Source organism: Peromyscus eremicus, chromosome 3, assembly GCF_949786415.1.
Source record: "Peromyscus eremicus chromosome 3, PerEre_H2_v1, whole genome shotgun sequence".
Taxonomy (NCBI): domain Eukaryota; kingdom Metazoa; phylum Chordata; class Mammalia; order Rodentia; family Cricetidae; genus Peromyscus; species Peromyscus eremicus.
In genome coordinates, this window is record NC_081418.1 from 149,679,631 (window position 1) to 149,747,690 (window position 68,060).

Genomic DNA, 68,060 nt, shown 5'->3' on the forward strand with positions numbered 1-68,060 from the left:
ATCTCTGCAAGATTCTAAGGCCAGATGGAGTGTGTATGTGGAGGCAGGCAAGGATGGAGGAAAAGAACTTCATTCATTGTAGGATGAACTTGGATGGGAGAGCTAAGACAGCTGCCTTTAGGGATTTGGGAATCTATGAAAAACATAGGTGCAAAGCAAAGCAAGACAATCTATTATACAAGCCATGCCAACATGAAATTACCTTGTAAAAGCTATTTCCTAACGTTTAATCTTAAACAAAGACATGCATGGTAAAATGCTGGAAAAGTTATTGAAGAAATTCTTATAATGTCAATGCAACACGATCGATTTTCTGCTCTTTCCTCTCCACTCAGGAGCTGAACAGAAGCACGAACTAGGTTGGCTGGGACACGTGAAAAAAATGGAATGACTGTAGTTCACTTATTTGTTTATAGGTGTGCATTTCTGTGGTCTGCATAGGTTTATTTTTGTCAAAGCTGGCCTTGAATTGCCAGTCCTACTTCTCTGCCTCACAACTGCTAGGATTACAGGCATACACCACCAAGTGCAGCAATAACCACTTGTTACGATATAATGCAACAGGAATAAATTTCAAATATGTGGGAAGTAGAGAGCTAGTGTTGCATTTTTGTGTGTTATATTGTTAACAAGTTCACTACTTAAAATATGGCAAAGTCTAGTCAAGGGTTCTTTCATGTAAAACTGGTAAAACCTGCAAGCAACTGAATTCATTCCACAAAACCCACATAAAAAAAAATCTAGATGTGGTGGTATATGCTCATGATCCCAGTATTTATGGTAGAGACAGGTAGATCCCTGGAACTTGCTTTTCGGCTAGCCTAGTTTACTTAGTGAGTTCCAGGCTGGTAAGATTCCCTGTCAAAAAAAAATGAAAAAAACAACAGCTGAGGTTATCCTCTGACACCCCCCCGACACACACACACACACACACACACACACACACACACACACACACACACACATACACACACACACACACACACGCATACACATGCACTTGCACATAGATGACCATGCACACATTCATACACAAGGAAAGGAAAAAAGAAAATTAATGGGTAATATACACAGTTGACCCTTCTTATTTATAGATTGTGTTTCATTGAATTTCCTATTCATGACATCAAAATGAAGAGTGCTGGTGCTTTGTGGGTTACTAGCTTGAAAGCCTGGGTCACCCAGTTGACAGTGGAGGCCATAGGCGACTTCTTGGTGGAGGTTATAGGAGGTGAGGCCACACTTTGTCATTTGAGTGTCAACACAGGATCTGCTCACAATGTGTTTTGTAAATATTCTGCATTTTTGTGTGTTACAGTGTTACTAAGTTCACTACTTAAAATATGGCAAAGTCCATCAAGGGTTCTTTCACTCAAAAGTGCCTGACAGAGACCAAACCTACACATTTGAGTGCGTGTGTGTGTGTGTGTGTGTGTGTGTGTGTGTGTGTGTGAAATAACCTTAAGGCTGTCTTGACCTAGTATTTTATGCTCTACTACTTCACTGTTAATGATTTGAGCATATACTCAGGAAACGTCACCTATTAGTTAGTTGGTTAAACTGTTGTGACACAGGTGCCCAGGAATCTGACCTGATGTGTCCTCTAGAATTGGTGTTTAGATGTTTCCTAATTCCATGGTCTAACCAACTTTACAGGTTGTAACTAGCATGATGACAATAAACTGTACACTTACCATACAGTAAACACACTGTATAATGAGTACATCCCCCAAATCATATTTATATTTCTCTTCATCTATATATATTTTAGATACACAAATATGCCTTCATGCACACATGTGTAAACAAGGGTATGTTTTCTAAATCTTAGTGAAAACACATTAGTTAACATAAATGAACTGAAGAAAAAAACTTGTTTATTTTCCTACTCTTAAGAACAGGGATTCAAGCTGGTTGGTGCACACCTTTAATCCCAGCACCCAGGAGGCAGAGACAGGTGAATCTCTTTGAGTTCATGGCCAGCCTGGTCTACAGAGCTAGTTCCATGACAGCCAGGGCCGCACAGAGAAACCCTGTCTCACAAAAAAAAAGGAGTAATAAAAAACACTTAAAATACAGTTTCTCTTATAATTGACACCAGGCACATGTAGGAATTTACCTTATAGGTATGGCAATTCATAAATTTTGTTTCTCATATGAAGTAATTTAGAGCATCCCAGTTGCTAATCCACATGGAACTGTTAAATACAGTATGGCCAACGCAGCCCGTTGTCTCTGTATAAAGGGACATGATGCCCCTTTCTACAGATGATGTTTAATGTATGCAGCAGGAAAAGGAGCACAGAATGGTGTTGATGATACAGTACCATCCCTGTTATAAAGGAAAACACTATTTAATCAAATCCTCGGAAGACAATGACAAAACATAGGGAAGATTTTTGAACTGTTTTTAACCTCTCGTGTTTTCAGTCATCTTTTCTCCTGGAGAATAAATGCGACTTCTCAAGATAGGTCAAACAAGGCCGTGTCTCTGACATGCCTGGAACATGCCTTACACACACAATTCACCAAATGTTAACTCTACCGGCTTTTGCCGTGGATCTTCTCCTCTGTGAAACTGTCTTACACTATTGTTGTTATAAGTCATAGCATAATTTTTTCTGTTTATTTTGAGTATCTGTTATATGCAAGGCACTATTTGGCACTTTATAAAAATTTAAGGACAAATTTAATGCATGCTTTCCTTTCTTAGGCCATATAACCTAGACATGCAGAATGATATCAAAATCCTAGTTTCTATAATTTAATGTTTTCATTCATTTCAAATATAAACAAATCATATTGAACTTATTGGTTTTAAATTTTTCTTCATAAATTTACCAATTTAAATTTAAAAATCTCCCTGAGGTTAGAACTTTGCATTTTTCTTTCTCAATTTTGTGTCCAGCATTTACCTGGTTCAGTGGTTGAGAATTAGTAAGCGTTTCATATCAGTGATAGAAGGGTTGGCTTTGGCATGGTTTTTCTCATTTATAAATTGTATATGGTTTAAGTCAAATAAATGACACTTTTTCTCTCTCAGTACGTGATCATTTCAACTGAAGTATTTATCAACAGTGATTGCAGACATTCTCATCACATCCACTATTCAATCATGGACCAAACTCAGCATTCAAGCAAAACAGCAGAGGCCCAACCTTCAAGACCAGAGGAAACAAGGCACTGCGATGGATTCAAGGTGGGATGAGTGTCACAGTTTCAAACAAAGATAAGTAAAGAGGGAGTTTTTACTTATAGAAAAGGAAACAAGTTATTCAAAAGAACATTATGTTCAAGTTAGAACTTTCATTGAAGTATAAAACTTTAACAGCATGATCTACATCTTGATTTAAGTTCTTTAAATTTGGGTAAGGTTTTCCTTTGGTGATATTTTTGACATTTGCATATTCATTAATATTGGAAATTTAGAAATACTTTGATATCCCCACTGGTTCTTGATGAGCCAAGAGATCTTTACAAATGTAGTTAAAATAAAAGAGGTGTATGTGTGATATGTAAAATATTTTTAGAATCAACCTAAAATTCTACAGGATTAGTGCCTATAAGTTATTTTATAATCTCAAACTATTGAATTATTTTTCCTTATTATTTTCTCAGTATTTTTTAAAAATTCTGATAATGAAAGAATGTAGTCTGATGAGAGAGAATTTGGCAGTAATAAATAGACCTGGCACCAAATCTAGTTGAAAACTTAATAAAGTATTTTAATTTTTCTTATCGAAAACAATAATTCTGACCTTTGTTTTTGTTACAAAACTATGGGTAATCAATGACATAGGGAACTTCAAACACAGGAAAAAGGTTTCCCTTCATGGTGTGACATGAAGAAGCCAAGTCATCAAATGGAAAAGCCACCCTAATCACTCACCTTATAAAATAAAAACGGGATGGGGGTGGGATGGGAGTAGGTGGGGGGAGCGGGAGAAGAGGAGGGAGGGGGAACGGGTTGTATGTAAAAGGAAAGAAAATCTTTTTTTAAAAAAATAAAAAATAAAAACATACGAATGGACCCAAGACAAAGCCTCAAAATCTTGTCCAGGACAAGACATCAACCATAGGCACCTCCAGCAGGTTAAGTTCCTGACCTATCTGAGGTTGAGGTCTTCAGTAGCTGAATGCAGACACCAGAGATAATAATCAGTGGCAAGAATGTTGTAAAAAAAAAAAAAATCAGTCCCTTTTAACTTTGTCCAGGGAACGTAAAGTCTATTTGTTTTCAGTAACTTCTGGCAAAGTCTGTTCTGATGAAATATCTGAATAATGTTTAAGCAGAAGGAAAGTCCTGAACAGGTACTGGTTAGTACAAGGCAGTGGCAATGTATCTTCTGGGTGTTATGCTGTATAACAGCGGGTGGTTTCTTTTGCGTGTGTATAGTGAATTGATATCCTCTACAGAATGTCAGGAGAAGAGGCTAAGAGTCAAGAGTTAGATGTTTATGTAAAGCATGTTAACTGCAGCCTAATCAAGAAGACAGAAAAAGCAATAGTTAATAATGACTAACATTTATTGAACACTTACTGTGTGTCAGGTGCTAGTCTACTCTTTTATTCCTGCTAATTGACTTTATTATAATCCCATCAAACAGGTACTATCTCCATTTACAGATGAGGAAAAAGCCTTAGGTGCACCAAAGGGGGGCGGGAAGGCTGTTTTACATCTTGTTTACTTAGGTTTCTATTGCTGTGATAAAGATCATGACCAAAGCAATTTGGGAAGGAAAGGGTTTATTTCATCTAACATTTCCAGGCTACAGTCTATCACTGAGGGAAGACAGGACAGAATTTAGCAAGACAGGAACCTGGAGGCATAACTGAAGCAGAGACCATGGAAGAGTGATCTTACTGGTTTGTTCTCCATGGCTTACTCAGCCTGCCCGAGGATTGTGCCATCCCCAGTGGACTGGGCACTCTAGGGTCAATCATCAATCAAGAAAATAATGACTGGGCGGTGATGGTGCAACCTTTAATCCTAGCACTTGGGAGGCAGAGCCAGGAGGATCTCTGTGAGTTCAAGGCCAGCCTGGTCTACAGAGGGAGCTCCAAAGACCTATAGACTTGCTTACAAGGAATCTGATGGAAACGTTTTCTCAAATGAGGTTCCTCTTTCCAGTAACTCTAATTTATGCCAAGTTGACCAAAAATGTATCTATCCTAGGACTCAAAGCTTGTAGTTGATTATCTTGGTTATTGTTCTATTGCTGTGAAAAGATACCATGATCAAGGCAACTTGTATAAAAGAAAGCATTTAATTAGAACCTTGCTTCCAGTTTTAGAGAGTTAGTCCATGATCACCATAGTGGGAAGCAGACAGGCATGGCACTGTAGCACTAGCTCAGAGATACAGGAAGGAGAGAGAGAGAGAGAGAGAGAGAGAGAGAGAGAGAGAGAGAGAGAGAGAGACAGAGAGAGAGACAGAGAGAGAGACAGAGAGAGAGAGACAGAGAGACAGAGAGAGACAGAGAGAGAGACAGAGAAACAGAGAGACAGGGAGACACAGAGACAGAGAGACAGAGACAGAGAGACAGAGACAAAGAGACAGAGAGACAGAGACAAAGAGACAGAGAGACAGAGACAAAGAGACAGAGAGACAGACAGAGACAGACAGACAGAGACAGACAGAGAGACAGACAGAGAGACTGGGCCTGGCATGGGCTTTAGAAATATCAAAGCCCACTCCTAGTGACACCTACTTCAGCAAGGCCACACTTCCTAATCTTTCCCTAACAGTTTCACTGACAGACGACAAAGCGTTCAAATACATGAGGCTATGGGGAACATTCCCATCTAAACCACCACAGTTGGGGAGCAAAGTCTAATTGCACATCCTATCATCTCAACTCTGTCTTATATCAATCACTAAAGTAACTGGATTTATATAATGTTAGTAACTGTGAGATTCTATGGAAAGTTTAGAATTTGTCACTGGACTTTTTACTTCTGTTTTCTCTATGTATTTGAAAATTTATCTTCATAGCATGAGTCACTCATCAGGTTTTCACACTTAATCAAGCCCATGATGTGCACAACCCACACTCATGACTGGCATCCACAGATCTAGTGGGTACAAATGTCTAAGAGTGAAGCAGATAATGAAGTCACATGGCAATATGTTTTGATACATGGTGACACTCTCTCAACTTTTGCATTGAGCTACCTAGGTTCCAGAGAGCTTACCACTCATCCTCTCTGCTCTTCAGATTCTTGTACCTCTGTACCACAGTAAACATCCTTCCTTCTATAGTACAAAACTATTGTATTATCACCTCAAACTAAAAGAAGACAAGGGTAAAATTCTCCCTTTCTGCCTTTATTCCCAATTTCTTTTCTAGACCAGTGTGAGTGAAGGATGCAAATATTGTCATTATCCTCTGCACAGCACATATATAGCCTTCCTCTTATCAATGACCCCGACTAGGTCAGTACTTCTAAAAACTGATGCATATGTCTTGACATATAGGATTGCTCAGAGTTCCTTGTTGACATTTGTGTTCCTTTAGGGAGTTAAATCTTCTGCAAATTTAAGCACACATACAATGACATAAATTATTTTTTGTATCTAAAAATTACATTTGCTCTGCCACATTATCCATTTACCCAACCATGGCAACCAGTAATCTTCCTATAATCTCCACAGTTGCACCTTTACATAATGTCATATGATTGAATTCAGCTGTATCAGACTGGCTATTATCACTTAATGGTATGCCTTCAGGTTCTTTGGAGCATTTTTAAAAAATTAGTTTATTGCTCGTTTGTTTGTAGTAATTAACAACACTCTACTGCTACTTTGTTTTGCTGTGTGTGTACCAGAAGCTATCACAGTTGCTCTCACATTTTATAATTATGAATAAAATTGCTATACACATCTGTGTTCAGGGTGTTTGTTTGTTTTTATTTTTATTTTTTACTGCCCTTGACTAAATGTCAAAATGTGATTGCAGAATTCATGGTGTCAGTGTTAGTTTTTTGAGGCATAGTTTAGTCATCTTCTAAAGCAACTATCTTGATTATTGTTGTGTGACACTATTCTCAGCAAGACATGAACAAATGTCCAGTTACTCCAGATAGGGAACTAACATGTCAAAGTACAGATACCCACAAAGTATAACTTAGTGAACTATGAATTTTATTGGGTTTTATTTTATTTTACAGGAATATGGGTGAGGAGTCACTTACAGTAGCAGAAATGACTCAAGGACAGCTGTATCACCAAAGCACACTCTAGAATGTGACAGTAGATAAGGATATCTCCCCCAAAAGTGGGAGGGGTAGTATGTTCAGGACTTTTCTGGGGAAGCTTAGAAAAAGTACTCCTGGGAAAAGGCATAAATGATTCATAAGAACTTTTCCATCAATCCAATATCCCCAAATTGTACAAATATTAAAAGTCCCCCAAGTATACAACTGGCAGAGATCAAAACCAAAGGTGGAATAGCTTTGCTGGATCTTTGTCAAGCTGCTGTGCTGGCCTTCTGACTGTTGTCATTCCCATCAGATGTGGCTGTGCCCCTGAGAGTTCACATTTTCAACCACAAGCATGAAGCAGAGAGTCAAGCTGGAAGTAGGGCTACATCATAAGCTCTCAAAACCCATCCCCAGTGACTTCTTTCCCCTACCAAAACTGCACCTCCTAAGCCTTCCCAAATATCACTATCAACTGTTGACCAAGTGTTGAAATAACTAAGACCGTGGGAGACAGTTCTCATTCAAGGCACCCTACTAAGTAATTTTAAGAGGCTGTTTTTGTTCAGGTTTGATTTACTCTTTTGTTTATTTTTAGCAGATATACCTTTGACAAGTTCATTCCCCCTGTCTGATGCTTCTCATTCTCCCGAGAGTGTCATTTATACAGCAGAAGTTCTTGGTCATAATGGAATGTAACCAATCAATTATACATTCATGATTATACCCATCAAATTGCATCTTAAAAAGCATCATCAAATCTCAGAAGGTGTAGGCTTTCTCCAGAGTCACCTCTGTGGGAAATATCATTTGTACTCTTCACTTAAGTCTGTGGTCCATTCTGAGTTAATTGTTGTGAAAGGATTTAAAATTATCTTTTCCCAATTACTTTTCCTTTGTTCCTCTGTCAGTTTCTGCGGGTCTATTTCTGAGCTCTCTATTTTGTCTCTTTGATCCATTTCTCCATTCTTCCACTAATACAAACTGTCCTGGTTGCTGTAGATTTATAGTCAGTTTTGAAGTCAAGTACTGACAGTCCTCGAAATTTATCCTCCTTCAAATATTGCATTCCTCATTCTGAGTCTTTTGTCTCTCATATAAACTTTAAAATTACTTTGTTGATGTCTGCTAAAGTATTTGCTGGGTTCAGTTGACAGTTCATTAGCTGTATGTGTGAAGCTGAGAAGAACTGACATGTCAACACTTAGTTTTTCAGTGCATGAACATGGAAGAGTTTCCATTTGCTTTATAAATTTTCTTCCATTTGAAATTTGTGCTTTTCATCAGACTTCATTAAATTTATATAAAATCACTTAATTTTCAGAGATGCTAATAAAAATAATATTTTTTTTATTTCAAATGTCACTGTTCAGTGCTGGTACATTGGAAAATGATGACTTATGTGTAAACTCTTCCTATGATTACTTCTCAGTTCTAGTTATTTCCTTAGCAATCCTTTAAGATGATTGGTAAGGATCATCATGTCATTTGAAAAGACAGCTTCCTCCTTCTTCTGTAATCTTATAATTATTATTTCTCTTCTTATCTTATTGCATTAGCCAAGACTTCCAGTAAAAATGTTGACAAACAGTGGGAAGACTGGGTTCCTACTGTGTTGTTGACCTAGTGGAGAAGCTCCTACTGTCTTATTATTAATGGGTGTAAGTTTTTAGTGCATAATTTTTTATCAAGTTAAATAATTTCCTTTCTATAACAAATTTACTATTTACATATATGCATACACATGTTCCTTTTTAGCCTGCTGATACGATGGGTTCATAGAATCTTCTTGCATATCTGACATAAATGTTCTTTGGTCATAGTGTTTAATTATTGTTATGTATCATTTTATTAAATTTGCTAATTATCATTAAATTTTTTTTGCACTATGTTCATGAAAGATCATGGTCTGCCCTTTTGTCTTGTAATGTCTTTGTTAGTTTTGGAAATGTGAGTAATGAAGTACTCATAGGATGAGAAGTGAAGTGTTCATACTGTTTCTATACTCATACAGACTAGGGGGAATTGGTACAATATTTCCCTTAGCTAGTCAGATGGCTTCACCAGTGAAATTATCTGTACTTGGTTCTTTCTATTTGGGAAGTTTATTAACTAGTAAATCAACTCTGTAAAAAGATATGGGCCTGTTCAGATTCCTGCTTTGTCTCATACTCTGTGTAGATTGTGTTTTTCAAAAAATAGGTTCATGTCACCTACATCATTAAGATTGTAAGCACAGTGTTCATAGTTTTTCACAGTACTCCTTTTAGTTCTTTCAATGCCCCTGCTGTCTGTAGTGACGGCTCTTCTGTGCCCATGTTGTCTGTAGTGACAGCTCTTCTTTCCAGCATTAAATTGTACCCCTCCTCTTTTCTTCATAGTCAATCTTGTTAGAATCCTACAAATTGGATTTCAAAAGAACTGGCTCTTGCTTTTGTTAGTTTCTTCTATTGACATCCTGTTTTCCATTTCATTGTTTCTTTTCCAATTCTTCTTCTCTGCTTACATTGAATTTAAATTGTTCTTTTCCTCATTTCCCATCACCAGACCTTAAATAATCACATTTCTTTCATATTTGTCTTCTTTTGTAGTGTATATATATATATTCAATGCTATAAAATTCTGTCCAGATATTGCTTTAGCAACAATCCACAGATTTTGATAAAATGTATTTTGCTTTCATTGAGTTTAAAATATTTTAATTTTTTCTTGAAATTTCTTCTTTGACATGTGTTGTTTAGAAGTCTGTGGCTTAACCTTCACATACTATGGCATAGTCATTTATTTATATTGTCAATTTTCACTTAATTCCATGGAGGTAGAGAAAGTTTTGTATTGTTGTTTGTTTGTTTGTTTTTGCTATTATTTTAAACTGGTTAGGGTATATTTTATGGCTTCAAATGTGGAAATCTGGTCTATACTGGTGACTGCTCACTGGGAAATTAAGAAAAAATGTGTATTCATATCACTGTTGTTAGTTGCAATGACCTGTAGCTATTGATCCACCTTATTAATGATGTGTTGAGGCCATTTGTAATTTTTCTGCTTCTGTGTGCTGGATTTATCCTTTCCTCATAGTGGAGTCACCTATTTCTACCAGTTTTTGTTTCAGGTAATTTGCTATCTTATAGACAAATACATTGACTACTGTATGTTCATTGAGAAATGACCCCTTTTCATAATATAGTGCCCTTTAAAAATCATTGACAACTGTCCTTTATTTCAAATCTGTTTAGTCTGAGTGTAGTTTAGCTATGTCTGATCTGTTCTCATAATGTAGAGAAATATATATATATATATATATGCCTAAAGTGAGTTTCTTATAGATAACTGAGTGGAGTCATGTTTTCTGAATTACTGTCCTCAGATTTTCAAAGGGAGTATTTGGAGAATGACGTTAAAAGAGACCACTGAGAGCTTATATTAAATTTACTGTATTTGCCCATGTTTTCTGTCTGTTCCTGCTTTTGCTCTCCTCTTCTTTCCTGTCTTAACAGTCCTAAGTAAACCTTTTATTATAATTTAAATTTTTAAAATTCTTTTATTTTTATACATTTTGCCACAATGTATCAAATGTACATTTATATGTGTCTACTTTCAAATAACATTATGCCATTTTACAGGTCATTTAAGTCCCTTATAAAAGCAAAACACTGTTACTTCCCTTATCTAACACTTGTATCACTTATGTATGCTCACAAGCAAATATTTGTATAAAGTATATACCAAAGCGTGCATGATACATTTTGGCTATTCCTATTTCAAGAAAATTTAGTCTTGGGGCTGGAGAAATGGTTCAGTGTTTAAAAACATTTGTTGCTCTTTCAGAGGATGCAAATTTGTTGCCATTACCCACATGGCAGCTCACAACCACCTGTAACTCCAATTCTAGGAGATCCAATGGCCTTTTCTGGACTCCGTGGCACTGCACATATGTGATCCACACTCATATGTATAGATAAAGCATTCATATCCAAAATAAACTAGATAATTCATTTTTAAAAGAGAAATTTTACTCACTTGGATTAGATTATAAAATCAATAGCCTTTATATTACTTTCATTCCTTTCTCAGTTCCTTTTTAATCTAGGTCTGTGTTTCTAATGTATATTCCTCCCTCTTCCTACATAATTTCTTTTGACATCTTGCAAAGTATGTTTATTGGCAACTAATTAACTCAATTGTTGTTTATCTGAAAAACTATATCTTGATGGTGAAAATGAGATGATAAGGGGTGTGTGTGTGTGTGTGTGTGTGTGTGTGTGTGTGTGTGTGTTAAGGTTTCAGTGAGCTTTGATTCTGGATTGTGACATTTCTCAGCTATTTTTGTTTTATTTTGTTTTGCTGCCCAACATATAGGTGGTACAGGGTGATACCTGTGAGCTGGAATTGGGTACTTGCCTCCCATCACGTAGATTTTGTTATGGCTCAGCATTTATTCGTTCCTTTATCTCATCATGAAGCTTTGCTCTCAGAGATCTTGTCCTCAGAGCAAGCCCTATTAAGAAAAAAGGGATGGGTCTGGTGGTGCACATAAGCACTCCCAGTATTTAGAAGTCTGTGAGGCAGGATTGTAAGTTCAAGGTCAGCCTGGTCTATATAGCAAAACCCTGTCTCAAAAGTCCACAAACAAACAAATAAAATTGTAATTGGTACTGTTAATTTCAAAATGACCTTTTCTTTCCTCATGCAAGGATTTTCTTCCAAGGTTTGCTATGAAACCTGGTCAATTTCCTAGAGAGAAAATGCATAACAAGATGAGTCTTTGACTGCACTTCCTCATAGACACAGCAAGGATGTAGAAAGAGTAAGGTATGTCAGACAAGACAAAGATTTTCTAATCACCACCTTGTTGATGTGTGCCTTCAGCAATTCAGTTACAGTTGAGGTTGTCTGCCCAGACAATAGCTCCTATTTGACTTGGGTTTCTACTTTGACAAACTGTAACTCTCCATGTTTATGGCCCTCTTTTCCAATCCCAGAGAGTGAGCCTGGTTTTTCATGTGTCCTCATGTCTTGGGAACCCATGGTAAGTTAGTTTTTCCATTCTTTTCCTTATTGTTAGGATAGGGTGGGAACTTCTTCCACCCAGAAATAGACTCCATATATCCAAACATTTTACACTTATGTTCACAGTCAATATCTTATCAATTCTAGACTTACTCTTAAATTTTTATTATAATTTCATTAGTGCGCAAGTAAGCATCTTATTTTTACATATATGAATATTTTCTTAGTCACTTTTTGCTAAATTTAATCATAATATTGTTGTAATAGATGGTATAGTGTCTTCCTTTGGAAAATTTCTAAAATTTCCTGATCTGTTGTTATATCATCAATCATCTATTTGAAAAAATTGTACGTTTTGAAGTGTTGGATACAGAATTCTATGTCCAAGAGATCAGCTTTATTCCTAATGTTTCTCATAACTGCCATATCTTAGCAACGCTTGCACACCAGGCTCTCCTGGAGTTGACAGAGATACATCATGATTTCCTTCGGTGAGAGTAGACTTATTAATTTTCTAAATTTTTTGAAGCCACTGAATGAATTATGGCTATTTTTATCTTCTAGGCTGGTATAAATGTATATATGTATCAAAAAGTAGATTTCTTCTCTGCACCTAATGATGCTTTGTGTGGGGCGTTTACCCACCACCCCCACAGTTCCCCAGAGTTTTCTTGAGTGTGAGCAGCAGGAAATATTAGATAGAAGGATTTATTGCAGAGAATATTGCGGAGATAAACAGACAGAAAATAAAAGATAGCCTCGAGAGGGCCTGGAACCTATTCCAACGGCCCCCGACTGTCTCTGCCCCAGGGTTTTTATAGAGACGCCAAGGGGTGGAGCAAAAGACCTCCTCCCCCAGCACAGCCAAGTGCAGACCATATCAGACACCCGCACTCAGGCCCGTGGTCCTAATCATCCCCTATGCAGACCTGCTGGGTAAAGCCACGAGGAACCTGAGAACGGGCTCCCACAGCTTTGTAAGTCTATTTAGCCTGAATATCTTCCAAAGATATTTAAATTATTTATTTTCATACGTATGGATATTTTGTTTGTACACGCAGTGCCTCAGAAGGCCGGAAGAGGACATTGCATCTCCGAGAACTGGAGTTATAGATGATTGTGAGCCACCATGTGGGTGCTGGAAACTGAACTCAGATCCCTTGGCAGAGCAGATAGTACTCTAATCACTGAGCCATCTCTACAGTCTCCTGCAAGAGCTTTTTGGTAGTTGTATTTTCTTACTGTTTAATGATGACAAAGTCACACTACTTCTGAGTATCTCTTGGGAAAACATGTCTTTCAGCTCTGTCACCCAAAGCACAGTTTTCCACTTGCACCTATTTTATAGGCTTAGTAGACTTAGTTAAGTTTTTCTGTGAATTGACTAGGGATGTCTTTCAGGATAAAGACCAAGATTTTATAGACAAGAGAAGGTGAGGACCCTGAAGATGAAGAACTCTAGTCACCAGTCAGCCATAGGCTGCTCTTTCCGCACTTTGCCAAACATGTTCTGGTTCGAGTTTCCTGCCTTCTGTGAGGAAGAAGCTACTCTAGGAGTATAGGAGTGTCAAGGGTGTTGATTCTGGAAGGGAAGTCCCAAACATCATAAACAAAAATCTTTCCTCAGCTGCTCTGCTTAGCAGAACCCTAAGGTGTTGGCATTTTATCCCACAAGGCTCTGGAACTGAAATCTAAGCAGCCAGTAGTTGCCACTAACCTCACACTGAGTAGCAGAGGCAAACATAAACTGTACACCTGTACTGAATACAACCCAAAATACTAAGTACCTGTGCATCTTAATGGAGCAAGAAGGAAGACATTTGAAGAGGGAACCAAGACCAAATCTATGGGCCTGGAGGCTGGGGAAGAAGGGAAATGTAAAGACAGGCTTATGCAGATTTAATTGAGCAAGTCTCTGGGTGCTAAGAGTTTCCTTTTCTCTTAAAGAACCATGTTTGTGAATGATTCAGAAAAATAATAAATTCTGTTCAGGGCAAGCATTCTGGTACACACCTAAAATCCTAGCAATTGGCAGGCAGAGGCAGGACAATTCTAAATACGTGATCAGCCTAGTCTGTATAGTGAAGGCCTGTCATTCTGTGAGTGTGTGTGTGTGTGTGTGTGTGTGTGTGTGTGTACACGCGCGCACGTGTGCTTTCCAAATCCTATGCAACTCTAGTATAATTTTTAACATCATATTAAAATTATTGTATGAACAAAAAAAATTTATGACAAAAATTTATTTTGTAAGTAAAGCTCTTAACTGTAGGAAGGCTGGGAGAGAGCTCAGCAGGAAAGACACTGTTGAATGAAGATGTTGCTGCCATGCCTGAAGACCTGATTTAACCAGAGGAGCTAGGTATATATATATATATATATATATATATATATATATATATATATATATATATATATAGTAGAAGGAGAGAATGGGTTCCAGAAAGTTCTCCTCTGACTTCTGCATGCACCATGGCATGTATGCACCAACATAAACACAACAAATACTTACTGCTTAATAACAGCATCAAAATACAATATGAAAGTGGCGAGAGCCAATGACACAGACATTGGTTAGCATGTCACCAAAGGATAAGAATTGAGACTGAGAAGACATCAAATGTAGGTGAAACTCATCACATAAAACATCCAGAAAGTAAAAGTTACAAATATTGTGGGAAATGCTCCAAGAATTAAAGATCTTTACTTGGCTATTCACAAAATCACCCCTACCAAATCTCTCTGTGGGGTCAGATCTGCCTGCAAGACGCCTCTCTTTCCCTAATTTTTTGTACTAACACTCCACAGACAGCCCTGCAGAGCAGAAACTACAGAGTAAAATCTGCCTATGCCCTGTCCTTGCATGGCCTTTATTCCCTCTGGAAACTCAGGTGTCTTGTTTCTTACAGCCTGTTTCCGATTATTTACTCTGTTTATCTATGAGCTCAGCTTTGTAAAGATTTCTTTGCTCATCTTCATTATGGCTGTCAGAATTGACCCACACATTTCATCTCCTAGGACATTTTTTTGAAAAAAAATTATTTTATTTATTGTATGTGCATGTATGTGAGGTGTGTGTGTGTGTGTGTGTGTGTGTGTGTGTGTGTGTGTGTGTGTTCAGGAATGCATGTTGTAGTATACATGTGAAAGTGAGAGGAAAACATGAAGAAGTTGGTTGTCTTCTTCTACCATGTGGATCCTGGGATCTGAACTCACACCATCAGGTTTGGAAGGAAGTATCTTTACCTGCTGAGCCATATCACATTTTTATGTTACATTTAAAATGTGTACTGGCCTCCTGATGTTGAGCCTGTTTGTATCTTCCCAGATTCTCTCTCTGTCTCTTTGTCTCTGTCTTTGTCTTCTCTGTCTATGTCTCTCTCTGTCTCTGTCTCTGTCTCTGTCTCTTTCTTTGCTTTCCAAGTGCCCCATGCTCTCCGGTGGCCCAGAAGCTTTCACCTGCTGCCTGTTTTTCTCTAAATGCTGTGTTTCTTCTTTGGGTAATGGGTAAATGTCTTTGAACCCCTAAAGATTTAACTCAGATATTAATGATCACATCTATAAAAGCTTCACCTGTGAGGGCCTCTCATAACATAGACTTATGGGACTTAGACTGCATTAGATTGTTTGCCTCCAGCTCTTTGTCCTTAGGTGGTTTTAGTTTTCTTGGGAATTTTCAGGGTTTGATTTTACTGTCCATGACCCTTTGCACCATTCTCGACACTGAAGTTGAGCAAAGCAAGTGCCTTACTGTCATTGCAGTTAATTTTTGTTGAGCAAATAAGTTGCCATCCAGACAAAGCAGCTGAGGTGATCAAAACTGTACAAGTTGAATGTGGAGCTGTCATTGAACTTCAAGCTCAGATCTCTGGCCAAAATAAATGAATAAACCCTTGCCAGGATCGCGAGTAAATACAGATTTTACCTCTTCTTGGTCCTACCAGCTCTAGTTTAAGGTCTAATGGGTTGGAAAGGTGGCTTAGTGGGTAAAAGTACCAACTGCTCTTCCAGAGAATCCAGGTTCAGTTTTCAGCATACACAGGTTTGTTTTAACCATCTGTAACTCTAGTTCCAAGGGATCTGATACCATCTTACGGTCCTCATGGGCTCTGCATGCACTTGGCATACTGGCATATGTGCAGGCAAAGAAAGCACTGATACACAGAGAGTAAAATAATTAAAAAAAACCCTAAAATCTACTGGGTGGTGTTGAAAACTTTGATTTCTATTTGAAACCTCACACACAAAAATATACCTCCCATGCTAGTCTTTCAATCTTTTTATTGGAGATTTCAGTTCTCTTCTTTGACACTTGACTTCTATCATTCTTTCTCTAAACTTAAGTTCCACATTAAGAACAGGGTTATAGTGACCATTTCAAAATAATGTAGTGAGCAAAACAGTATATATACTATCATTTTGTGTCTATATAAATATATCTTATACCCTCATAATATTCTGGGGGCATTGGGGAACCCTGTACCCGGTAGGTTTATGTTTGTTACCTATTTCTTCTTATAAAACTAATTTAGGGTTTTAACTGTGAAATTCAGAGTGTTGAATGTTTCTTTTAAGATTGAAATCATGAACAATACAAAGCCTTGCTCTGAACTTCTGGAAGCTCCCCAAAGTTGGACCAAGACTTGTCCTTGGTTATAATTCTGTCTACATTACTAAGATATCCCTGGATTCCTGGAAGTATTTCTGATATTTTCATGAATCAGAAGCTTTCATAGTTAGGGTTTAGATGAGAATGTTCTATGTTTCTTTGATAATCAACAAATTATCCTGTTAACACACTAATCATTTATTAGTGCAGATGTCTTTTGTAGTATCTTGCATAGAAATGTGTTTGACTAAATTAACACAACAGTTATGTTTTTATGCCAATGAACTTACAACAGAGACTTCAGCTATAGGAAAAAATTAAAAGATGAGGATGGGGAAAGGTCAAACCTTTAAAATTTATACAATTATTACTTCTTGAAGAGATGTGGGAGAAACATACAAGTCATTAAGAATCATTAAAATACATTTTTGTTAAGTTATGAGAATGACATTATATATCATCCTTTTCCTGAACTTAAGTCCTGTGTTTTTTGGACAGATGAGCATAATACACATTTAAATAAATATTTGTTTATTTATGTTAAATGCATGTGTGTGCCTAAGTATATGTCTGTGCCCCATGTGCATGCAGGTGCCCAGAAAGGCCAGAAGAGAGCATCAGATCCCCCTGGAAGTAGAATTCCAGATGATTGTAAGCAACCATGTAGGTGCTGAGAACTAAATCCCAGTCATTAGGAATAACAGCTAGTGCTGTTCTAAGTAACTTCCCCATCACATGTTAATTATTTTGAAAAGTCTGTTATTTACTATGGGGATTCAAGCTGTGATATTCTCTTAAACTATATGAGAGAGGATTAATAAATGCATGAACACAAATCTGTATGATATATGCCTAATAAAGATAATGAAATATTGAGACTAATTTGGAGGAACAATTATCAAATTAACTCAGGGAAAATAATCTGGGAGAAAAAAAGAAAATGGTAAAGAGAAAGAAGAAAAGGAAATTGAGGGTTATACTTAAAGAGATTCACAGACCAATGTATCTATCAGTGGGAGGACCAATAATTGTGCAGTCACACATGAATTAAGAAACTGAGTCAAAGTATTTTTTATTAAGAGAACAGTTTGTTTCCACTGATTAATATAGTAGGTCATTCTTTATTTTAAAAAATGAAAAGTATTGAAAACTAAGGCACACACTATTATTTTAAAGTTGGAAAAAAGAGCTGGGCACGATGGTACATGTATATGGTCCTCCTTTAAAGGGCTGATATTGGAGAATTACTGGAACCCAGGAATTTGAGGCCAGTGGGTAATGTAGTGAGATCCTATCTCAGGAAAGAAAGAAAGGAAAAAAAAAAACCAAACAAACAAAGAGAGACTGTGCAACCGACCTCAAAAGATATGAGAATTAAGCAAACTTACATCTGAGAAAAAATGATGCAAGTGTTCCCTGTTTGTTTATCAATATCATGTGACTGAACCACGGCCTGGGAAGGACAACTGGACTTCTGCAAGAAAAAGTGCACTTAACCACTGAACCATCTCTCCAGCAAGGTTTTGTAATTTTATTCTTTGACAGCTTCGTAAGTATATTTACGGAGCCTGGGGCATTTTAACTCTCCATTTCCCTCTCTTATCCCCTCCATCTATAATTCATCTTCTTCCCTATGTGCCCCTCCTACTGGAGACTCTTTCCAAGAAGGGACAGAGTATCTGTCCTTTGCTGACTTGATGGGTGATGTCTCTTTGTATGCTGTGAATGTGTTGCTCTGATTGGTTGATAAATAAAATGTTGATTGGCCAGTAGCCAGGCAGGAAGTATAGGTGGGATAAGCAGACAAGGAGAATTCTGGGAAGAGAAAGGCTGAATCAGGAGTCACCAGCCAGACACAGAGGAAGCAAGATATCAAGACAGAACTGAGAAAAGTACCAAGCCACATGGCTAAACACAGAGAAGAATTATGGGTTAATTTAAGTGTAAGAGCTAGTCAGTATTAAACCTGAGCTAATAGCTGAACAGTTATAATTAATATAAGCCTCTGTGTGTTTACTTGGGGGATACGAGTGGGAGAGATTTGTCCTGACTGCCAGCCGGCTGGGACACAAGAAAACTTTCAGCTATACTGACTGGCTCATTTAGCTTAGCACAATGACTTTAATGTTCATCCACATGATAGTGTGTGGTAAGATTTCCTTGTAAATGGAGGTTTCTCTCCCACCTGCCAATTTCCAAATAACCATTCAGTGCCTTATATTAATTATAAACTGTTTGGTCTATGTCTCAGGCTTCTTGCTAGCTAGCTCTTTCATCTTAAATTAATCCATTTCTAATAATCTATGTATTGCCATGTGGCCATGGTGGTACCAGTCTGCTTGCATCTTGCTCCTTGGGCAGCAGGCTGGCGTCTGCCAAACTCCATCCTTCTTCTCCTGTCTCTTTGCTTAGATTTCTCACCTGGCTTTAACCTGCCTTTTTAATAGGCCAAGGCAGCTTCTTTATTGACCAATGGTAGCAACACATATTCACAGCATACAGAAAAACCATCCCACAGCAGTTTCCTTCTTTTTTAAAACATAAACAAAAGTCTAACATGTATGTATGTATATACATATATACCCATTTTATTTATTCATCTGACAGTGAGATATGGATTGCTTTCTCCTCTTGGCTATTATAAATAATGCTGTTTTATGGAATCTATTGAGGTCAGAAAATGTGAGGTATTCTACTCAAGATTGTTTTGGGTTAATATATATATTTGAGAGGATTTTGTACCTCTCCCTCCTTCCTTCCTCCTTCCTCTTCCTACCTTCAGTCTCTGGCACTATGGTGGATATTTGTGGTGAGAGCACAGATTTTCACCTTGCTTCTCATCTTCTAGATAATGTCATCAATCCCGTGTTGAGAACAATGTTAGTTATGGGTTTACATATATGGTTTCTATATTGCATTAGCTCCTTCCTTTTTCTAGTTAGTCTCTGTGTGTTAGTTACTTTCCTATAACTATGATATAACATCATGACCAAAGAAACTTTTAGGAAAAAGAACATATTTGGAGCTTACAGTTCCAGATGGTAAGAGTCTATGACCATCACGACAAGAAGCATGACAGAGGCTGTCAACCATGGCTGCAGTAGTAGCTAAGAGTTTTGAGACACATCACAAAACAGAGAGAGTTAACTTGAAATGGCCAGGGCTTCTAAAACTTCAAGCCCAAGCCCCAGTGACACACCTCCTCCAACAAAGCCACACTTCCTAATCCTTCCACAATAGTTCCACCAGATGGGGACCAATTATTCAAATATTTGAGTCTTAAAGTGGCCATTCTCATTCAAACCACCATACTCTATTTTTACTGTGAAAAGGTGTAGTACTTTATAAAGTAATATTTTCCTGCATTTATTGAGATGATCTCAAGGTTTTTGTTCTTTATCTATTAGTGTGGGGATTGAGACTGACTGATTTTTCATAGAATGAATCATCCTTTCATTTGTGGTTTTAGAAACTTTCCAGCAAACAATTTTAAAAGATTAAAAAGGTTCTAATCATTTACCCCTACCATGATGGAATTAAATAAGAAGTCATAAGAGGAATAAAAGCAAGAACTTTTTTTATAATCATTTGTTCTTTTTAAAAAAAGGATTTGTTTTTACTCTTTTTAAAATTGTGTATATACCTATGTGTCTATGTATGTGTGTATTGGAGTGTAGGTTCCTACAGAGTCCAGAAGAGAGCACCAGCTTCCCTGGAGCTGGAGACAGAGGGAGCTGTACATGGCTGCTGGCATGTGAACTCAGGTCTCCTTGAAGAGCAGTACATGCTGTTAACCACTGGGCCATCACTCCAGCCCCCATAGACTGTGTTCTTAAATGACCAATAGATTAAGAAGAATTTCAAAGTAATTTTGAAACTATTTGGAAACAAATGAAAGTAAAAACACAGTATTTCAAAGTGAATGGAATGGAGTGGGAGCAACACATGAAAGCAAAGTTGCCTGTGCTGCCCTGTTTGCCGCGTGCTGTTGTGTTCTCCCTGCGAGCACGCTGATAAGCATTGCTGCTTCAGTATTCAGCAGGATTGCTGGACCATAATCTTCTCTTGTGTCCTTATCAGGGTGATTGTGATGACACTGAATGTGGGAGTGATCTTTTGGCTTCATTTCTTTGAGAGAGTTTGGAAATGGTTGTTTAATTCTGTTCTAAGTGTTTGCTAGAGTTCTCAGTGAAGTCATCTAGTCCTGGCTTTTCTCGGGAGGTGTTGTTGTTATGTTCATGTGTGCTCAAACTTGCTATTGATTATTGGGTCAGTTTTTGTAGATTGTGCGCCTCTAGGAACTTATTTCAATTTGTTGGTATATAGTCTTTCAAAGTACCTTTTACAATTTTTTTTATGTCTAAGTCCTACATTATATATTTCTTCTTTCATTTCTAATTTTAGACATTTAAATTGTCTCTCTTTTTTACTCTTTCCTTCATTTTTATAATTCTAGGTTTGGTTGATTCTTCTTTTCCTAGACCATTCTGGGGAAACATTAGGTTGTTTGAGATCTTTCTTCTTTGGGGTAACAGTCCCCAAACACAATCCACTTTTCCTTTTTCCTTATTTTCACTGCATCCCACTTATTCTAAAATACTGTGTTTTTACTTCCATTTGTTTCCAGGTATTTTCTAAAATACTTTGAAATTTTTTCATAACCCATTCATTGTTCCAGAATGTTTTGTTTAAGTCATATATATGTGGATGTTTTTGTCTTTATTCTGCTGTTTTTTAAAAATCCATCATGATAGTGAAAATAATTCATATTTTTTAATCATTTAAAATTGCTTTTGGCTGGGAAATGATTCAGTCAGTAAAGCATTTTTCTTGCAAGCATAAGACCCATGTTTGAACTCCAGAACTCATGTAAAGATAACAGTGTTGTGATGTGCTCTCCTAACCCCAGAGCTGGCAGGTTGAGGCAGGCTTCCTTGGTGCTTTCTTACCAGCCTTCCTAGAATACTTGGTGAGCTCCAGGCCTGTGTAAGATCCTGTTTCACACATACAAAAAGGTAGGCAATACCTCAGGAACAGCACTCAAATTTGTCGTGTGTGTGTGTGTGTGTGTGTGTGTGTGTGTGTGTGTGTGTGTGTGGTTGTAAAGTCCTGTTATGTGACATGAGTTGGTTTATTTTGGAGATTATTTATCCTGCTGTCACTCAATGGAGCACTCTCTAGTCCTCTTCTGGCTCTGATTGGTCTCTATAGTGTTAAACAGCTGCTCCTTTTCTTCGTTCACTTTCCCTATGTTTATCAGTCCAAGACAGAAAGTGAAGCATGCAAATGAACTGATGCTACTGTGTTGCTATTTTCCTCTTTGTTCGCTCATTCTTCACTTTGTGTGCTCAGGAGTTTTAATATCAAATGCATATGTATCACAACTATTGTGACTCTGTGGCTTACTGGTCTTGCTGCTTTAATGTTTTGCCTTTTGAGACAAATTTTGTTGAATATATGATCTCCTCTGCATTCTTTGGGTTTTTATCTGCATAAAACACCTTTTCCTACTCCTTCTTTCCTACCTGGTGTCTGTTGTCCTTAGATATCTTTCCTATATGATGCCTATCTACCATCTATCTATCTATCTATCTATCTATCTATCTATCTATCTATCTATCTATCTATCTATACCTATTGTCTATATGTGTCTATCATATATCTCATTATCTATCTCTTTATTGTCTATCTGTGTCTACCTATTATCTATCTATCATTCTATATATTTCTAGCTCTATTTCTATGTCTATTGAACATGAAACTTAATAGGAAGTTTGAGATGATTTAAAAAGGCTTTAGAAAACATTGCAGCCTGCTCAGTGATTATTATTGGATATTTATAAAAATAATTCTATATCAACATTAAAAGGAGGTTACTACATCATGACTTAGTAGAACATAGTCATACAGTGAGTCCCTTTACATGCATTTTTATTTTTATTTTTTAAATTATCGTGGCATTACTTTATGTGTGTGACTCGTTGTGCCTTAATGCACATCTGTGTACCATATGTATGTCCAGTGCCTCTGGAGGCCAGAAGATGGCATCTGGAACTAGTGTGGGTACTGGAACAAAACCCCAGTCCTCTGGAAGAGCAGCCATGTTCTTAACCACTGAGCCATCTCTGCAGCCCCAGTTACATTTTAATTTTGTCTTTTAAACCAATCAGATGCTTCCTTGGCATGCTGAATTTCTTCACATTAAAGTAACTACTGAGAGGAATTGCTTCCTGTTGTTACTTTGGTAATTATCTTTTGATGGTGTTTTTCTTCACTTTTCCTCTTTTTCTATCTTTCTCTAGTTCTAGTGCTTCTCAGAGTGGCATGCTTTTTTTCTTGCTTGTTTACCTTTGTGTAAATTACATATGTTCTTAGGGGTTAGCACTGCAATTACATTTAAAGATACATTTTAACCTGATAATAAGCTCAACTGTTTGAAAAACTCTATGTTATTGGTGATACAAATTATCCAATTTTGCATTGAGAGATTATTAATTTATAATTAAGGATTCAAAAAGAAAGGTCTATGCCAGATGGATTGGTGATAGACCCATTGTATTTAATAACACAAGGTTGCTCTATGTGTCGTTACCAGGGGGCTGTACATCTCCACAGTGTTTTGGTATGTTTGCCATCTTCTTCTTTTTTTTTTTTTTTTGGTTTTTTGAGACAGGGTTTCTCTGTGTAGCTTTGCGCCTTTCCTGGAACTCACTTGGTAGCCCAGGCTGGCCTCGAACTCACAGAGATCCGACTGGCTCTGCCTCCCGAGTGCTGGGATTAAAGGCGTGCGCCACCACCGCCCGGCTGCCATCTTCTTGTTTCCGTTCATCAGACTCCACTTTCTGTTCATCCTCTTTCACTGTGCAAGTTTTGTAATAAGCTCTCACACGTTTTACTCATCCGAGGAAAATACTGATTACTTTCTGACTTCTAAAGGATAGTTTTGTAACTACAGCTTTTTGTTGACAGGTTTTTGCTGTGGGATGGTCTGTATGTCAAGTGTGTTGCTGATTGGTCAGTAAATAAATCACTGATTGGCCATTGGCTAGGCAGGAAGTATAGGCGGGACAAAGAGAAGAATTCTGGGAAATGAAAGGCTGAGTGAGAGAGACACTGCCAGCCGCCATCAGGACAAGGAGGATGTAAAGTACCGGTAAGCCACAAGCCATGTGGCAAGGTGTAGATTAATGGAAATGGATTAATTTAAGATATAAGAACAGTTAGCAAGAAGCCTGCCACGGCCATACAGTTTGTAACCAATATAAGTCTCTATGTTTACTTGGTCGGGTCTGAGAAGCTGTGGGACTGGCGGGTGAGAGAGATTTGCCCTGACTGTGGGCCAGGCAGGAAAACTCTAGCTACAGGTTTTATTAACTTTTCTCCCCAACACTTTGAATGCATCACTCTACCTCCTTTTAAACTGAATGTTCTTATTAAACAGAGCAACTTAAACAACAGCAATTCATTTTTCCCATCACTGGAGGTTGGGAGGCTGAACTCAGGGTCCCACCAGAGCCAGGTTCAGGTGATGAGTCTCTTTCTGGATGTGCAGGTGGACTTCCTCTTACAACATCATTGCATGACAGAGCAAGAGGAGAAAGCACTCTGCTCTCTCTTATCATAAGGTCACTCATCCCAGTGTGAAGGTTCAACTCTCAAGAACCAACAACATCCTAATAGTCCTAGCAGTATGTATTACTAAGGACTGAACATTGCAATTTGGAGAGACACAAACTCACATTCCATAATGTGGTCACATTTTATTATTAGAGCAAAGGATTTGCTTATATATGTGGTTGTGGGCTGGAAGAAAAAAAGATGATTAAAAAAGTTTTTGTTTTTGTTTTTTTTTTTTTTTTAGAATAAAAGGCACTTTATATATTGACAACATTTTAACCTATGGTAGTTTGAGTGGGAATGGCTCCCATAGGCTCCTATTAGAATGCTTGGTCACAAGTTGGTGGAACTATTTGGGAAGGATGAGGAGATGTGGCCTTGATACAGAAAGTGTGTCACTGAGAGAGGGTTTGAAGTTTCAAAAAGTCCATAACAGTCCAAGATGGTTCTCTCTTGGCCTCCTGTTTTTTGTCTCAATATATGAGCTCTCCACTACTGCCCCAGCAACATATTTGCCTGCCTGCAGTCATGCTCCCCACCATGACTGTCATGGACTAACCCTCTAAAACTGTAAACAAGCCTTTGATTAAATTATTTCTGTAGACAAATTGCTAAACAGTCTTATAAAAAAACAGAGCCAGATATCGGGGTTATAACCTGAGAGATCAGAGGAATAGGAAAAGTCAGAAGCCAACCTCGCCTTACTGACCCTCAGCTTCCAAAAGAGACCTACTTCCTATATGCCCATGTCTATATGCCTTTCTGTTCTGCTATCTCCTCTGCTCTCTCTGTTCAGCTACATCACTGGAGGTTGGGAGGCTGAACTCAGGGTCCCACCAGATCCAGGTTCAGGTGATGAGTCTCTTTCTGGATGTGCAGGTGAACTTCCTCTTACAACAAGCTCTGGCACTTCCTGTCTGTCTGTACAGACCTCCAAACCTTTATGGTTAACTAGTGTTGGAATTTAAGGCATATGCCACCACACCTGGCTCTGTTCCCAGTGTGGCCTTGAACTCACATAGATCCAGACAGGTATCTACCTCCGAAATGATAGGATTAAAGGCATGTGCTACCATTGCCTGACTTCTATGTTTCACATAGTGGCTGGCTTTTTCTTCTGATCCTCAGATAAACTTTATTGGGTTGCACAAATAAAATATCACCACAACTTTCCTTTATAAGTTTATAACATGCCTTGATCATGTTATCTTGTCACAGCAATAGAAAAGTAGTTAAGACAGTACTTTAGATGAAATGTTAATCACTCATGTTGTCTCTGCAACCTCCATTAACTTCCAAGATTTCAATTTTTTATCTGGGTTCCCCAAAACACTGCCCTTGAAAAGATCTTGCCTATCCCTAGATTTGGCATCTGCTGACACAAAGATTAGGCTAAAGTGATTTTGTAACTATCATAATTGGCCAACAGAGATTAGAAATCAGTTTATTATCTAACAGTATTGACTTTGCTGCTTTAATGATAATCAAGTTAGGAAGATATGCCTTATCTGTACAATGATGACATTAAAAGATCAAAGAGAATACCATCTGCTACCAGGGAAAGACTAATATGCAGTCTTCAACTGAAAACAAAAACTGTGTCTTTAAGTAAAGTAGAAAAGCATTTGAGTCCTATAGACAGTGTATACTCCTTTGATTAACCCCCTCCCCTTTTGCTTTTCCTTAGATATTTTTGGCAGCCCTCTCATTCAGCTATATATGCAAGGCACTAGCTGGAATCATTATGAAAAGTTCCATCACGCAAATAGAAAGGAGATTTGACATATCATCTTCCACTTCTGGTTTGATTGATGGAGGATTTGAAATTGGTAATGTTCATTGCTATTTTACTAACCAGACTTATAGAGGAAAAATACAGTTCAGACATGTTTTGGGCCCATGCTTCTCAAACAGGTATAACTTTGTTTTTTCTGCAAAAGATACTTTCTCCAGTATCTCTGGAGTCATTTTTGTTGTCATATCTTGTGAAGCAGTGCCACTGACATGTAGGAGTTAAAGTCAGTGATATCTCCAAGTATGGTACAAACTGATTGTCAGCCACTGTGAAAAGAAGACTTTGGAAGATTGATTTTACACAGACCCATTGCTTTCACGGTGACTCCAATGAGACCCCACCTTGCCTCTCTCTAGAGGGAAGAAAAGTTGAAAGAGCTATAGTACCTTTGATTTAAGGAGCAAAGAACAGCTTGGGAATAATACGTGTTGGAGTTTTGCTCTTTAACTCTTGTTGGGGGTGGCTTTACAGCTTTGGAGATGTACTCTGTTGTCTTCACTTTGATTTTAACATCTTCTTCCATGACACCCAAGCTCCATGCAATTACCCAAAGGGATTCTTCTCTTCTCTTATGAAGCAGCAGAAGTACAGTGCCTCTGCTCCTTTTCTTTTATTAATTCAAATTATTCATTTACTTTACATCCCAACCACAGTTCCCCCTCCCTTATCTCCTCCAATTCCCTCCCCCCACAGCCCCTCTACACCTGCTTCCATCAGTTATTGTATGAAGGCTCTTTGATGACAATTAGGTAGTCACCAATCTAATTACAGGAGATGGCTAACATAAGCTACCTATCCACTATTGCTAGGAGTCTTAGCTAGGTCACCCTTGTAGATTTATGAGAGTTTCCCTTGTGCCACATTTCTACCTGACCTCAAAATGCACCCCCCATCAAGACATCTCTTTCATTACTCTCCCGCTCTCTCTTGCCCCCAGCCCAATCCCTCATGCTCCCATCCCCCCCAATACACCCAGGAGATCTCTTCTATTTCCCTTTCTCAGGGAAATCCATGCATCCCTCTTTCGGCTCTCCTTGCTACCTAGCTTTTCCTGGTCTGTGGATTATAGCCTGATTATCCTTTACTTTACAGTTAATATCTACTTATGAGTGAGTACATAACATGTTTGTCTTTCGGGGTCTGGGTTACCTCACTCAGGATGATTTTTTTTCTAGTTCCACCCATTTGCCTTCATATTTCCTGATGCCATTGTTTTTAACAGCTATTTATTAACTCTTTAATTTTTTGGAGAGCTTCATAGCCATGTATATTTTATGAATTTCAAATATTTCCTACAAATTGGCGGTCATTTTTTAAAACTTGACATAGGACATATTTAACACAATATTTTCAAAGTAGTTACATAAAAGAAGACCTATCAGTTTTTCCTCATGAATCTTGAAGTTTTGTGATGCAAAGAATATCTTTTTTTGATATTTTAATTTTTTATTAGATTTTTTACATTAAAAACATCTTGTCGTGGAGTATGATATTGCTTAGGTTAGTGCATCTGGAACACAGGGTACTACTATGAAATGCAACTCATTTGAACAGATGCACAGCCATTTAAACTTCAAATAATATTGTATATGTATTATTTTATGTTTTAGAAAGATTATATATTTTATTGCTGGCTGAGAATTCATTACAATCTTTTTAATTCAGGCAAAGCATTGCCCTTTATAGGTTGGTTTCTCCTTCCTTCCTTCCTTCCTTCCTTCCTTCCTTCCTTCCTTCTTTCTTTCCTTCCTTCTTCCTTCCTTCCTTCCTTCCTTCCTTCCTTCCTTCCTTCCTTCCTTCTTTCCTTCCTTCCTTCCTTCCTTCTTTCCTTCTAAATGCAGCCCAGCTTTCTTCAGGCAGGACTATGTAGGTGGGAGAATAAAGGGTGTGGAACCAGCAGGATAGTATTGTTGACTAAGATCTCACACATACCTGTTTTCTTGGTAAGCTTATTCTGGTATAGAGCTTCCTCCTAGAAAATATTTTTCTTAATCACAACAATGAAAACTTAGTGGGACAGGCCATTCTTAGAGTGGCTAAGATGATCTCTGGATTAGAGAATTGGCATGCATATTCACTTCAACACACTCATTTATTAGTAGCCAGATCCCAGGAGAAAGAGTAGAGTGGATTCAGCACTAAATAGAAGGGAAATCTGTCATTGTGATGTAATATAACTAACTACTGGAATATAACTGTCAAATGACTATGGACAGCAGAATACAGGCCCGTTCTGAACTGAGTTTCATCCTGAGCAATCTCCGCAAAGGATGTCTTATACCTCATGCTTTTTCAATATTTGATTTCCCTGACTCTTAAAAAAACAAAAACAAAAAAACCTTGTATATGTGTGTGCATATACATTTGCAAACATGTTCTCAGAGGCTGGAAGAGGAGATTTGATACCCTGGAGCTAGAGTTACAGGCAGTCACGAGCCATTTAACATGGTTACTGGAAACCAAACACAGGTCCTCTACAAGAGAGCATGTGCTCTCAAGCAGACAGCCATATCTCCAGCCCTCACATTACTGTTTCCATGGAAGCAGCTACAGTTTCACAATTAGAATTAGATATTGATTTTCAGTTTGCCTTATAGCATGTTTCTTCACCTACAGGATTCTTGAATCGGTGATTCCACATTTTATCTTTATTTTTTTTTCTTTATTATATCTGTGACCAGTAGGAAATGAATGAGACCCCATTAGTTGGAAATCTGTTTCCAGAGGCTTATAGTTCCAGGCTTTAAAAGCCTGAGGTTTGATACTCTGAGCCCTGAGAACTAAGACCCATTGCTTCAACCTCAAAACAACATACATACTTGTAGCTCTAAATGCTTAGTTTAAAGGCTTGTTGCTCTGAGCTCTGAGCACTGAAAGCCCAGAAGTAGGTGGGTGACCTCACTCTGCAAGCTCCTGGTATCAACACCCTTGGGTGGCTCTGTAGGTCTCCTCTCCTGGTTGTTTCCTGTCCTGTCTACTGTTGTCTTCCATTTTATGTAATTAAAATATATGCATTTTTCTATTTTTTAATTTTACAACACTTTATTTTTCTTCTTGGTTTCCTACATTTTATCTTCTATAAGGATACTGTACTTTCCCAAAGTCTCTCCTCTTTCCAGTTAATTCTTATTTACTTTGTGTATTTTTTCTGTTTCTTTTTGAAATTTCGTGCTGTATCTTTTTTTTAATTTTCTACCAAATATTCACTAAATCTTAGTAACTATCTGTTTATTGTTTATGTCTAACTCCAGGTAGATTAGAATTGACTCCTGCATTTGGAGTTCTTCATTTCCCATTGTCAAGCTAGATAATTTACAGTCAACAAGACATTTCAAATAGTCTTTCCTCTTGGAAATTTTACGAAAGCTCTTAATTAATTGACATTCCCCTGCCCCCGAGCTCTGCCCACTTACCTGCTTTCATTCCTAATGTGCTTTTATCATTTGTTTATAAACTTGTTTGTGGTTTGTTCTTTTATGATATTTTTGGCTGGAAATATTGTGGCAGGTACATATTAGGGCTTTAAAGAATGCCAGGAATGTATGAAAACTGCATTAAGCAATGCTTTTCTCTCCCATTGGTAAGACTTTTCTCTATTTGTTTTCATCTTAGTACAATCTATTCGACTTTAAATTTCTAAAAAAGAAAAAAATCTGCTTTAGCAATATTGTCAACCAATTCAGGTATGTTTTATTGTCTGCAAAACATATTCCATAGATTGATACAAAAATAAATAAATTTTCTTTTGCAACCCAGAACTCAATGTCTCCTATGAATTTTTGTACAGATAAGAAATATGATGATGTCTAGTTTAAAGTGTCTTAAGTGTTCATGACCATTGAGGTTCATTCCAAAAATAAAAAGTTGATATTCAAAACAAAAACAAAGGACTTGCAAAACAATCCAATGGTTAAGAGCACTTACTGCTCTTTCTGAGGACCTAAGTTTGATTTCCAGCACCCAAATCTGGTGGCTCACAACCATCTGTAACTCTACCTCCAATGGATCTGCCGCTTTCTTCTGGCCTCGTGCGCGTGTGCACGCACACAGACACACACACACACACACACACACACACACACACGATTTTAAACAAAATAAAATAAATAAACTTACAATAAGTAAATAAAATAAAATAAGATTGCCTCTGCATACTCTTAATCCTACTATACTTTTCTATGGTCCATTTAATTAAGGTGAGTTTCCTCTCATCAGTCAACTGAGAAAAGGGCTAAGTGTTTTCTCTGTTTATACTGTTTGGGGCCTTCCATTCTACCAGACACACTGACCATAAGCATTTTCTGCGATAAATCAAATTGACATAACTTGGTTTCATTACAGGCAATTTGTTAGTTATTGTATTTGTGAGTTACTTTGGATCCAAACTTCACAGACCAAAGTTGATTGGAATTGGATGTTTCATCATGGGCCTTGGGAGTATTATGACTGCAATGCCTCATTTCTTCATGGGATAGTAAGTATGGGATGCCCTGTGCCTTTCCACTGATACATAACTTAGTGATGGGGTTTCACTTCTCTTTCCTTTTTGGGAAATTTCTTAGAGAACTTTATATACGTGCACAATGAAATATAATCACATATACCCACTTTCCCCCTCCAACCCCTTCCATACCCCCATAATACCCTCCTAACTTCATGTCTCCATCCTCATCCTCATGTTTGTCCTCATTCTCATTTCAAACTTTCTTTTGTAACCCTCTAAATCCAGTTAGTACATGGGCATGGGCCCACTGCAGCATGGTCAAACTAGTAATGGCCGCAACCTCAAAGTAGAGTAATTCTCTCTTCTCCAGAAGCTATTAACTGTTGCTCGGTGGGGCCTGGAGGTCACCTACCCTATCCATGAAGGAATTATAACTGACTTGATCTTGTGCTGAGAGGAGACTGAATGCTCAATCCTAAATGGAACTAAAGAGAAAATAGTGGGTTCTGAGATACCAGGACCCATGTCTAATGCACACACACACACACACACACACACACACACACACACACACAAATATTATTTTATCTTTGCCACACTTGACTTTCACACTTGTTACCATATTGACATTCTTTTTACATTTGGCCATTCAAGGAATCTTCCTCTTTCTAATTGTCATCATTTAATGCTCCTTAAACTTATTTGTCTCAGTGTGGCCTCTTCATCATGCCCACACTTTATTCATGACTAGTACCAAGTGTCCACATCTCTGTTGCTCCAACTTCAGCCTAAATCCTTGTAATAACTCATATGAAATATGCACTTTAAATCCAATCGTTATTCCCATTGGGTAACTATTTCTAACATTCAGTGTCTCCTTATCCATTTACCGTGTCTGTATCTCCACTGGGCATTCAAGGCTTTTCTGTCCATGTATCACAATCTAAACTCTGTATTTTTGCTAACACCTGCTTATTTTCATATCCATTCATTCAGTCATTGTTCTTACAACTGCAAAGGAATTCAGATCAAAGTCAAGGGCTTCTTCCTAAGCTCCAGATTTACTGCAACACAAATAACCAGCAGTCCCCAAGATCTTACTCATTTTACATCCATACATCAATGTGGACATCAATGTCCTTATCCTAGCTGAAGTCAATAGTCTGAAGCTCTTGCCTTCAGTCTCAGTTCTTCTAATGACTAAAAGACTTATTTATTGTTTTCATTTCATGGATATGAGTGTTTTGCTTCTGTGTATGTGCACCATATACATGCAGAGCTTGTGGAAGCCAGAAGAAGGCATTGGAACTGGAGTTATAGGTAGTGATGAGCTTCCTGATGTGGCAGCTGGAAACCAAACTGGGATCCTCAGGAGAAGCAGCCAGTGCTCTTCACTGCAGAGCCATCTCTTTGGCTGCTTAGTTCTATCTTAATTCACATTCAGCACAAGAACATACTTTTAAAATACAAATCTAGTTTTCCTAATTTTCCTTAAAACTCCCAATTTTCTAAAACAGACTTTTAAACTTCAGATCCCAGTTTATCAATAGACCAGCAAAACCCCTTCAGGTTAATGAGACAATCATGTATTGTGAGTTAGACTTGAATAATATACAACATATGTAGGGAAATAACTCTGTCCTTCAAAAGCATCATTCAAGGTATATATATTTGGGAATGTGCATATACACTATTGTAGAAATATAAAATGCAATTATAAGTTACAATCAAAAATATTGAAAGCTCTCATCTGTGCATTAATCATATCTAAATTTGCATGTCAATGCATGCTGCTCACTGACTGGGTCCTTTACTGTGCCCTAGAGTTGCCAAGAACTGCAGTTCTTCACATGTGAGAATGTATTACTTTTATATACAGTGGCTCTACAGCCTGTGTACTTTCCTCTGGGGTCTATCTCTTAAACTCTTTCTCATCACTGTTTCATCTCACATGCCATTTATTTATTTATTTATTTATTTATTTATTTATTTATTTATTTATTTATTTTTGATACAGGGTTTCTCTGTGTAGTTTTGGTGCCTGTCCTGGATCTTGCTCTGTAGACCAGGCTGGCCTGGAAACTCACAGAAATCCACTTGGATCTGCCTCTCGAGTGCCAGAATTAAAGGCGTGAGTTACTGCCTCCTGGCATCTCACATGTTCTGTACACAGTGAAGTCTCCAAATATCCACCCCATTCTCAACCTTCAAGCAAAGCTAATGATTTCTCTTTTTCCTTTATGAAAACCCAGGACCTTGGATACTGAACTTACATGTTAGAGGGGATGAAAGTCCTTAAGCACAAACACTATGCATTTTGATTCTGGTTTTGAAGTGGAGTAGAGTGCTTAGTATGCACTAGGTTATCCAGTATAGAGGTACAGGATACATTAGTATTTCTTGGATTACAGCATATGTTCCTATTCTGACTTTATCCCCTTTGTTTCTATTAAATACTCCTAGGTCAAGTCAAAGCACGTTAGAATTTATTAAAGTTCCAGAGTCAGACATTAGCTCATGTGTACATGTACATCCATAAAAGAAAATCAGATGTTTTTATAGGAAAGGTTGATGAATTATCATGCCTTAAAGACCAACTTAAACACATGACTCTCTTGTAGCTAGAGTTTTCCTGCCTGGCCCACGGTCAGGGCAAATCTCTCTCACCCGCCAGTCCCACAGCCACTCAGACCCGATCAAGTAAACACAGAGACTTATATTAGTTACAAACTGTATGGCCGTGGCAGGCTTCTTGCTAACTGTTCTTATATCTTAAATTAATCCATTTCCATTAATCTATACCTTGCCACATGGCTCGTGGCTTACCGGGATCTTCCCATGCGGCTTGTCATGGTGGCGGCTGGCAGTGTCTCTCTCTCAGCCTTCCACTTCCCAGAATTCTTCTCCTTGTCCCGCCTGTACTTCCTGCCTAGCCAATGGCCAATCAGTGATTTATTTACTGACCAATCAGCAACACACTTGACATACAGACCATCCCACAGCACTCTCTAGCTTATTAGATATAACTTATCAGGAAGTTCATAATACTGTCATCTTTAAAGACAACTCAGAAGTATTATTACACTCAGCAGTTTACAAAACAGAAAGGGGAATCCAGGATTTTTCCCATCATAACCAGAGTATTGTCTGTCCTGGGCTGGCATCAAGATGATCATCCACCTTGCCTGAGTGATACTGAAGGATCTTACTTACTGGGCCTTCCCCCTATTTTACTGTTATCCATTATTTCTCCTAAAATTGAAGTTATCAGGAAGTTATCAGGGAATTCTCATTAGCCTAGAGAAGAGACAGATACAATTAAGCAGAAAATAGTTTCTCGGGAAAGTGAAAATTCTTGGTAAATAAATAAAATGTTAAGTCTAGTGGTGTCCTTATAGTTACAGGTACTCATCAGAAGATGACATCAGCTCTCTAAGCAACTCCACATTGATCTGTTTAGCCAATCAAACTACATCACTCACTGGAACCTCACCTGAGATAGTGGGGAAAGGTAAGAATTAATATTAACAGTGAATATCATTTGAAACTTTGTATATGCATTACATCTATACAAATTCCTATAAAATTTATCAGCAAAAATTTGATTAAAAAATAAACATTTGACCTTGACATACAGACATAATCATAGTGGAAGATGTGATACTAATGAGCCTTTAGAAGTGTCTGAGGAGTGGCTAAGGACTGTTTCAGATGGAAGTTGGGAAAGACCATTTGCAGTTAAAATAAAGCTACAAGAATTGACTGTGTAAATGTCTGTATTCCCAGAACACAGTAGTTGAAGCAGGAGGATTGTAGCATTGAGGTAAACCTGAGACTTATAATATGACCCTGTCTCAACAAACAACTCAAGCAAGCAAGAAAGCATAAGTATGTAAAGAAGGAAGAGATGCTTCATGAAAAATATAACTACTCCAGTTGAAGATTTTTTTAGAGTATTCTCATAAGACAATATAGATGTAACACTCTAGATCATTCTACCTGTTATATCAGATATGGGAAGATTAAAAATAAAAGAATTGAGAAGTTAAATCTTTTTCATTTTTTGTATTGTTAAGAATGTGTAAATAAATCACTGTTTCTGGAAGTCATTTTTTAACATCTATTAAACAAAAGAATACTTACCTAATTCTCTGTAATTCTATTGTTACTGATCAGCTTTAAGGAAGTAATCAGTGAGATGCTTAAGACTTATTTATAATTATAGGCAAGATGCCTGTGGTGTACATACACTCATGCAGGCAAAATATATGTTTGTTATATATTATATAACAAGAATGTAGGATATATTCTGATATGTTTGTTCCTCACAACATTATTAAAATCCTGACACAAGATACAACAACGGGCAAATAAACAGGAAAGTTGTCCAAGCACAGTGCTAGCTATAAAAGTGATATATCCAAACTAGATACTTAATTCTATATTGTATATAAGAAATATGTATATTTTATGTATGCCCAAAATATGGAAGACAAATAACAAACATTAAAATGGTTTTCTTTTTGTAGAAGGATTTCAGATCATGTTGCTTTCTGCATGTTTTTTTGTTTTTCGTTTGTGTCTTTTTCTATTTTCAAACTTTGCAGATTGAACAGGAATCACTTAAAATTAAAAACAAAAAGCAAGAGCAAGTAAGTGGAACATCCCAGGAATAATTAAAGATCTGAATTTGTAGAGTTCCTGGTGTTGGTACTGCAGTTAATGTTTAAAATAAAACAGTTTTTTTTTGTCTACACAGGTTGTGAAAAGGGATCCAAGTCACACATGTGGATTTATGTGTTGATGGGGAACATGCTTCGTGGGATAGGAGAAACACCAATAGTGCCCCTGGGAATTTCCTATATTGATGACTTTGCAAAAGAAGGGCACTCCTCTATGTACTTAGGTAATGTACAGAACATATGAAGCTCAGTTTTTAATTTCTCTGAGTCTAACCTGGAAATGATAGCATTACTAAGTCATTTCTTTTTTAATTCTTTTCTTTTCTTCTAGAAGAGCAGCCAGTGCTCTTCACCATTGAGCTATCTTTTCAGCTCCCTAAGTAAATTCACATTCCTAAAAAGTATTTGGAGAAAAGCATTGTGTAACATTATACATTAAAACATACTGTATAAAAAACAAATGCTTACAGGTTCAAAGTGGACAAAATCCCAGTATGGAGACAGGAGGTGGGAATAAAGTTCCATCACTAGCTAAAGATCTATTAGTAGTTGGTGGCTACTGGAAGAGGGAGAATAAGTTTTCTTTAGGAATGTGGTGTGTGGTAGTATGACCATGCTCTGGAGAAGGCCACACCCAATAACATACAGTGGCACAAGCTATTGTTGAGATTTACAAAAGGAGAAGGCACAAATTTGAGTAGGTAAGGAAGTAGGAATGGGTCTGGGGTGAGTAGAAGAAGCAGTGAATATGATCAAATATTTTTGGATGAGAAAAAAATTACTCTGTGTACTTGGACTCTGATTGAATACTTTTGAAATGTTTGCAGGTATTCTGAATACAATAGCAATGATTGGTCCAATCATTGGCTTTATCATGTCATCTGTGTTTGCTCGGATGTATGTAGACATTGGATTCGTAGACTTGAGTAAGTAGAATCAGTAAGGCAGCCAAGAGAGTGTCTTTCAAATACAGGCCACCATGCCTCCAAGTTACTGGTTTAACTCTTTCAATAGTCTCTTGATTTTATGTTTTATAAATTATAAGTGGAGAGGATGTATTCATATTTAAAACAAAATTTATCCCTTTCCTATGCAAAGCTACTGCAAATCAGTATAAACTAGGACATTTGGAACAATCACATTTTAGACAACTAGATCCAAAACAAGCTGGTTACACAGTCAAATTATGTGCACTTTCACTTTGTGCTGGATTGGATTTAGAAACACAGGAATTACAGATTGAAACTTCAGGAAGTTGCTGTGAGACTGTGGGGTTGGAGGATGGCTGGAGGGGATTGAGCATCTCCACCATGTGTCTTGGCTTGATGCTTTCCCTGATCCTGACAAAGGGTTTGGCATATAGTCTCCTTCAATTGGAGGATGAAGGAATGCACACTAGGTGATCCCTATGGCATTTTCTCCCCTCAAAGCAAGCTTCCCTTCATAATTCAGAGAAACTGGCCAAAGTGTGGAAATTCTATCAACTTCAAACCCTCCTTCCAATATATATCACATCTATCTTCATCACATCTCTCATCTTTTCTCCACAAAAGTCAGTAAAAATCATATCCACCTTCAGCTCATATTTGTAGACCCACCCTAGGGATTCAATTTTGTCATCCTGCATCTTCAAGATCTTGTTCCATCACTCTTTCACCACATTGCTCCCTGGCTATCTTCAGCCCTCTACCTCCACTTTGTTCTTATCATAAAGCATTCTCCTGTCTATGCAGTCTTTTTATAAATATGATGTTTTTATGTTCTCAAGCAACCTTTTAGCTGGTTTTCTGTTTAACTTTCTCTCCATAGCCAAGTATTTTGAAAAACAAAAATCTGATTTTGGAAGATTTCTCACTTCTCTTCCCCCATCCACTCCTCAGCTGTAATCTGATTTCTCTGGCTCATGAGACAGAATCAGCTAATATTTTTTTTTAACAAAATGCTCACTTTTTCTATTTTTAGATGTTTAAATAAACATCTAAAATTCAACCTGGCAAATACTTTGCTCACAACCCATTCTTAAATCTTACGTTGTTTCTCATAGTCTATCTCTTTACGAATATCTTAAACTTAATTATGTTATTGACTGAATCATCACATAATCTTCCTTCCTATTGACCTGACTCCAGTGTTGGCCGTTCTCATTCATCAAATGTCCAGAATAATCCTTCTAAACAAATCTGATCCATGCCTGTGAACCTATAGTGATTTCAGACCAGACTTCATTACAACAGCCAGGCTCTCCAGAACTGGACACATAGCTCTTTGTGATCATTTTTATCTGTATAATTTGACTCTCTTTCTTCTTCCCCACTCTTCTCTCATTGATACTCTTTCAAGTAACCATGACTACTGTTTGTGAGACTCTCAAAAGAGTCTTTTTTTTTCATTTTTCTTTATTAAGAAATTTTCTACTCACTCTACATACCACCCATAGATCCCACCTCCTCCCTCCTCCCATCCCCCAGCCCTCTCTCCCAAGCCACCCCACATCCCCACATCTCCCAAATCAAGGTCTCCCATGGGGAGTGAGCAGTCTGGCACACTGAGCCTAGGCAGGTCCAAGCCCCTTCCCACTGCACCAAGGCTGTGCAAGGCATCACACCACAGGCACCAGATTTGGCTCAAAAGACTCTTTAATCTTACTCTCCAGTGGAGAGCTCTGTTCCACTTTCCATTAGCGTAGTCCTGAGAGTCTCATCCAGGCTATGGTTCCTCTTCAGAGATGCCTCTCTTCACTGGCTCCCTGCTGGCTCGGAGCCCACCAAATGCATGATAATCTCTTTAGACACCACAGGAGGGAATCTGTCTAAACAGAGAAGTGCTTGCTGTATAAACAAATATTATTTCCTATCTCATCAGCACTCTAAAGACTTCAAAGTATTTATTTCCACATAAGAGTTGACATCATAATAGGCCAAGAGAAGGTCCAAGCTCTCACTTGTCTTCAATATAAACCCTTAATGAAACCACTTCTTCTCATTCACTTCCAAGTTTTAATCCTTGTTTTCAAAACTCATACAGAGCTGGGCAAGAGTTTTTTGGTGATAGTTGGAAAATTTTTGGCTATAGTTAGAAATAATTATCTGTGTTGTATTAGAATTCTTGGGAATTTGATGGCTACAAATGAATGTTCAGATCTTTCTGCATTTCCTTTTATTCAGTAATGAGTGAAATACATCTTATATGTTTTTTTGCTTCCATGGTTAACTCTTGATGCACTAAAAGTGAGACTGTTTTCATAATCTTGTTTCCTGACAGTCCTTTGGTGTATAGAAAGCTGATTTTTGATATAACTTTGTATCCAACAACTTCACATTGAAAATTAGACCACAGCTAGCGTGATCCTGAGTATTGTTGCTTCTTGGTGTCAGTGCCAGTGTGGTGCTGGCCATGTCGAGTGAGTCTGGGAGTGTCTCCTCATGAGTACTTAGAGAGATTTTGAGAAGGACTAGAGTTATGTCTTTTTGAGAGCTAGAGAACTCCAGTGAAGCCATGGGTCTCTGGGCTTTTCTCTATGTCCTATAGCATTGCTCCAGTGTTCTCACTAGCCACAGGCATGTTCAGGATTTCCACCAACTCATGATCCAGCTTTTGCAAGTTGTATGTCTTTAGGAATTTCCTCATCTTTTAATTGTAACTAGAGTTTTCCTGCCTGGCCCACAGTCAGGACAAATCTCTGTCTACTGCCAGTCCCACAGCCACTCAGACCCAACAAAGTAAACACAGAGACTCATATTGCTTACAAACTGTATGGCCGTGGCAGGCTTCTTGCTAACTGTTCTTATAGCTTAAATTAATCCATTTCCATAAATTTATACAGCTTACTGGCATGTTCACATGCTTCTTGTCATGGCGGCGCCTGGCAGTGTCTCCCCTGTCTTCCTGTTCTCTCTTTTCTCCTCTCTGTTAGTCCTGCCTATACTTCCTGCCTGGCCACTGGCCAATCAGTACTTTATTTATTGACCAATAAGAGCATTGGACATACAGACCATCCCACAGCATTTAATGATTATCAATTGTGGTGGTTTGAAAGTAGATGGCCCCCATACGCCCATAAGTAGTGGCACTGTTAGGAGTTGTGGCCTTGTTGGAGCAGGTCTAGCTTTGTTGGAGGAAATGCCTCAGTAGGCCTTGAGGTCTCAGAAGCTCAAAACCAGGCCTAGTGTCTCACAGTCATTTTTCCTGCTGCCTGCTGATCAGGATGTAGAACTCTCTGCTCCTTCTCCAGCATCATGTCTGCCTGAGTGCTGCCATGCTTCATACCATGATGATAATGGACTAAATCTCTGAAACTGTTAGCCAGCACCAATTAAATGTTTTCCTTTATAAGAGTTGTAGTGGTCATGGTGTCTCTTCACAGTAATAAAACTCAAAGACATCACCTGACTGACATTCATTATTTATAAGAGTGTCAGCTGATAGCTAGCATTAACCTGTCATCCCTCTTGACACTGCAAAAAAAAAAAAAAATACAATCGAAGTAACATGGGCAAAGGATGTCTTATGTTTCTAGTCCATCTTTTTGGGGTCCTTTTAAGTGCAGATTTTTCACTGTTTTTCATTCTCATCACTTTTTTTGCTCTCAGTAGGGCTGCATATGATAAAACTAGAAATAGAAGAATGGAGCTTTCCCATTTCTTGGAAACAATGTTAAACTTCTCTCTGGTGCTATCCAGACCTCAGTAGATGGTACCAACCACTGTTTTCAGATGATGATGAATACTCATGCCCTGCCTTTGTTTTCAAGTTATCTTTGAGATTAAATACTTAGTGTTTATAATTCGCATGTTACAGCTGAGTCTGTATGGTAGTAAGCTGTAATACATTGACTGGTTCCTGGCAACAAAAATTCTAAGACGGTTCTGAGAGGACCAGGTGGCCAAACCAGGGCCATGACAGGCCCCCCAGTAGCCCTGACACACCAGGCTTTAGTTTCAGTTCACTAGAGCAGGCTGGAGCTGAGCAAGCAATTCTCAGGAAAACCACAATTTAGGGGCAACCAAGCGGCAGATGCCCCCCAGCCTTCTGCTGACTCAGCAGGCATCTCAATGGCCCTTTTGCTGCCTCAGCATATGCCCCCTCCCCTGCCTTCTACTATCTAAAGATAGCTTTTCCTACCCTCCTGTCAACAAGCCCCTAACCATTAGACCCCACCCACTAGCCATTACAGCCTCCCACCAATCAGCTCCCAGACTAATCTTTCCTCCACCAATCAGCCAGATTAATTCCTCCTCCCTGGAATTCTGCTAACTCCACTTAAAAGGAGCTTGTGACCTCCCTCCAGGTCACTATTTGCCACCCCAACTTGTTGGAAACAATAAATGCTCATGCTTAATTGTGTATGTGACTCTTGCTCTTTCTTGGGCGCTTCTCTCAGACCCTAACAGTTCTAAGATGAAAAAATACTTAAAAAAAAAAAAAAAAAAAGAAGAAGAAGAGGAAGATTGCATTCTAGGACTGAAAAATATAGTTTGGTTTCTTCGTCTGTGGATGCTAGCAGTCATGATCAATATTTTCTTTTGGAATGATTTCTGACTGGCCTGTTCTAATTCATTCCAGGAAGTATCCGAATAACTCCTAAGGATGCTCGTTGGGTTGGTGCCTGGTGGCTCAGTTTCATGGTGTCTGGACTATTATCCATTATTTCTTCCATACCCTTCTTTTTTCTACCCCAAATTCCAATGACAACACAGAAGGAAAGGAAAAATTCAGCATCTCTGAATGTATTCAAAATAGGTGAAGAAAAGAATCACATGACTAATTTGACCAACCAGGAGAAAAAAGCTCCTGTCAACATGACCGGTAAGGATTTCACAATTAGTCAATGTGAAAATGTTAATACCACTGAAAACTAAGAATACTTGAGAACAATATGACCAAATCATCTATCTAGCTTTCTTTGGCACTAAACTTTACTTAACTCATTCTAAATTTCCTATTAAAATTAATATTTCCTGTCTTAATTACTTTTCTATTGCTGTGAATAGACACCATGACCAAGGCAACTTATAAAAGAAAGAATTTAATTTTGGGACTCATGGTTCCAGAGGATAGAGTCCATGACCATCATAGCAGGAAACATGGTAGTGGGCAGTCAGGCATGATTCTAGGACAGTAGCTAAGAACTTATATCTTGATCCACAAGCATGAGGCAGAGAGAGAGAGAGAGAGAGAGAGAGAGAGAGAGAGAGAGAGAGAGAGAGCTGTGAATGGCATGGGCCTTGGAAACCTCAAGGCCACCCCTGGTGATACAATTCTTTCAACAAGGCCATGCCCTCAATCCTTCCCAAACAGTTCCACCAACTGTAAATCAAGTTTTCAGACATGAACCTATAGAGGTCATTCTTATTCAAATCATCATGTTCCTAATTATGAACAAAATGAATAGATTTTATTTGTGGCTTTCAGCATGGAGAAAAGAAGGTTAGGGATATGGCTCAGTTCACAGAAGCTTTTGCTGTGTAAGCATGAGGACCTGAGCTAGAATCCCCAGAATCCACATATAGAGACAGGTGTAGCTGGGTGAGCCTATAAGCCCATGATAGTGGGGACATGGTAGAATCAAGAAGATTACTTGGGCTCCTGAGTCATTATCCTAGATCCAGCTTCAATGAGAGACCTCAAAGGAATAAGGTGGGAAGTGATAGAGCAAGATGCTCACTCATTGTCCTTCTCTGGCCTCTATGAGCACAGAGCAGACAATAGTCATGCCCATTTGTGTGCAAGTGTGTGTGCATGTGTGCATGTGTGTGTATGCACATGCACTCTCATATACCACACACACACATCAAATAAATAAAAGAAAACAATCACATAAACAATTATGTTCATTGTTTTTTGTTGTTGCTGTTTGTTTGTTTGTTTTGTTTTCTGAGACAGGGTTTCTCTGTGTAACAGCCCTGGCTGTCCTAGAACTCTCTCTGTAGATTGGAGTGGGCTTCAACTCTCAGAGATCCACCTGCCTCTGCTTCCTAAGTACTGGGATTAAAGGTATGCACAAGAAGGTATATAATTCTTTCAAATGTTTTTAAACAAGAAGGTATATATTCTTTCAAATGTTTTGTCTATCTGTCTGTCTATCTATCTATCTATCTATCTATCTATTTATCTGTCTGTCTATTTTGGTGTTAGGGATCAAATTCCAGGGCTTTGCACATACTAGTTAAGTATTCTACCACTGAATTGTATATACAATATCTTTATTTCAAAATTTAATATAAAGCACCAGTGAGAGTTTAAAGAGTTAAAATATTTAATTAATTTATTAATTCCACAAGTGATACCAACCCTTTATGGCAAGACATTTGGCTTCTTTCTCTAGGAATCTATGATTCAGTCTAGAAAGTTACTTGGTACTGAGAATTATATAGACAACTATAACAATCACCTTTAAATAATATGCTCAGGTTAAACTCACCTATTCTTATGTAGATGCCTGGATCAAAGAGAAGAAATCTCAGAGAAGTTTCTCTCTAGGTATTTAAAGTAAGATTATTTTTTTCCTGGTAATTGTACTGGAAAACTTATCTGCCAGAGTATTCAAAAGTGAACTGAAAACATCACAGTAGTCAAAGTAGTTGGCATCTATAATTTACCTAGTATTCTTCCCTATTTGGTGGTTCTTTTCCTTTCACATATAATTTCTGAGGGTTAATGGAGTGCAACAGAGAAGCCATAGTCAAAATGGTGATTCAGAAACAGGTAGATAAAAGTAACCTAGACAATAAGACTTTGACAACAGTTTTCAGACTGGAGGAAAGAGAGGGGAAAGACATAGGGAGGATAGAAGAGAGGAGAGCAAATGAGAACAAAGTATAATGAAAACATATTGATGGAAATTCTGTAATGAAAGCCATTTCTCTGAAATTTAATCTGAAATTTTAATTTAAAATTGGAGGAATCAGAAGGAATTGGTAAAATAGCAAAATCAAAAAAAAACAAAAACAAATTAAAGCCAGTTATAGTGGTTCTGGTGATCATGAGTTCAATGTTAGCCTGAACTTTGAGACCAAGGTAAGACCTATCTCAAAACCATCCCCCCCCAAAAAAAACCCTAAATCAGTGGAATACTTACTTTGTGATGGCTTATGTTGATTGCTAATTTACCAGGACCCAGAATCACCCAGAAGACAAGCCCCTGTGCATGTCTGTGAGGGACTGTTGAGATTAGGTTAACTGAGACAGGAAGATCCCATTCCAACTGTGGATAGCACCATTCAATGGGCTGGGGTTTTAAACTGAACAAAAAGGAAAAAGCAAGCTGAGTACTCATCCCTCTGCTTCCTGACTTTGGATGCAGTATGGTGAGCTACTTTAACTCTTGTCATCATGACTTCCCCATGGTGATGTTGTATACCCTTAAACTGAGAGCCACAATACACCCTTTCTATCTTGAGTTGCTTTTCTCGGGGTATTTTGTCACAACAACAATACAAGTAACTGTGACAAAAGCATAACCACTTGGAAACCTTTTCAAGTTGACTTTGGAATCAAGAACAAGTTCTCAGATCTGTCCCAAGACCTTCCTCTTCCTAGTTCTTTCACTTCTACATTTGATTAATTTCTCCTCTCCATCAGTCCAACCCAAGAACAATTCTGTGCTTGAGCCAATTCTGCACATTGGTTTATAACAGAGGTTCATTCAATTTTCACCAAGATTAGTAGCTTGATACTGACCATGACATGAGAATTAACACCATTTTTAAACTATGAAAATTGGGAAATACTAGAGAACAGAGTTTTATTGATTTTTCAAGAGTAAGTAGTTAGAAACCAGAGACCATGGTATAGTTTTGTTTTTATTCCTGGTACTAGAATTTAACTCAGATCTTTGTGCTTGCTAGGCAAGGGTTCTACAGCCCCAAGGTCTTGAAACTTAGCAGAGATGTTAAAAAGAGCATGTCAGGGGGCTGCTCAGATAGATCAGTGACTAAAAGCACTTACTTCTCTTGCAGAGGAACCAAGTTAGGTTCCCAGCACCCTCACTGTGGTTCATAACTGTCTATAACTCTAGCTCTAGAGGCTCCAATGCCCTTTCATACATAAACACTCATAAATACACTACAAAATGTTTTTTTCTTTAAAGTATATCAAGAAAATTTCAACCAGGTGTAGTGGCACATGGCTCAAATCGCAGCACATAGAGGGCATAAGTGAGTTTCTTAGTGTTTCTGTTTTAATGTGGCCTGGGACTAATTATTATCCTCTGCTCCTTTTTGTTTTATCCTATGGTCAGTAGCTTAAATGCCACCATATTTTCTGGAGCAGTATCTTATGGAAAAGCTACACTCCAGGGAACAAAGTGTTGGAATCCTCATCATAAATTCATGCTTACAATTTTTGAACATCAGTGTTTTTATTCCTGTGGCCACAGATTATTTAAATTTCTGTTTAACAAATTGCTTCATTGACATAAAAATCACATTATTACATGCTGATGAATAGGAACCATCACATACAAGATTCATATTTCAGAATATTTCCTAGTAACCAATTCAAAACCAAATATTTGTTGAATAAACAGGTAAGTGGATTGATAGCTATGAAAGTCTAAGAGTGTGATGTACTGTCATTTAGCCATTGAACAAAGCATATCACAAAATAGAAGAGGCAAAAAATTAATTATGATGAAAAATAATTAACCAAATACATAATATAAATATGCAAATTATGAAGAAATAGACTGAAAAATCTGTTTAGAGCAAGATTTAAGAGCACTCTCTAACTTTCTGTTCTATGTATTTATAGTTTTAACTCACACATAAAATAAGTAGATTAGGATGTAAGGAATATTTAAGTTGTATTACAATGTTTGTTTCACTCTTGTTATTTCAAGGTTTTCTACTGTCTCTGAAAAGCATCCTTACCAACCACCTGTATGTTATATTCGTGGTATTAACATTGCTACAAATCAGCAGCTTTATTGGCTCCTTTACTTATGTCTTCAAGTTTATAGAGCAACAGTTTGGCAAGTCAGCATCTGAGGCCAACTTTGCGTTAGGTAAGGCAGACTATTTCCTAGTTTGCTTCATAGATGATGTATAGACTGATGACATGATTGCTCCATGGTATAGTTAAGCGGAAGGTTTTTGTTGTAGATATGGGAGAGAATAGCCAGAGGCATCTGGAAGAGTCCAGAGCACAGAGAGAAAGAAGTAGATTGAATATGGCCAGCTGACTGGACCTGGCCAGGGCTGTCTATGGAGAGGTGAAAATGCCAGGGGATAAAGAATAGAGAAAACATGGGGAGAGAAACAGGGGCATAATATAGAGAGGGGGAGACAGAGAGAGAAGGGGGGAGAGGGAGAGAGAGAGAGCAGGAGGAGGAGGAGGAAGGAAGCAGAGGAGGGGTGAGAACATATCAAAAATAAGGAGCATGAGTAGCTTGGGGAGCACAGACTATGAGCCAGTGGAAGTTTAGGGTAGGAGATGAGGTGAAAAGGGCAAGGACTAGCATGGACTTTGAAATGTATAGCAGGTAGCTGTGATACCCGGGGAGCCTGAAGGTCAGTATGAGCTTTGGTATGCTAGTAGATATTACATGTAGCCAGCCATATCCCTCTTCTGCCAGTGATAAGAGAAATGACTCCTCTTGGTAGAGGGGAATCAGCTTCACAAGTTTCTGAGGAATGTTGGCTTTTATCTGATCACCAGAAACCCTCCTATAGTCCAGATTAAGTCCATTTCTGGATATTTAGACTGCCTTTTGGAGTTTGGGGAATTAGAGTTCTCTTTGGAACTGACACATGGTGCACTACTGAAGCTTGCCCCTGCACAGCTGCACCCACATCCACCCCACCCATGCAGACACACACATACATATACGTAAATAAATAATGAAATAATTCCAGTCTTTAAAAAAAGATTTTAGATGCTGAAGGTTAACTACATCGTCATTATTGATTTCTAGGTTGGGGTATCCCTCACAAAACTCACATGTTCAAAGGCATCAACTGAGTTCTGTTACCAGGGAAATGAGGCCCTTCTTTTTGGCAGGAAGACATTATTTTTTATTTTTCTACATAGGGCATGGTCTTCCATCTTTATTCTGGTCATTCACGTCTACTTAAGAAGCAATAAAAATGAAGGGTTTATGTAGACACTGTATTTCATATGTAAAGACAACAGATAAACCTTACTTATGTAATGATAACATTTTCCTCTTATTTACAGGAGTTATAACTCTACCTGCTATGGCAACTGGAATGTTTTTAGGAGGATATATCGTTAAAAAATTCAAATTGACCCTGGTTGGAATTGCCAAGTTTGCATTTTTCACCTCCTCAGTAGCCTATGTGTTTCATCTATTAAATTTTGCTCTAATCTGTGAAAACAAACCATTTGCTGGCCTAACCTTGACCTATGATGGGTTTGTATATATCATTTTACAAACAGAATGATGTGTTGATTGATTAGAAGACTGTGTGTGAAAAAAATAGGGCTGAAAATAGTTTCTAATAAACTTTAGCCGGGCGGTGGTGGCGCACGCCTTTAATCCCAGCACTCGGGAGGCAGAGGCAGGCGGATCTCTGTGAGTTCAAGGCCAGCCTGGACTACCAAGTGAGTTCCAGGAAAGGCGCAAAGCTACACAGAGAAACCCTGTCTCGAAAAACCAAAAAAAAACAAAACAAAACAAAACAAACAAAAAAAAACTTTAGTTAGACAGTTGGTAAGAATTTAGTTAATAAGTAAGTTAATAAGAATTACAATTTATAAATTCCCCAAACAATCACTTTTTGAGATCTCACAAAATCGGTTTTTATTTCTGCTTTAAAGAAAAATTGGGTCGTGGTGATTATGCCATTGTTAGAGTGTTTACAATGTGTCATGGCTACCTTTTTCCCCCTTGAACAGATAAATAGTGTATACAGCCAGCAACACCTGGATATTACCTTACTGTCTCTCATGGACTCAAATTTAGAGTTTTAGACTCCAGATCTCTTGGTCTTCCCCACTGTGTTTTGGCTAGGTTGTGAGTGTAGATGTAGGCAACTTTCACAGCCATGGCTGTACAACCTTCATCTAGAGTTCATTTTAGCAGATACCTGTACAAGAGACCAGTTCCTCACACTGAACTGGATTCCCATGCTCTAAGAACTGGCAATGCTGCTGTCCCATTGGAATTAGACATCTGGATACTCCAAGAGTAACTGTACCTTAGCTGTCCCACTGTTATTACACAAAGAAAAGTCATCCTGGCACTTTAGCTGACCTAAGGCCAGGGCCTGGAGTCTCCTGTGCAGCTTATCATCTACTGTAGCTAGCAGCTTAAGTAGGCTCACACACCGATAACACACACAGATTTCTCATCAGTTCTTTCTTGGGTAAGAGTTTTCAGGCTCACTAGTCTTTTCCTTCCTCTCCATTCCCTTCCCGTACCCTAGCCTCATTTTCCTCTTCTCTGCACAGGCTTCCTCATTCCCTACATTTTCCCCCTTGCTACTCTTCTCTTCTTCCTCCTCCCCTTTTCCTTTTCTTCTATATTTGTTTTACTCTTTCCTTCCTTCCCTCTGTCCTTCTCACTCCATCTCTGTCTCTCTATGACATGTTTCTCATCATATATCTCCAGAAGGAACTCAGTGGACTCTCACATAGATATACCACTTTCATATTGCAATTCGGACTGCAGTTGTGATAAAAATGAATGGGAACCCATCTGTGGGAAGAATGGAGTGACTTACATTTCACCTTGCCTGGCAGGATGCAAATATTCTAGTGGTGATAAGAACCCTAATAATACAGTGAGTATCTGTTTTCATTTTTTTACCTTTCCTTGCTCATAACTGCAATATAGATTTCACAGTTACATATCAGATCTTTCTAGAGCTAAGATCTCTGAGAAAAAGATACAAAAATAGGTTCCTATATGATCTACAGTTGTAAAGGCTGGGAGATTAACAAATCTCCACGTGAAATACTGCTTCATATACCATCAGACTTTTCTGTTCCTTGAATTCTAATATGAGATTATTCAACTTTCAATTTTTCATTTTCAAGAGTCAGAACATTGCCTTTTGGAACCTGGATATACTAAGGGGTTTCTGAAAGCACTTTTTTTGACTCAAACATCTAACTGTCATCAGTGAGAATTACTTAAACCTCAGATGTTAAGGGGGAATCTTAAGTCAGCACACAGACAAAATACACAATGTTCTACAGAATTTTATGAATCTCATTCTGGGCTCCCTTCTCTTTTGGCTCTCTGACAAACAATGCTGACTTCATGCTTACCTGACTGTCCAATTCTCACCTGTCAGTTCTGAATTCCCCAAAGTTAGCACTTCTACCCAGATAATCTAGTATCCCTTTCACACATGTCTAATACATTCCATACCATGCCACTTTCTTTTCCTTCAAAACATCCCTTTCCCTATGAACTATGAGTTATCCTCAGTCAACTGCTGACTCCCAAGCATGGAAACCATTTATGGTGTTGCACATACTGCTCATCTATTCCGAATCTCAGAAGGTTGGGCAGTTATCTACTTTTACCTTTCCCTAATTCAAATATTGGACACACAGCCAGTTATGATTTAATGTTTTTGAGACAGGATCTTGGTATGTAGCCAAGGCCACCCTTGCACACAGAATTCTCTTGCCTCAGCTTCTTAAGTTCTGGAATTATTGGCATGCACAGCCACATTTGTCAGGACCCTTGATTCCCGTACACCCTGTGTGGCTCAACCCATTTGTGTAGCTGGCCCTCATTTCAGAATCTGGTCCCACTGAAGCTGTCAAATGCCTACAGTCTTGGGGCAACCTTTCCTCAAGGAATGTGGCTGACACACTGCAGAAATTTTAAGTGGAGTAAGTGAATGTAATATAGAACATAAAGGTCAGAGAAAGACAACTATGGAAAAGAACTTGTCTGAATGAGGAAACTATGAACAGTTTCAAATACTATTTCTTTCAATTCTTTTATAACTTTGACACTGGAGATGAATTATTAGGAGCAAATTAAATGCTCTTGTCCAGAAATAAAGGAGAATTATGTTATCTTTCAGTTATTAAACAACTGTGTTTTTGTAGAAGTTTTTAAACTATAAACACTTTTTAAGAATGGAATAAACTTTAAAAAATATAATGGTACATATTTAATGAACTTTCATGTTTTGCAAACACATTCTGTAACATTTCAAATCTGTCTTTTAGGTATTCTATGACTGCAGTTGTATCAGAGACTCTGGTTTCCAGAACAGCAATCATTCAGCCCATTTGGGTGAATGCCCAAGAGACAAGTGCAAAACCAACTACTACTTTTATATAACTTTTCAAGTCTTTAATTCTTTCTCTGTTGCAATGGGGAGCACCTCTTTTATCTTGATTCTGATAAAGTGAGTATACTTTGTTTTTTTTTTGTGCATGTTTGAGTATTTCTGTGTGGGGTGCACATGTGAGAGCTGACACATGTGTGGGTGCCCATTTACAGCTCAGATAATTATCTTTGACATCAGTCAAGTACCTTCTACTCCAACCATGGAAGTCAGGTCAGCTGCCTCTGACTTTCAAAAACTTGCTGGTCACCTCTCCGATTACAGATGGGAATGCAGAGACGTTCTGGGGACCCAAACTCAGATCCTTACATTTATAAGGCAAGAGATTTAATGACTGCGCTTCCTCCCAGTCTGAGTATGAATTGTTAAGGCATCTATATTAGTCATGTATATTAGACTATAAATATATTTGCTGATGTCTACTGTCTTATATTTAGGACATAAGCTCATATGTTGAACCATTTTAATTATCCAATAGCACATATTCTCATGATTATTTTATTAGTTCAACACTATAATAGTAATTTTGTGTATGCTTCTTTCATTAGTAAATCTAGGTTCCATGAACTCTCATCTTGCTGAAACACTTAAAATATAGAATTATAATCCCAGCACTCGGGAGGCAGAGCCAGGCGGATCTCTGTGAGTTCGAGGCCAGCCTGGACTACCAAGTGAGTTCCAGGAAAGGCGCAAAACTACACAGAGAAACCCTGTCTCGAAAAACCAATATATATATATATATATATATATATATATATATATATATATATATATATATATGATTATTGGCAATTTTCTCAATTGCAAGAGTCTCTCTTTGATTTTACAAGAACTTTTATGGTCAGTTCCATTCTGTCTTGAGGATTGTTTAGTGATCTTAATAAAAGAAAAACTTTTTGGAAAACTGATAAACTTAAACTTCAGTCAATAATAACATTCCCAGGATGGAAAGATGGCTTATCAATAAAAAGCACTTGCTGCTCTTTCAGAGGCCCTTATTTCAAGTCTCAGCATCCACCTCAAGTAGCTCACAACCACCTGTAACTCCAGCTCATTGGGCTCTGACACTATCTTCTGGGATCTGAGGGCACCAAAACACACCCACAGAGAGATAGGTACACATAAATAAATGAAAACATATCATTTCAAAATTTAAAAATAGTATTTCAAAAGTTTTAATTCATCCATAGAATAACTTTTGATCCACTCTTCCATAATAGCCTATAGGCAAAAGAAAAATATGTGGAAATAGTTGATTCATTCTCTTTTTAGACAAATAGTTAGGTAAAATATTGTGCTTGAAGAATATCAGAAGGTAAGTTAACAGATAAATTCTTGTGGCCATACATCCCAAAGTAAAGAAAGACCATCATGAAACAAATTACCACTAAAACAAGCACATAATTCTAAAATGACCCTAACACTATAAGGGAAGTGTTGCTATGGAGATGAGGAAAAAGGAACCTAGTTTAAGATAAGCCAGGAACTGTGATTATCTCAAAGATAACATCTCACAAAAAGTGTAGTTTGATCCCATGATCTAAAAAAGTGGCCAGATGAAGTCTTTAGGAGGGAAGTGGGTTCAGGTTTTAAACCCTGACACGCAAAGAGCTAAAGTATTAGGAGAGGAAAGGTAGTAGATTGGCAAGAAGTGTTGAGAAGAGTGTGGGACAAGTGAGAAGGGAGGGCTGGGAAGAGAGCAGGTAACACAAGCTCCATTTGACCAAGTTCATCACTCAGCCACACCTAAAATTAAACACATGTGCAATTTGTGTGTAGATTTTTAAAATGTATTTATCTCAGTATGGTGCCGAGTTAATATCTGTTTATACTTTTAAACTATGTGTTTATTAAAATTCCCTAAAGCCCAAAGAGGAAGGAGAGACGAGGTTTTAATTCCTGTTGAAATGAGGATAGACATTTAAATAGAACCTGCATTGTTCAAATTCTACTCTGACCCCATAGTACATTGAGCTATTCCACAGGATCAGCTCACCTAATGTATAATGTAGTCCACCTAGAAGGAGAGCATTCCTTATTTACTAAAGATACACTAAGTTGCACAAAGTCTCCTCAAAACTCATGGATTTAGGATGAATAAAAATATTAATCCCATATGCTCAAGAAAGGCTATTTCAGAAGTTTTTAAACTTAAATTTAATGATGTGGATCGGCCAGGAAATGGAGAGAGCTTTATCTTTCACAAATAGTAAAACTGGCATCACCCTTCTGAGCTGCCTATCTAATTAGGGTTCTTGTATCTCACTTGGAAGTCACCTCCTGAAACAATGAGTCCTGGTGTCTGTCATGAAAGAGAACAGCAGAGAATGAATTCAGATTTCATTTGTTCTCTCAAGCACAAATTGCTCAGTAATTGATTAATTTATAAAAAAAAATCTAGATTCTTGGGTTTCTATTACATTATTCAGAGGTGTTCACATAATACTGAGGTGCACCATATGAGAAGTGAGGTAGGAATTATGCTTAATGAAAGATAGCTGAATCTGTAATGTGTGTGTGTCAATATTCACACAAGTAAGTACACCAGTGAGTGTGCATGCAGCTGGAGCACAAGCATTTGGCTATGTGTGGGTATCATTCATATGAATGTAGGAGAATGTGTTGCTGTACATGCACATCATTCTGTCACACAGATATCATTCCCATTAAGTTGTTGGATGTCCAGCAAACATTAATTCTATCAGCAAAGTCCTCCCCATTCTCTTGCAAGCTAAGCACCCTCCTGAAGTGAAAATACACGTGGATTATAAAATCATTTCAGCTCATGTGTTTCAAGTATATAAGCCAAGTCCACCCTTTAGGGACCAGCGACACTAAGGTTCAAGGACTCAAGCAGGAATGAACTAACATCTCTCCCTTCTCTAAGTCTCTCTTGACAAATCTGACATTTGAGAAGGACATTTCAGTGAACAAGCCAAGTGCCCCTTCCTGCTGATTTCCTTCATCTCACTTACAGAATCAATAAAACACAATAAAAAGCAAAACCTATCTCCTTGAATAGGAGGCATGGTTTGTTGTTGCTTGGGTGCAGTGCTCAGTTAACTTTGGGCCACTGTCCTTCATCAACCTGTACTTGCTTTCTATCCTAACACATAACTATGATGTTCAAATTTTTATTATACTATGTCTAATCTTTTAACTGTTTAGTTGTAGAAGCTCTCTTGACTTCATTTATTCATTTATTCCTTTATTTTTGAGACAGAGTTTCACTATGTTGCCCTGGCTTGTCATATACCCTACTGTTCAAGAGATCTTCCTATTTTAGCTGCCATAATCCCTGGGATTGAGAGGGAGCAACCAGATTTTTGGAATATGTTTTTTAAAACCTCAGGAAGTGGTATCTTTCTTACAAGGATTAAGGATCAGTCACATGTCAAAAAACCTGAGGCTCAAAGTGCTGATACATATTACAACACATGATATGAAAAACTGTTATCACTTAGCAAATAAGGAAATGGAGGCAAGAGAAGCTAAGTAGTTTCTCCCACTTCACTGCATGATGTATCTACTTAGCCCTCTGAATAAATATGCATCAAGTATTTGAAGGCAATGGAAAATATATCATTGATTCAGTATTTCAGTAAAAGTATTTAAGCAAGACTTACATTCTACCCACCTATTGTCCCACATAATCATTATCCTCAATGTGGATTAGATTTTAACAGAAGTGGGAGTGTCACCAGCTCACTAAACACAGAAAGTTGGAATTATGGAGATGACTTTGTAGATACAAGAATGTGTTTTTTTATAAACACCTTTTTAAAGATTTATTTCATATTTTGCTCATGTGTATGTGTATTTCTGTGTATATGTATGTTTACGTGAGTACAGGTGCCTGAAGAGGCTGGAAGAGTGTATTGCATCCCCTGGAGCTAAAGTTACAAGTGGTTGTGAGTTACCTAGTGTGGATGCTGGGAACTGAAATCTGGTCCTCTACAGGGACAGCAAAGACTCTTAATGTTATGCCACTTCTCCAGCCCTGAGTGTATTTCTGAGCACAGTGATAACATGTTCTCTACCTTTAACATAACAGCTATATACAGGATAGTCCATAATACATATCTTTCTTGACTCTTCTGGTTATATAATGTAATTTGTGTTACCACATTAGTAGACTTCTCTGTTAACATCGATAATAAAAATAAGGAAGCAAAGTGTGTGCTGAGACCTATATCTAGATGCAAGCATCTGGTCTTTTCCCAGGAACTGGGCTGAATGGACTATAGGAAATCAATGTCTTTGTAGACATAATAAAACTTACTACAGATATTTTCACAGCATTTTTACAGAAGAAAACATAAAAATGCAACCTAATTTAGTTACATCTGTAAGCTCAGCACTTTAGGAGGCTGAAGCAGGAGGTTTTCTGTGAGTTCAAGGCCAGCCTGGGCTACAGAGTCTCAACATAATTTTTTAATTAAGTAAAATGGATGCTGGACTCCCTTGAAATCATAGCACAGCAAATTAGTGAATTAGAGTAATCTTTATCATTGAGCTATTTGCCTCTCATGGAGCTCAGAATGATACCTTTATAACACATGGGCCATTCCCTTGAGGGTTTCAATGCAACTATAAAGAAAAATATCACCAACAAGCATTTCAAGGTTAAATTTAACTTAGCATTTTAAAGACGTGTTTAAATGTTTCTGTGATTTTATCTTATTGCAGGACTGTCCAACCTGAATTGAAATCACTTGCAATGGGTTTCCACTCGCTGGTTATACGTGCGCTAGGTATGGTAAACATGTTAAATTCAGGTAGTAAATATTCATGCCAAGCTTAAAAAGCTGAACATAAACAAGTTCCAGTTCTAAGGTAAGTTTAAAGACTTAAAAATCCTTTCTATTTCTAGTAAATGAAAGTGGTAGGAGATGGAAGAACCCAAGTGACCTGAAAGAATTGATTAGCTAACTGCAAAGCTAAGGCTAGACCAAGGGATCATCCTGTCTGTAGGATGTTATCACAGGTATTGGAGTTCCCAGAGTCCTTTGCATTGAGGAGTGCTTCTTTCAGGTGGTCAGAGAAAAGGGCCAGCTCCACACATAACATCTTTAGGTAATGCCTCATGTGCTTTGAGTGTTGGGAACTAGGTCAGTTTGAGTCTGTGCAGAACAGAAACTGAGGATGATGGCCTGGCTTCCCACTGCCTGGATCTGGAGGCTCTGGAGCCTTTATCAGCAACTCAACATGCAAAAGGAAAAGAGAACCCGTGCTCTAGAACCCATCATCACCTTGGATAAACAGAAGACTTTAACTGAAAGCAAACTCAAGAATTGTGATTTCCATGTCAAGATTAGAACCCTAGGCTCCAAATTCTTAAATATTCAAAAGATGTAATTGACAGAGATTTAAGGAAGTATCTCCATCTGTTATCCCCATTTGCCCTTAGATGTCTGTTGTCACTTTCACAACTTCTAACACAACCTCTGTAAGACTTGCAGGCATTGAATGCTTATATATAAAGAAATAGGGGGAAAAAAGGAAAATCAATCACCTATGGATGGAGTAGAGATCTAATTAGAAACAACTACTGATGCAAAGCTAAATTTAAAGAGCAGCAAAGGAGACATAAAGGGTCTACCCCCAGCACCTTTGCAGATGGAACAAAAGAAACAACCCTGGCTGATAACAGTGGAGAGAAACTGTTCAAGACTTGTGTAGGAGACAATATCTTAGATCCTCAAAGGGGAAAAAAAGGAATTGTAAGTGGGAAATGAGGCAGGTGGGGTAGGTAGGAGGGCCTCTTGGTAGTTCTCTATGCATTGCACTCCAGGCTGGAAGCTTCTATATGTACCAACAGCCCCCCACTTCCAAACCTAAATGAAACTCCATACTTCTAACTGCCTCCCAAACCTAAGTGTTGTGTGGTTAGCATGTCTCCTGATATTCTAAGGAGAGACTTGGAGAATAAAAGAAATTCTTCTAACATCATAAAACATAAAGAAAAGGGAACTTGCCATTACAAGTAGGAACTTTTGATAATGATATGTCCAATATGTGACTTCATCAAACTTAAACATCTCTATGAGGAAAGCATACTCTAAACACCACACTTCTAATTTATAGACAACTGTCTTCAGATAATATCACTGAACACTATCAAGCATCTCTACGATATACTAAACTGAATAAGTTACTTGGAAAATAACTTACTGGAAAATAGTAAATTCTAACAATGACCAACACCAGCTTTCTTAGCTAAAATATTTAGTTCAGCAAGTCCACTAACACCAGTATCATCACACAGGAATTATGCATCATTGATACATATTTTTCATTTCTCAAAAGATGGCCCCAAATTTTGGAAACACAAACTACTAAAGCGGTTCCTCAGACCAGTTTTTATTTGGCTACATTGGCCTCTGTTATCAGGCCATTGTCAACTACTCTCTCTGAGAAAAGTGGGAACAGGAGCTGGAGTGACATCGCATTCAGTAGCTGATGGCATGTGCTGTTCGTAGAGGGTTCAGAGTTCAGTTTTATCATCATATCAAGTGATTTGCAGCTGCCTGCAACTTGAACTCTGGGGAATGGATGCCCTTTTCTGGCCTTTCTGGCACTGCACTCATAAGCATGCACAGATATGAACATAAAAATTAGTTATACATAAATCTATAAGAATGAAAATAGAGTAATTTTATGAAATCAGTAAAATTATGATATATGAATTACTTTCTTACATGACAAAATTTGAGATTTGTTCATCAAAATACCTAAGAAAAAGAATCAAAGAGCTTCTGAGTGAGACCTCTACTAATATGTCCCTCCAATCTGGGGCCAGTTTAAAAACTGAGTCAATCTCAGAGTTGATTAAACATCAGTAAGAAACAGTTGTGTCACTATAGTATACATGTGCTCTGGAGAACCTTGTATTGTATTTTTGCATACCACAACAAAACTAGCTTAGGTCAACTATTGAAACTTTGAAATCAGAAGACACAAAAACAAAATTTACCCACAAGGGTCCAAGTTGAACTGCTCAGGACACATCAAAAGATATTTAAGCATATACAAAATCAGTGGAAAGAAAATGCCAGGTCATGGAATCAGATGACACCAAAAAGAGGAGGTGGAGTCTGAACCTAGAAGCCAACATCCAATGGCAGGATTCTGAGCCTCCACTTCTCTGGGGAAAGTTTCCTGAAATAAGAATTCCATTTTTAGTTTTCTTTTTTTTACCTTTAAACATTTTTTTAAATTTTATTTGTTTGCTTAGGTAGTTAGCTTTATTTATGTATAATGGTGTATGCATGTTTTTCTGTATGTGCACCACCTGCATACATGCACATGGGGTCCAGAAGAGGTGATCACATCCCCTGGAACTGGCAGTGACTTCCCTGATGTAGATTCGGGGAAATGAATGTTGATGTTTTCAAGAGCAGTAAGTGCTCTAAACCAATGACCCATTTCTCCAGCCTTTTAGTTTTCTAAAAAAAAAAAAAAAATAAGTTAAATAAGCTCCTACCTTTGTAGGATTTTGAGAAATACTATTTACACTAATGATAAAGTTAAAATTCTATTCCAATTATTCCAGATGATTCCAATGAAGAAAGAAATGACATGTTGCCATGTTTTACTAATAGCACTCTCCTTTTCACTAGATAGGCTTCAGCTAATTTGTGTTTCAAGAACAGAGTTTACAGGCAGGCAGAATTCCTTCTTCCTTATGTATGTCAGAAGAGTAGGGATAGATAAAAGATGTTTATGACGTTACTCTATGGTATGATCTTTTGAGAAATCTACTAACATTAATTCTTGCACATATCAAAGCAGAAACAATGGAATTGTTCTACAAAGTTTTCAACTGTTCCTTTCTTCATAATGTATCAATGTGATACACCCCCTAGTTACATTTGAAGTGTGTATCTTGGGTTGATAGCTTTTCCTTTCATGTTGTAGGAGGAATTTTAGCTCCAGTCTATTTTGGGGCCTTAATTGACAAAACGTGTATGAAGTGGTCTGCCACCAGCTGTGGAGCACGAGGGGCATGTAGGGCATATAACTCTGAATTGTTTGGGTGAGTTGTCATAAATATACTATGTTAATTGCTAAGTGGTGTCATTTCTTTTTTTAAGCTTTTATTAATGTGTACAAGTATGTTTACCTGCATGTATGTGTGTGCACCACATATGTGTCGTGCCAGCAGAGGTCATGTGAAGTCAGGCTCTCTAGAACTGGAATTATAGATGTTTGTGACCCAGCATGTGAATTCTGGGGACAACCCAGGTTTCTCATGAGAGTAGTCAGTGTTCTTGATCTCTGAGCAATCTCTTTAGCTCCATATAGTATTATTTTCAATTCAATAATTAATGTTATCATTAATCAACCCTTACTTCATATTCAGTATTGTATCAGGCAATCTCATTTTAATGCTAGTAGAAACAATAGCAAATCTATGTTTATATTTTACCTTAAATACAAACATGGGAAGGTTCAAGGATAATGAATAACTTGCCCAAAGTCATGCAGTTTGAAGTGAAAGAGATATATTTTTGCTCAATTATGGTTTTATCTCCAAAAACTCTGCTCATACCCCATACATCATTGGCTCTGTCTTCTGAAGCGGGAAATGGGGTGTGTTATAAAGAGGGAAAAGGAGGAGTATTCATATACTATTCATGGGGAGAGAAGACAACTTAATGGTAATTTAGAAGAACAAAGTGAAACAACATTTCTTAGAAAAGAATTAATTGCAAATTTAAATATTGATTAATTATTGAACAGATATTACTCAAAGTAGATTAAAAAAACTATTTGGGGTGCACAAGTATATTTTTATAATGACCCAATCCCTCAAAAATGTGACAGAAAATGTTAAAGTATTTTTAAAACTCTACATGACAGAAATTATTTTAGGCAACACCTAAAGACAAAAGACAAATTAGAAGAAGAAACTGGATTGAGTGATACAGTCATAAGGAAGTTTTCTAGATCTCCTGAGCTCCCCAAAAGAGCAAAATACAAATGAACACTACAAAGAGGCAGAACCACAGAGGCCAGCTTCCACGGCCAATGGATATCAAATGATGTGTGTTGAAGGACAGTACGCCCCCCTTATTCCAGTTTGTAAGACAATGTCAGACTATCTTCCAAACCATGCTGCACCAACCACAAATAAGAGTTCTTGTGCAAATTGCTGCCAATGGTATCGGTGCCATGGTGGAGTTGATTCATGGTAGTGTTGATGTCATGATGATATTTGTGTCATGGTGGTGGTGTTGCCATGGTGGACCTGCTGTCATGATGGAGTTGATGCCTTGGTGGGTGGTAGGGTGTAGTTAGTATCATGTCTCCATTCTGATCATCTCAACATGCCGGCATATCAATGACTGGGTTTAAAGACTATCCATTCTCTTCGATCCATGGTTATTGTTTCCTTCCTTTTTGCATGATTTCTGTTTCTTTTCTTGAGAATTAGACATAAAATATTATGGTGAAGAGACTACTATAGTCCATTAGGGTTGTGGTATAAGGCACAGATGGGAGAGTGGCTTTCTATAGTCCTATGTGCTAAGTCTCACTTTCAGTGGTCCTGGATATTTGGGCTGTGAAAACCAAATGTATTTCTTGGTACTCTCTCCTTACATTGAGTGCGATATGATGGCTTGTGGGAGAAGGATCTGAATATTCCTCTCTTCCATTAGAAAGTTAGAGTCAGCTGGAGTTTACTTTCTGTGTCTTGACAATTCTTTAGAAATAATCTCAAAGTCTTTATGGCCCAATGGACAAAATCCATTTTGGATTTTGGAACTGTTTGTTTTCTTCCTTTATAATTTAATGTTTTATACATAATTTCAATTTTTGCCTTTAAGGTCCACATACTTGAGATAAATGCTATTCTACGTAATACAAAACAATATTTGTTCCATTTTTTCCCCTAGAACCATCTACTTGGGTTTGGCCACATCTTTAAAAGCCCCAGCACTTATTTTATATGTTGTATTGATTTATGCCATGAAGAAAAAAGATGAAAGAAAAGATAGCAAAACATTGGAAAATGGTGGAAAAGTCACAGATGAAGCAATTCCAGAATCGTTAAATAAAAATGGATACCATTCTGTACCTTCTGGTGGATCATACACTGAAACACCTCTTTAAGAAAAACAAAAGTTACATCTGTTGCTGTGCTTCCAACCAGTTTCTGGTCCTTTCATTGAAGATTTCCACACTTCATATGATGAATAATGGATAATCCTATGAATTTGTGAAAAATAGAAACTACAAATCAAACAGACTAGGTATATCATTGTCAGGGCATAGGTGTGCATTGGAGGCTAGGATTGGAATATATGATCTGTACAAATTTAAAGCATAAAAACTGGTTAGTTTACAATAGAAAAAATTCACTTAAGCATACATAACTCAATAAAATAAGTGGCTAGGATTTGCAGAGGGACAAAGGAAGGAGAGAAATTGGCTGCCTGTATAAGGAGAAAACACCTGGTATCTTTAAAAATCAAAATTTGAATAGTTCTATTCACACCCAGAGTCTCTGCTGATGGAGGACTTCATGACATAACATCCTCTGGTATCCATGTTCAGTTGTATATTTTGCAGAATTATTAATTTGAAATTGTGTTTAACAGCACATGCATCTTCTTTTTACATGCTCTTATAGTACTGAGGAATAGAACAGAAACATTAAAAAATTACAAGCTATGACTTTCAGAAAACTTAACATACAATGCATTTTAAGAGCCATGACAATGGATTGGAAAATCCCACATTGACTGACGAAAGCAAAGACCATTGAATAAAATGAGGCTTCACTCCATCTGTCAGCTCTCTGAGACAAGTGTGCGCCAGACAAAGTGTGTATTAGAGGATATTAGAGTTCACCATTTACCAATGTTGTATTTATCTGTTTTTTTTTTTTTTGGATGTCATACATACACACTTACATGTATGTATATATGTATATATTATATAAATACTCACTGAAATCAAGATATGTAGTAGAGTGAATAAGACAAAAATATCTGGATATTGTATTTTCTAGTGAGAATGGATCTAGTAGAGGATGTACTTGTTTTATTGTCATAGGTTAAAACATTTTGTTTGCATTAAAATTGCTTATTACATTAACGACTTTTCTGTTGTTCTGAAAAAATACTCTGACAAAAAAATAACCCAGAAGGAAAATGATTTATTTTGCAGTTCTAGATATATAGGGCCCATCCTGGTGGTAAAGACTTGGCAACAGGCAGAGGGCCATGGTGGCAGGAGCAGGAAAATGGCCGATCACATTTCACCCACATACAGGAAGCAGAAACATAGGGAATATGAGTTGAGGCCAGATTATAAAACCTCAAAGTGCTCTCCCAGTGACATACTTCCTTCAGCAAGTCTGTAACTCCTAAATGTTCCATAAAACTCCTGCACAACACCCACCTCTGGAGACTAAATGTCCAAACAAATGAGGTACGGAAAATAATTTTTAATCAACTGTCACACACACACACACACACACACACACACACACACACACATATATATATATATATATATATATATATACTCATTCTATACACATATGAAAGACTATAGTCCTGATCCACAGATTCTGATTCAAAACATCTCTGACATTATCTGAATTAAGTCCTTTAAATAATCCCTCATGTGGTAGGAGTTTTTACCAGAAGTCAGTATAAGAAAGTCGTGCAACATGAATTTTGCTAGTAACTGGGAACGGATCTGGAAGTTACACATGGTAACCTGTCCTTCCACTGTGGAACTGAGAAAGATCTCTTAATTATAGACACAGAAATCTGGGGTGGGGGGCTCACAGGCTAAGTCAGTGAGCATTATTCTTTTCCAGGAAAAAAAATATATATTTTTTTTGTTTGCTTGTTGTTTTGTTTGTTTGTTTGTTTGTTTGTTTAGCTCATGGACAATTTTATTAGAATTTAAAAGAAAAAAACCCAGGGCAGGAAAGCTATAAATCTCAGTGACTACATGAAGGAGGATGATGAAGGAGAGGAAGAGAGAAAAACAGTGTTTGTAAGTAGCTACATGGGGTTGGGAGAGAGGAGATGTTGGGTAGCTTCAGAGAGAAAGGATGAAATGGCCCAGCATGTTCTAGAATGTGGAACACACAACAAGACTGTCATAGTTAGCTTTCTGCTGCTGTGATAACGCACTAATCAAAAGCAACTTGAGAAATGAACAGTTTATTTCAGCTTATAAGCCTTAGTCCATGACTGAGGATATTCAGGAGAGCAATTCCAGGTAGGAACCTAGAGGCAGGAACTGAAACAGTCTATGAACAAATACTATTAACTGCCTTGATCTCCATGGCTTGCTCAACCTGCTTTCTTGTATACCCCAGGACTACTTGCCCAGCTGGGGCACAACCCACAATGGATTTGGCCCTCCCACATCAATAATTAAGCAAAAGAATGTCCTACAGGCTTGCTTACAGTCCAATCTGATGGGGTCATGTTCTCAATTAAGATTCTAGCTTGTATCAGTTAACAAAAATCTAACAAGGAACAGGAATTTCCATCTGTCCCTCCTGCCCACCACAGATCTGGTTTCATATAGTCTTGGAAATGCTGGACTATGTATAGGGTATAATGTTACCTGAAGGAGAGATTCCATCTATCAACTCTGGGAAGTCGGCAATCTTTCTGGGCTGAAACCTTTTGGGGATATGGCTCTTTTGAAGTGCCCCAAGTTCTGTTAACCTTTCTCCCATGCACCCATAAGAAAGCCCACTAAGCTCGCTGGTTCACCAAGACAGACAGTGGAACTGTTGCTTCAGTCTGTCATTGATGTCTTATCTGGGGTAAACAGACATTTGTCCACAGCTCCTCAGAGAAATTTATGCATGCATGATGTCTGATAAGAGTCTTGTGGCAGAATACATCACAGGGCTGTGGGTAAGGGTGGAAGAGATCACATGGTGAGACAGAAAGCCAGAGCAACCAAGGGGCCAGGCTTGTAGTTCTTCTAAAAGCCCACTCTCCATGGAATGAATTAAATTTTCTAAAAAGGAACAGTCTCTTCTCAGAGCAGCAATTCCAGTGGCCTAATGACCTTAATGAAGCCACACCTCTCCACATCACCACCTTGAAAATTAAGGTATGAACATGAACATATGACACCCACCCAGACAATCTCCATCCAAATGCAGCATTTCCCAACTAGGCAGAGGTTCAAGCTACCTTATCTAACTCTTTCAAGATTTGAGTTAGCTGTCAGCCTGATAATATTGGTTCATTGCTAAGGTCCAGAAAAGTCACAACTTGCATTTATCCAGCAATTTTTCTATTGTAGTACACGGTTGAGACATTCCTACTGAAACCAGAAGTCTCTTTTTATTACACTTTTGTAATGGATATTTTGCCATTAATTTTTATGAATTTTGAAGATCAATTTCAAGTACATGGGAATATTCTGTGACAGAAAACAATTCTCAGATTTGTGTCAGATTTGTGCTTTCAAGTTTTGTTGCAAAGATGGGAGCCCAACTGAGCACAATCAAATTGTCACTGAGCTTCATGCTACAAAGTTTTCAGGGTTTCTAGGAGCCAGACTGCTTTTGGTTGCCTCTATGCTGGATGCAGACTAGAACTTTCTTTGTCTCTGCCCCTCTCATTGACTCCATGCAGCCTGCTGTTTAAGTCATGAAGGTGCATCAGATACTTCTCTAAGGTCTCCTGTTTGCAACCCATTTCCATTGCTCTGCTTTTAAAAGATGTCTTTTTTCCTTCTTACTGTATCTCCCAGTTGACTTCTGTCACTGACCTTTGAGCCCTGGATGTTGCCACCCCTATTATACCCCATACTTGGGCGTGACGCAGGTACCCCCAGTACACAGCCCTCTGGAGGACCATAACCCCCTGTTCCTCCTGCAACTCATCTGACCCATGCCCAGAATTTCTTATTTCTAAGCCTTTTGTGTTCTCGACTTGCTCTTATTTCTCCCTCTGATCATTGGATTCAGTTTTGCAGAGATTCAGATATCTATTGGGTGTGGATAATATTGAAGTATTATTTTATGCTGTTCTGGTTTATTAAAAAGCTGACTCTGGCCAGGTAGTGGTAGCACACGCCTTTAATCCTAGCACTTGGGAGGCAGAGGCGCCTTTAATCCTAGCACTTGGGAGGCAGAGGCAGGTGGATCTCCATGAGTTTGAGGGCAGTGTTCGATTGCTCCAATGGGTCTCTTTCTCACAGGGGTGGAATCTCTGAGGCAGCTGTTCTCCAGGCTTTCTGTTTCCTCTGGGCAATCAGCAGATAAACACTATACTGGCAAAGGTGACCTCTGCAGCCCAAGACATAGTGTGGATAAATGACCAAACACCCAGTTACAAACAGATAGGTGTTCCTCAGCTGGATTCAGAATGATTAGAATTCACAGAGGTCTGGGAAATTTGTGCAGCATGTCTATCAGGAAGCTGGGAATCATTTCTTCCCTTCCCAGACTGCAGGATGTAACAAAGGAGGATCAGGAACACAGGTTCATCAAATCTCACCCCAATTCTCCTGGGGGAGCATCAGCACTGTATGTCATCAGGGCCGGCATTCCTCTGTTCCACACACTGTAGCAAGTCATCGGGCTTCATTTCCTCCCTGTGAAAAAATACAAACATGCCCTTGACCCCATATTAAAACAGGGTTGGGACCCTTCCAGAATCCAGTGCAAGGATCCTTCCATTTCACCTGAGCAAAATTTGCTCTGATGCCATCATGCCAAAATCTATCCATGGCAGATTGCTCATGTGCATCCACATTCAAAAAATTCAAAATGTAGAGGGTATGATTCAATGTATTATGCGGTGACTGAGGGTTTAACTCCTCCCTCTTAATTTTTTGAAGTTGCATCTTGAGATTGCTGTAGACTCACTCAATGATGCGTTGTCCTTGAGGATAATAAGGAATGCCTGTTTTATGCACAATTTGCCACTGGCAACAAAATTGCTGAAATGCTTTACTAATATATTCAGATCCATTATCGAATTTATAATTTTAGGAATCCCCATTTATGAAAAACATTTTAAGCAATGAGCTATCACATGCTTAGAGGCTTCCCGATTTTTGTACGATTTTGCACAGTGGCCATCGAAACCCTGATTAAGTATTCATTGTCACATGTACATATTTTAATTTACCAAATTCCACAACCTGAGTAACATCCATTTGCCATAAATGATTGGAAAGAAGGTACAGGCAAATACTGTGGGCACACATCACATTGGTTAACTATCTGAGGAGCAAATTCCCTGGTAAGGCCAAGTTTTCTTCTTAAATTTCTGCTATTTTGATGATGAAGGGCACATGACTATTGAGCCAATTCTACCTGGGACAAGGCAGCCATTTGTGTTAATTTATCAGCTTACACATTTTTGTCTGGTAAGAGGCCAGGAAGATTGGAATGCACTCTAATACAACCCACAAGGCATGGCAACTTTCTTTGATAAAAGGCATCTTGAATTTGCTGAAACAGCAGCCTAACCTGATCATTACTAGTCCCAGTGCAGGAAACAATTTCTATAACTTGAAGGGCTCTGAAATATAATGACGATCTGTATACAAATTAAATGAAGTATTTACAAGAAGCTGGAAAACCATAGTCACAGCTCTCAGTTCTACTATCTGAGGTGGAGCTGGAGTTGTTTGTACTATGTAACCTTTACCATTGATAACAGCAGCCCTCCCATTGGAGGAACCGTTGGTAAAAACTAGCAAATCATCTCTTACAGGATCTTTCATCACAACCTTAGGAAATATAAAGGAATGCATTTGAGTGAATTGCAACAATTGATCAGCAGGAAAATGGTTATCAATTTGGCCCAAAAACTGAGAAAAAGCAATTGCCCAAGAATCATTATTTTGAAATAACCAATCAACTTGTTTAGTAAAAGGAACACTGATCACACCTGGTTCTCTAGCAAATTATCACCTAGATTCTTTTTGGCTTTTCTGTACTAAACAAGCTACCTAATCTGGGCAGAACAAAATAATTCTTGGCCTAATTGTGCAGATACTCAAGGTCTTCTTGTGCTTTTTACCTTTAAAAATACTTCCCTCTGTGGCTGGAAGTTTTCCTGTTTCCCACCCAGTCCTGTAGCCACTCAGTCCCAAGTAAACATACAGAGACTTATATTAATTACAAACTGTATGGCCTATGGTTCAGGCTCATTACTAATTAGCTCTTATAACTCAATTCAATGCATTTCTGTTAATCTGTTTTACCACATGGATTCATGGTATTACCTGTTCTCTCACATCTTGCTTCTCCTGGTGGCAGCTCACAACATCTCCCTGACTCTACCCTTCTTCCTCTCTGTCTTCAGTTTGAATGTACCATCTAACCTTATTCTGTCATGCCATTGGCCAAACGGCTTTATTTATCAACCAATGAGAGCAAAACATATTCACAGAGTACAGAAAGACATCCCACAGAACTTCCCTTTTTCTGTCTAATCAAAAAGAAAGGTTTTACCTTTAACATAGTAAAATTATATAACAAAACAGTTATCAAGCAAGTATTACAAGCACAATATCTAGTCCATTTGTATTTGGTAAAATTAAAGAAAATATTCTATTATCTATTCTATTTATGTGAATCTAAAGTTTTATATCTAATTTATCTTTTACCATGACTAAGGAAAACTATAATTATAACTACGTAGTCTTCAACTCCATCAAAGACCCCAGAAATAAATAATATTACCTGAGTAAACAGGAAGTGGATTGTAAGCAACTTCCAAAATTCTAGAAATGATAAGAGACATTTTTTTTTGCCTGGACAGTCACCCAAAGTTCCTCTGCAATGTTGGGGCATCCATTTTTAGCCTACAGGCCTAGAGTCCCTGGCAGACATTTTAGTGAAGTAGAAAATCTGAAGAATTTTCTTGCATATTGGCAAAGTTCATCAATTGCTTCTCTCTCTGTGCTGTAGAATGTCTGGCAGTCTTCTTTGTGAATGTGAAGGACCATCTCACCTTGTTTTGGCAAAGTTCAATGGTCACCTTTCTATGGGTCTTGCATGTCTACTTTATACAGCATCCTGTCAAGCAATTGAGGCAAGGGCATGTTTTTGCCCAGTGGATTAACTTTTGCCACAAAGAAAGCAAACTTCATAATGAGCTTCTTTGATGGCCATCATCTTTTTGGAAGTAATTGGTGCTGCCAGGAGCAGACATGTCTCACTGTCCAGAAAAGTCTAAGTTCTTAAAACATTTTAAATGCCATCATCTGTAGGTCTTTGAAGTGTTTGAATATTACTTACCTAATTGAAATATACCTATGTATACCTAGAAAACTTAACTAGCATTACTATAGGTTTGATTATCATAGATGACTAATTATTCATCTGTGTTTCTTAATTATACATTACAATTTTAAATGAGTTGCATAAATATAATACCTTAACCAGGAGTAGAAATATACATAATTATTTTGTATACATAAGATATATTTTGTTATACATATATTTGTTATACATAAGAAATATAACAAAATTAACTTTAAATTTGTATCAATAAACCAAAATCCATACCAATATAAAGTATTTTGAGATTAATAGCTGTTTTTTGGATTAAAGTAGATTCAATAATCTACCTTTTTTCATCATTTCTATATCATATCCCCCTTTCTTCTTTTAGAAAGAGATTACATTTATAAAACACCCTTTAAATAAAAATTAACATTTATAAACAATATTTTGGGGATTTAGGCATTGCTTTTCATACTACTTCCTGCTGATTGGGGGCACTGGCAATTTTATGGGGGTCCTAAGAAAATTTGAGATAACAGTCAAGTCCTGGGAAGACCTTTGTTGACAGACACCATCTATCAAGGTTCAGGAGGTCTCACTTTATTCAATCTGATCTATCTTAACCTGGAACAAATCCACAGCCTCTTATTTCTTATGGAAAGAAAACTAGAGCATCCTTTCCAAAGCAATATATCCTTAGATCCAAATTTTGAAGTCAAGATACTTTTATATAAACCAATATATATATATATTGGTTTAACTTAGCAGCCTTTATAATCAAATGTCTTTCTGCAGTTAGCTCATTAACAGTCAAAAAATTTAAAGAAAACACAGTATACATAATCCAGACTCTCTGTGCATTTTCCATCTTTACATGGTTATTTCTTTTAAATTACTTTTATTGTTTCTTTAAAGACTATTTTTTATAACTATTTCCTTATACAACTGCCATACTCATTTTCCTCTCTCTTCCAAGTTTACATACATTTTTACACACATTGTAAACCATTTAGAGGTTTATTCCATCTGAATCTGTCTTATTGTGTATCTATAATCCTTATCTTGCTAGGAGAGATTTTAAACTGCTTAGCTGTGCAGCAGCTTTTGCTGTTGACTCCACCCCATTTGACTTCCCAACATGGCTGAGGTACATTTACCACCAGCTCTAGGAGCCATGCT

General features: G+C 37.8%; 1 protein-coding gene across 1 annotated transcript; it reads left to right on the top strand.

Annotated features, from left to right (window-relative positions):
* Window positions 1-25,291: 25,291 nt before the first annotated feature.
* Window positions 25,292-60,512, top strand: LOC131906565 (solute carrier organic anion transporter family member 1B2-like). Its single transcript, XM_059257176.1, has 14 exons — window positions 25,292-25,315; window positions 26,124-26,265; window positions 30,573-30,705; window positions 34,074-34,186; window positions 35,435-35,581; window positions 36,185-36,283; window positions 40,920-41,162; window positions 45,196-45,360; window positions 46,533-46,728; window positions 47,929-48,100; window positions 49,512-49,693; window positions 54,323-54,387; window positions 57,554-57,671; window positions 59,536-60,512. Exons 1-14 carry the CDS (start codon window positions 25,292-25,294, stop codon window positions 59,750-59,752), a joined length of 2,016 nt encoding a protein of 671 aa, XP_059113159.1. The 3' UTR covers window positions 59,753-60,512.
* Window positions 60,513-68,060: the final 7,548 nt, after the last annotated feature.

What these genes read in the sequence shown, in the direction of transcription:
- LOC131906565 (XM_059257176.1), top strand. Translation starts at nt 25,292, where the DNA reads ATGAGTCTCTTTCTGGATGTGCAG. An exon ending in ACCTGAGATAGTGGGGAAAG is followed by an intron (nt 34,187 to 35,434) that starts GTAAGAATTAAT and finishes TTGTCTACACAG; the next exon opens with GTTGTGAAAAGGGATCCAAG. An exon ending in CTAACCTTGACCTATGATGG is followed by an intron (nt 46,729 to 47,928) that starts GTTTGTATATAT and finishes ATATATCTCCAG; the next exon opens with AAGGAACTCAGTGGACTCTC.